A 72,089-nucleotide genomic window follows, 5' to 3' on the forward strand; every position below is an offset into this window, starting at 1 on the left:
CGAAGACTTTGCTCTTGCTGATCTGTGTTGTTGTTGGGAGGAATGTCTTCAGGCTGAGCATTGTCTTCATGTGGATCAGGTGCTGAGATGATAAGTTCTTCTTCAGGATGAGCTTCAGAAGGTATAATCTCTCCAGTTCCCATTAGCTTGATTGATTCACTAGATGGAACTTCATCTAGCTCATTTGACAGTAGCTCTCTTTGTGAACCATTGGTCTCATCGAACCGCACATCCACTGTTTCAACCACTTTGTAATGAAAGAGATTTAAGACTCTGTAGGAGTGCGAATCCTTTCCATATCCAAGCATAAAACCCTCATGTGCTTTTGGTGCAAACTTTGAGGTGGTGTGTGGGTCCTTGATCCAGCACCTTGCGCCAAATACTCTGAAGTAACTGACATTTGGCTTCTTGCCAATTAGGAGTTCATAAGATGTCTTGTTCAGAAGCTTGTGAAGATAAACACGATTGATTGTATGGCATGCAGTGTCAATGGCTTCAGTCCAGAATTTTCTTGGAGTCTTGTATTCATCTAGCATCGTTCTGGCCATCTCAATGAGTGTTCTGTTCTTGCGTTCGACGATGCCATTCTGCTGTGGCGTGTACGGAGCTGAGAATTCATGAGTGATGCCCAAAGTATCAAGATATGTATCAAGGCCAGTGTTCTTGAATTCAGTGCCATTGTCACTTCTGATGTGCTTTATCTTGGCGCCATAGTTGTTCATTGCTCGATTGGTGAAGCGTCTGAAGACGTCCTGCACTTCAGTCTTGTAAAGGATTATGTGCACCCAAGTATATCTGGAGTAATCATCAACAATAACGAAGCCATAGAGGCAAGCAGTAGTGCTAAAAGTTGAGTAGTGAGTGGGACCAAAAAGATCCATGTGAAGCAGTTCGAAGGGTCGAGTAGTGGTCATGATTGTCTTCGAGGGATGTTTTGCCCTCGTCATCTTCCCTGCTTCACAGGCACCGCATAAGTGATCTTTCTTGAACTTGACGCCCTCGATGCCTATGACATGCTTCTTCTTTGCAAGGGTGTGTAGGTTCCTCATGCTAGCATGCCCAAGCCTCCGATGCCACAGCCAGCATTCTGAAGCCTTTGCCAGAAGACATACTGCAATCTGTGGCCCTGCTGAGAAATCTACCACATACAAATCATCTTTCCGATACCCTTCAAACACTAGAGACTTGTCAGATTCCATTAGTACCAGGCAACGATATTTTCCAAATATTACGACCATGTTCAAATCGCAAAGCATTGAGACAGACATTAAGTTGAAGCCAAGGGATTCAACAAGCATGACTTTATCCATGTGTTGATCCTTTGAGATTGCAACTCTACCTAGACCCAATACCTTACTTTTACCAGTGTCAGCAAATGTGATGTGGCTCTTGTCGGATGGACGTAAGGTTGAGTCCATAAGAAGGCTTCTTTTGCCGGTCATGTGATTTGTACACCCACTGTCAATAATCCATTCTGAAGACTCTGAACACACTGGTGTCGTACCCTACAGTGCAGTTAGGGGGATAGGCTTCACGAAGAGAATTGTGAAGCAAAAACATTTGACGAACCAGTGGGTTATGAAAACTTAGATCCAGATTAGGACTAATTGGGAGAGTAGCATGCGATTCAGGAACGAAATACATAGTAATGCCATTCGGGCATTTGATCTTGCGCCCTACAAGATGTTTAAGGTCCCCAGCAATAGCGTCAGAAGATTTTGGTTTTCTGCTGGAGACCTTTCCCTGCAAAAGAGAGTTAAGCTTTCTTAGCCACCCACATCTTCAAGGGTGGCTTAGAAGCAATAAGTCTAAGTGCAGCATCTGAGAATTTTGGCTTTGGAGCCCTAGCAAACAGTCTAGCAGGTGGACAATAGTACTCATAAGAATAGGCAGAATAGTTCTTGGTCATATGAACATGGCGGTTTGATGAACCGCTCTCATATTCGTATGCCTGAGTATGGTTTCCCTGCAAAACATTTGCGTTAGTGCGACTCAGGTGAGTCCTCTGTCTGTATGAAGCCTTTGGACCATATGAAGCCTTTGGTCTGAGGTTTGTCTTCTTCATGTGAGGTGTCATGAAGACATTCACAGGAAGATTTTCAAAACACCTTTTGGGCACCTAGATCTTCTTCATAGGCGGTCCATTCCTGCAGTTAGTACCAATGTACCTGGCAAACACTTCACCATTTTGATTCTTAAACAGTTTATAGTTTGCATCAAAGGATTCATCAATGATAATGGGGTTAGCACAAGTGAAGCCAGATAGATTGGATGGATCTGCTGAAGATTCCTTTGCAGCAACCCACATGGTTTTGGGGTACTGCTCAGGTTTCCAGTAAGAGCCATCTGCATTCATTTTCCTTACGAACCCAACACCCTCTTTCCTAGGGTTTCAGTTCAGAATCTGCTTCTTGAGGACATCACATAATGTATGATGCCCTTTAAGACTTCTGTACATCCCTGTTTCAAGCAATGTCTTCAACCTAGCATTCTCATCAGCAATAGCAGTGGTGTCCTCAGCAGAGGGGTTAGTTACCACATCAATAGTTGAAGATATTGCAACAGTAGCAGCAGTAGAACATTCAGCAACAGAGGTAGCTTTATCACGCTTAATGCATTTAAGACATGGTGGTTCAAATCCTTCCTGAGTGGAACTGATCTGTTCGGCATGAAGTGACTCATTTTCCTTTTGAAGATCTTCATGAGCCGCTCTCAATTTCTCAAGATCTTGCTTCCTTTGAAGATAATCATAGGAAAGCTTTTCATGAGTTGTTGAGAGAGTATCATAACGATCTTCAAGTTCCTGATACTTAACGTGAAGATTTTTTATGTCTTCAATTAAGGATTCACATCGAGTCATTTCAGCACCCAACAGATCATCGCTTCTTTCTTACAGTTTTTGAATATGTTCCATGGCTTTCTGTTGTTCAGTTGCAATTTTAGCAAGTGTTTTGTAACTGGGTTTTGAATCACAATCAGAGTCATCGTCACTAGATGTTTGATAGTGAGTAGTGTGTTTGTTTACCTTGGCACCGCGTGCCATGAAGCAGTAGGTAGGAGTGGGATCGTCCTTGTCATTTGCATCGGTGTCGGTGATGAAGTCATTGTCTTCAGTGTTGAAGGTGGACTTGGCGACGTATGCTGTAGCCAGACTTGCAATGCTAGAATCAGACTCCTCAGACTCCACCACTGCCTCCTCAGAAGCGGACTCCTCCTCTGAATCCATTTCCTTGCCAACAAACGCACGTGTCTTGCCAGATGAGCTCTTCTTGTGTGATGAAGACTTTGAGGAAGACTTGGAAGAAGACTTTGAGTATTTCTTCTTCTTCTTGTCGTCAGAGTCATATTCCTTGCTCTTCTTCTTCTTTCTGTTCTCATTGTCCCACTGTGGACACTCAGAGATGAAGTGTCCAGTTCTCTTGCACTTGTGACATGTTTTCTTCTTGTAGTCATGAGCAGAAGCTTCATCATTCCTTGAGCTTGATCGTGAAGACTTTCTGAAGCCTTTCTTCTTGGTGAGTTTTTGGAACTTCTTCACAAGCATTGCAAGTTCCCTTCCAATGTCTTCAGGATCATCAGAACTGCTGTCAGATTCTTCTTTAGATGAGGAAACTGCTTTTGCCTTCAAGGCATGAGTTCGCCCATAGTTTGGACCGTAGATATCTCTTTTCTCAGAAAGCTGAAACTCATGTGTGTTGAGCCTCTCAAGTATGTCAGACGGATCGAGTGTCTTGAAATCAGGACGTTCTTGAATCATTAGGGCTAGGATGTCAAACGTGTTGGGTTTCGTAGTAATTTCAAAAAATTTCCTACGCACACGCAAGATCATGTGATGCATAGCAACAAGAGGGGAGAGTGTTGTCTACGTACCCAACGCAGACCGACTGCGGAAGCGATGACACGACGTAGAGGAAGTAGTCGTACGTCTTCACGATCCAACAGATCAAGCACCGAAACTACGGCACCTCCGAGTTCGAGCACACGTTCAGCTCGATGACGATCCCCGGACTCCGATCCAGCAAAGTGTCGGGGAAGAGTTTCGTCAGCACGACGGCGTGGTGACGATCTTGATGAACTATAGCAGCAGGGCTTCGCCTAAACTCCGCTACAGTATTATTGAGGAATATGGTGGTAGGGGGCACCGCACACGGCTAAGGAATAGATCACGTGGATCAAGTTGTGTGTTCTAGGGTGCCTCTACCTCAGTATATAAAGGACTAGAGGGGGGAGGGCTGGCCGGCCATAGGAGGCGCGCCAGGAGAGTCCTACTCCCTCTGGGAGTAGGATCCCCCCCCCCCCAATCCTAGTTGGAATAGGATTCGCGGAGGGGGAAAAGAGGAGGAGGGGGCCGGCCACCTCTCCTAGTCCTAATAGGACTAGGGGAAGGGGGAGGCGCACAGCCCATCTAGGGCAGCCCCTTCTCTTTTTCCACTAAGGCCCACTATGGCCCATATAGCTCCTGGGGGTTTTCGGTAACCCTCCCGGTACTCCGGTAAAATCCCGATTTCACCCGGAACACTTCCGATGTCCAAACATAGGCTTCCAATATATCAATCTTTACGTCTCGACCATTTCGAGACTCCTCGTCATGTCCGTGATCACATCCGGGACTCCGAACAACCTTCGGTACATTAAAATGCATAAACTCATAATATCACTATCATCGTAACCTTAAGCGTGCGGACCCTACGGGTTCGAGAACGATGTAGACATGACCGAGACACATCTCCGGTCAATAACCAATAGCGGGACCTGGATGCCCATATTGGCTCCTACATATTCTACGAAGATCTTTATTGGTCAGACCGCATAACAACATACGTTGTTCCCTTTGTCATCGGTATGTTACTTGCCCGAGATTCGATCGTCGGTATCCAATACCTAGTTCAATCTTGTTACCGGCAAGTCTCTTTACTCGTTCTATAATACATCATCTCGGAACTAACTCATTAGTTGCAATGCTTGCAAGGCTTATGTGATGTGCATTACCGAGAGGGCCTAGAGATACCTCTCCGACAATCGGAGTGACAAATCCTAATCTCGAAATACGCCAACCCAACATCTACCTTTGGAGACACCTGTAATGCTCCTTTATAATCACCCAGTTACGTTGTGAAGTTTGGTAGCACCCAAAGTGTTCCTCCGGTAAATGGGAGTTGCATAATCTCATAGTCATAGGAACATGTATAAGTCATGAAGAAAAGCAATAGCAACATACTAAACGATCGGGTGCTAAGCTAATGGAATGGGTCATGTCAATCAGATCATTCAACTAATGATGTGACCTCGTTAATCAAATAACAACTCCTTTGTCTATGGTTAGGAAACATAACCATCTTTGATTAACGAGCTAGTCTAGTAGAGGCATACTAGTGACACTCTGTTTGTCTATGTATTCACACATGTATTATGTTTCCGGTTAATACAATTCTAGCATGAATAAACATTTATCATGATATAAGGAAATAATAACTTTATTATTGCCTCTAGGGCATATTTCCTTCAGTCTCCCACTTGCACTAGAGTCAATAATCTAGATTACACTGTAATGATTCTAACACCCATGGAGCCTTGGTGCTGATCATGTTTTGCTCGTGGAAGAGGCTTAGTCAACGGGTCTGCAACATTCAGATCCGTCTGTATCTTGCAAATCTCTATGTCTCCCACCTGGACTAGATCCCGGATGGAATTGAAGCGTCTCTTGATGTGTTTGGTCCTTTTGTGAAATCTGGATTCCTTTGCCAAGGCAATTGCACCAGTATTGTCACAAAAGATTTTCATTGGACCCGATGCACTAGGTATGACACCTAGATCGGATATGAACTCCTTCATCCAGACTCCTTCGTTCGCTGCTTCTGAAGCAGCTATGTACTCCGCTTCACATGTAGATCCCGCTACGATGCTTTGTTTAGAACTGCACCAACTGACAGCTCCACTGTTTAATGTAAATACGTATCCGGTTTGCGATTTAGAATCGTCCGGATCAGTGTCAAAGCTTGCATCAACGTAACCTTTTATGGTGAGCTCTTTGTCACCTCCATATACGAGAAACATATCCTTAGCCCTTTTCAGGTATTTCAGGATGTTCTTGACCGCTGTCCAGTGATCCACTCCTGGATTACTTTGGTACCTCCCTGCTAAACTTATAGCAAGGCACACGTCAGGTCTGGTACACAACATTTCATACATGATAGATCCTATGGCTGATGCATAGGGAACATCTTTCATATTCTCTCTATCTTCTGCAGTGGTCGGGCATTGAGTCTTACTCAACTTCATACCTTGTAACACAGGCAAGAACCCTTTCTTTGCTTGATCCATTTTGAACTTCTTCAAAATTTTGTCAAGGTATGTGCTTTGTGAAAGTCCAATTAAGTGTCTTGATCTATCTCTATAGATCTTAATGCCTAATACGTAAGCAGCTTCACCGAGGTCTTTCATTGAAAAACTTTTATTCAAGTATCCCTTTATGCTATCCAGAAATTCTATATCATTTCCAATCAGCAATATGTCATCCACATATAATATCAGAAATGCTATAGAGCTCCCACTCACTTTCTTGTAAATACAGGCTTCTCCGAAAGTCTGTATAAAACCAAATGCTTTGATCACACTATCAAAACGTTTATTCCAACTCCGAGAGGCTTGCACCAGTCCATAAATGGATCGCTGGAACTTGCACACTTTGTTAGCTCCCTTTGGATCGACAAAACCTTCAGGTTGCATCATATACAACTCTTCTTCCAGAAATCCATTCAGGAATGCAGTTTTGACATCCATCTGCCAAATTTCATAATCATAAAATGCGGCAATCGCTAACATGATTCGGACGGACTTAAGCATCGCTACGGGTGAGAAGGTCTCATCGTAGTCAATCCCTTGAAATTGCCGAAAACCTTTTGCGACAAGTCGAGCTTTGTAGACAGTAACATTACCATCAGCGTCAGTCTTCTTCTTAAAGATCCATTTATTCTCAATTGCTTGTCGATCATCGGGCAAGTCAACCAAAGTCCATACTTTGTTCTCATACATGGATCCCATCTCAGATTTCATGGCTTCAAGCCACTTTGCGGAATCTAGGCTCACCATCGCTTCTTCATAGTTCGTAGGTTCATCATGATCTAGTAGCATGACTTCCAGAACAGGATTACCGTACCACTCTGGTGCGGATCTTACTCTGGTTGATCTACGAGGTTCAGTAGTATCTTGATCTGAAGTTTCATGATCATTATCATTGGCTTCCTCACTAACTGGTGTAGGTGTCACTGAAACAGTTTTCTGTGATGTACTACTTTCCAGTAAGGGAGCAGGTACAGTTACCTCGTCAAGTTCTACTTTCCTCCCACTCACTTCTTTCGAGAGAAACTCCTTCTCTAGAAAGGATCCATTCTTAGCAACGAATGTCTTGCCTTCGGATCTGTGATAGAAGGTGTACCAACAGTCTCCTTTGGGTATCCTATGAAGACACATTTCTCCGATTTGGGTTCGAGCTTATCAGGTTGAAGCTTTTTCACATAAGCATCGCAGCCCCAAACTTTAAGAAATGACAACTTTGGTTTCTTGCCAAACCACAGTTCATAAGGCGTCGTCTCAACGGATTTTGATGGTGCCCTATTTAACGTGAATGCGGCCGTCTCTAGAGCGTATCCCCAAAACGATAGCGGTAAATTAGTAAGAGACATCATAGATCGCACCATATCCAGTAAAGTACGATTACGACGTTCGGACACACCATTACGCTGTGGTGTTCCGGGTGGCGTGAGCTGCGAAGCTATTCCACAATTTTTCAAATGTACACCAAACTCGTAACTCAAATATTCTCCTCCATGATCAGATCGCAGAAACTTTATTTTCTTGTTACGATGATTTTCAACTTCACTCTGAAATTCTTTGAACTTTTCAAATGTTTCATACTTATGTTTCATTAAGTAGATATACCCATATCTGCTTAAATCATCTGTGAAGGTGAGAAAATAACGATATCCGCCACGAGCCTCAATATTCATCGGACCACATACATCGGTATGTATGATTTCCAACAAATCTGTTGCTCTCTCCATAGTACCGGAGAATGGTGTTTTAGTCATCTTGCCCATGAGGCACGGTTCGCAAGTACCAAGTGATTCATAATCAAGTGGTTCCAAAAGTCCATCAGTATGGAGTTTCTTCATGCGCTTTACACCGATATGACCTAAACGACAGTGCCACAAATAAGTTGCACTTTCATTATCAACTCTGCATCTTTTGGCTTCAACATTATGAATATGTGTATTACTACTATCGAGATTCAATAAGAATAGACCACTCTTCAAGGGTGCATGACCATAAAAGATATTACTCATGTAAATAGAACAACCATTATTCTCTGATTTAAATGAATAACCGTCTCGCATTAAACAAGATCCAGATATAATGTTCATGCTCAACGCTGGCACCAAATAACAATTATTTAGGTCTAATATTAATCCCGAAGGTAGATGTAGAGGTAGCGTGCCGACCGCGATCACATCGACTTTGGAACCGTTTCCCACGCGCATCGTCACCTCGTCCTTTGCCAGTGCCCTCTTATTCTGTAGTCCCTGTTTCGAGTTGCAAATATTAGCAACAGAACCAGTATCAAATACCCAGGTGCTACTGCATGCTCTAGTAAGGTACACATCAATAACATGTATATCACATATACCTTTGTTCACCTTGCCATCCTTCTTATCCGCCAAATACTTGGGGCAGTTCCGCTTCCAGTGACCAGTCTGCTTGTAGTAGAAGCACTCAGTTTCAGGCTTAGGTCCAGACTTGGGTTTCTTCTCCCGAGCAGCAACTTGCTTGCTGTTCTTCTTGAAGTTCCCCTTCTTCTTACCTTTGCCCTTTTTCTTGAAACTAGTGGTTTTGTTAACCATCAACACTTGATGCTCCTTCTTGATTTCTACCTCTGTAGCTTTCAGCATTGCGAAGAGCTCGGGAATAGTCTTGTTCATCCCTTGCATATTATAGTTCATCACGAAGCTCTTGTAGCTTGGTGGCAGTGATTGGAGAATTCTGTCAATGACGCAATCATCCGGAAGATTAACTCCCAATTGAATCAAGTGATTATTATACCCAGACATTTTGAGTATATGCTCACTGACAGAACTGTTCTCCTCCATCTTGCAGCTATAGAACTTATTGGAGACTTCATATCTCTCAATTCGGGCATTTGCTTGAAATATTAACTTCAACTCCCGGAACATCTCATATGCTCCATGACGTTCAAAACGTCGCTGAAGTCCCGATTCTAAGCCGTAAAGCATGGCACACTGAACTATCGAGTAGTCATCAGCTTTGCTCTACCAGACGTTCATAACATCTGGTGTTGCTCCAGCAGCAGGCCTGGCACCCAGCGGTGCTTCCAGGACGTAATTCTTCTGTGCAGCAATGAGGATAATCCTCAAGTTACGGACCAGTCCGTGTAATTGCTACCATCTTCTTTCAACTTTGCTTTCTCAAGGAACGCATTAAAATTCAACGGAACAACAGCACGAGCCATCTATCTACAATCAACATAAACAAGCAAGATACTATCAGGGACTAAGTTCATGATAAATTTAAGTTCAATTAATCATATTACTTAAGAACTCCCACTTAGATAGACATCCCTCTAATCTTCTAAGTGATTATGTGATCCAAATCAACTAAACCATAACCGATCATCACATGAGATGGAGTAGTTTTCAATGGTGAACATCGTTATGTTGATCATATCTACTATATGATTCACGCTCGACCTTTCGGTCTCCGTGTTCCGAGGCCATATCTGCATATGCTAGGCTCGTCAAGTTTAACCTGAGTATTCTGCGTGTGCAAAACTGGCTTGCACCCGTTGTAGATGGACGTAGAGCTTATCACACCCGATCATCACGTGGTGTCTGGGCACGACGAACTTTGGTAACGGTGCATACTCAGGGAGAACACTTCTTGATAATTTAGTGAGAGATCATCTTATAATGCTACCGTCAATCAAAGCAAGATAAGATGCATAAAAAGATAAACATCACATGCAATCAATATAAGTGATATGATATGGCCATCATCATCTTGTGCTTATGATCTCCATCTCCGAAGCACCGTCGTGATCACCATCGTCACCGGCGCGACACCTTGATCTCCATCGTAGCATCGTTGTTGTCTCGCCAATCTTATGCTTCCACGACTATCACTACCGCTTAGTAATAAAGTAAAGCATTACATCACGATTGCATTGCATACAATAAAGTGACAACCATATGGCTCCTGCCAGTTGCCGATAACTCGGTTACAAAACATGATCATCTCATACAATAAAATTTAGCATCATGCTTTGACCATATCACATCACAACATGCCCTGCAAAAACAAGTTAGACGTCCTTTACTTTGTTGTTGCAAGTTTTACGTGGCTACTATGGGCTTAAGCAAGAACCAATCTCACCTACGCATCAAAACCACAACGATAGTTTATCAAATAGACTCCGTTTTAACCTTCGCAAGGACCGGGCGTAGCCATACTTGGTTCAACTAAAGTTGGAGAGACAGTTGCCCGCAAGCCACCTGTGTGCAAAGCACGTCGGGGGAACCGGTCTCGCGTAAGCGTACGCGTAAGGTTGGTCCGGGTCGTCTCGTCCAACAATGCCGCCGAACCAAAGTATGACATGCTGGTAGGCAGTATGACTTATATCGCCCATAACTCACTTGTGTTCTACTCGTGCATATTACATCAACATAAATAACCTAGGCTCTGATACCACTGTTGGGTTTCGTAGTAATTTCAAAAAATTTCCTACGCACACGCAAGATCATGTGATGCATAGCAACGAGAGGGGAGAGTGTTGTCTATGTACCCAACGCAGACCGACTCCGGAAGCGATGACACGACGTAGAGGAAGTAGTCGTACGTCTTCACGATCCAACCGATCAAGCACCGAAACTACGGCACCTCCGAGTTCGAGCACACGTTCAGCTCGATGACGATCCCCGGACTCTGATCCAGCAAAGTGTCGGGGAAGAGTTTCGTCAGCACGACGGCGTGGTGACGATCTTGATGAACTACAGCAGCAGGGCTTCGCCTAAACTCCGCTACAGTATTATCGAGGAATATGGTGGTAGGGGGCACCGCACACGGCTAAGGAATAGATCACGTGGATCAAGTTGTGTGTTCTAGGGTGCCTCTACCTCAGTATATAAAGGACTAGAGGGGGGGGAGGGCTGGCCGGCCATAGGAGGCGCGCCAGGAGAGTCCTACTCCCTCTGGGAGTAGGATTCCCCCCCCCCCCCCAATCCTAGTTGGAATAGGATTCGCGGAGGGGGAAAAGAGGAGGAGGGGGGCGGCCACCTCTCCTAGTCCTAATAGGACCAAGGGAAGGGGGAGGCGCACAGCCCATCTAGGGCAGCCCCTTCTCTTTTTCCACTAAGGCCCACTATGGCCCATATAGCTCCCGGGGGTTTCCGGTAACCCTCCCGGTACTCCGGTAAAATCCCGATTTCACCCAGAACACTTCCGATGTCCAATAATAGGCTTCCAATATATCAATCTTTACGTCTCGACCATTTCGAGACTCCTCGTCATGTCCGTGATCACATCCGGGACTCCGAACAACCTTCGGTACATCAAAATGCATAAACTCATAATATCACTGTCATCGTAACCTTAAGCGTGCGGACCCTACGGGTTCGAGAACGATGTAGACATGACCGAGACACGTCTCCGGTCAATAACCAATAGCGGGACCTGGATGCCCATATTGGCTCCTACATATTCTACGAAGATCTTTATCGGTCAGACCGCATAACAACATACGTTGTTCCCTTTGTCATCGGTATGTTACTTGCCCGAGATTCGATCGTCGGTATCCAATACCTAGTTCAATCTCGTTACTGGCAAGTCTCTTTACTCGTTCTGTAATATATCATCTCGCAACTAACTCATTAGTTGCAATGCTTGCAAGGCTTATGTGATGTGCATTACCGAGAGGGCCCAGAGATACCTATCCGACAATCGGAGTGACAAATCCTAATCTCAAAATACGCCAACCCAACATCTACCTTTGGAGACACCTGTAATGCTCCTTTATAATCACCCAGTTACGTTGTGACGTTTGGTAGCACCCAAAGTGTTCCTCCGATAAACGGGAGTTGCATAATCTCATAGTCATAGGAACATGTATAAGTCATGAAGAAAAGCAATAGCAACATACTAAACGATCGGGTGCTAAGCTATTGGAATGGGTCATGTCAATCAGATCATTCAACTAATGATGTGACCTCGTTAATCAAATAACAACTCCTTTGTCTATGGTTAGGAAACATAACCATCTTTGATTAACAAGCTAGTCTAGTAGAGGCATACTAGTGACACTCTGTTTGTCTATGTATTCACACATGTATTATGTTTCCGGTTAATACAATTCTAGCATGAATAAACATTTATCATGATATAAGGAAATAATAACTTTATTATTGCCTCTAGGGCATATTTCCTTCAAAACGAATTATCAAGTGATCTCAGCAGCGTCTTGACGATTTCATGTTTGGTGATCTCAGTGGCGTCAAGGGCTTGAAGCTCATTTGTGATGTCAGTGAGCCGGTCAAATGTGTGCTGGACATTCTCATTGTCATTTCGCTTGAAGCGGTTGAAAAGGTTGCGAAGAACACTGATTCTTTGATCTCTCTGGGTTGAGATGCCTTCATTGACCTTGGAGAGCCAATCCCAGACCAGCTTGGATGTCTTCAAGGCACTCACACGGCCATACTGTCCTTTGGTCAAATGACCACAGATGATATTCTTTGCAGTAGAGTCCAGTTGAGTGAACTTCTTGACATCAGCAGCAGTGACACCTTCTCCAGCCTTGGGAACGCCGTTCTCGACGACATACCATAGGTCGACGTCAATGGCTTCAAGATGCATGCGCATCTTATTCTTCCAGTAGGGATATTCAGTTCCATCGAAGACGGGGCACGCAGCGGAGACTTTGATTATCCCTGCAGTCGACATAGCTAAAACTCCAGGTGGTTAAACTGAATCACACAGAACAAGGGAGCACCTTGCTCTGATACCAATTGAAAGTGCGTTATATCGACTACAGGGGGGATGAATAGGCGATTTTTATGAAAGTCTTCAAAACGTGGAAGTTATGAAGACAAACAGTAGAGATATGCCTATCACTATGCAGCGGAAGTTAGATTACACTAGGCAAGCCATGGTCAAGTATTCAATAGAGTAAAAGCACAGTGACAAATAGCTGCAGTGTAATAAGGATCAGGTAGGAAGAAGTTATGAAGCCAAACCGATCATACAGTCACGTTGTGAAGACAGAAGATATAGCAAGCATGCAATGACTTCACAATGAGTAACAGTAAGTAACAGGAAGTGAAGATGAAACCAGTGACTCGTTGAAGACAATGATTTGTTGGACCAGTTTCAGTTGCTGTGACAACTGTACGTCTGGTTAGGGCGGCTAGGTATTTAAAACAAAGAACACACAGTCCCGGACACCCAGTCCTGAACACGCAGCTCAGGACACCCAGTCCTCACCGTATTCCCCTTGAGCTAAGGTCACACAGACCTCGCCCAATCACTCAGGTAAGTCTTCAAGGTAGACTCCCAAACTTTCACAGACTTCGTTCACCGGCAATCCACAATGTCTCTTGGATGCTCAGAACGCGACGTCTAACCGGCTGGAGGATGCACAGTCCTCAAGTATAATAAGTCTTCAGATCACTCAGACAAGAAGACTTAAGTGATGCCCAATTCTCTCTGGCTCTGGGTGGTTAGGGCTTTTCTCCTCGCTAGGAATTTTCTCTCAAAGGCTTCGAGGTGGGTTGCTCTCAAACGACAAAAGCCGTGCACTAAAATCTGAGCAGCCAACCATTTATGGTTGTAGGGGGTGGACTATATATAGCCACTAGGCAACCCGACCTGATTTGTCCGAAATCACCCTGGGTCACTAAGGAACTGACACGTGTTCCAACGGTCAGATTTCGAACTCACACGGCAACTTTACTTGGGCTACAAGCAAAGCTGACTTGTCCGTCTCTGGACAAGATTTGCTCTCATAGTCTTCACTCGAAGACATAGGTTTTGAATTAGGCATCACTTCAGTCATTCTGACTGGTTCTCTTGGACCCCACTTAGCAGTATGGTGGTTCCTATGACTCAACACAAAAAAAAAAGAACTACGAAAGATCTAAGTCTTCGAGCTCCATAGGCTTCATATCGTGTCTTCTCTTGTCATAGTCTTCAATGTGAATATCTTCATATACCACCATTGGCTTCAATGTCTTCGTACATTTTTAGGGGTCATCTCTGGTAGTAAAACCGAATCCATGAGGGACTTCTACCTGTGTTATCCTGCAATTCTCACAAACACATTAGTCCCTCAACTAGGTTTGTCGTCAATACTCCAAAACCAACTAGGGGTGGCACTAGATGCACTTACAGGATGATAAAAGAATATTGAATTAGTGCACATTTTTTATGATTAGACATTTTCTCGGCCAATCCTTCCAATTTACCACCTTATTTATTGTAACACAATCTGTGACTGTAGGCGTGGTTGTTTCTATTGAAGAGATTCAGTCAACTATCGCTGAGGTTCTAAAGGAAAACCTAGAAGCTATATTGGAGCAGCGCTATCACATACTTCCTCGGTTTTTATTTACTCCGCGTATTAATTTTGATCAAAGTCAAGCTTTGTAAATTTTAACAAAGTTTAGAGAAAAATATTAACATATACAATAACAAATCAACACTTAGATTCATTATTGAATGTACTTTTCACAACATATAGATTTGTTATGATAAATGTTTATGTTATGTTATCTAAACTTGGTCAAATTTTGTAAGCTTTGACTTTAGTCAAATCTAATATGTAGACTAAATAGAAATGGAGGGAGTAAATGGTTTGGCTTCCGGTTCACTTTTATATTACTGAATTTTCTGATTTATTACTAGAGGAAAGCGAACTGGTCCTTTTATCCTGCGTATCCTTCTCGCACTTGGTGGCCTATCGGGCAGGTCAGGAAGCGGCACCCTGGGGCGATGCTAAGAGCAACTCTAGCAGATCTTGTATCTCGCCGACCCACAAAACGTGTTTGTAATTTGTGCAAAACCGCTTTTGCGGGCCGACGCAGACGGCCGCAGATGCAGACCCCGCATAATGAATCCGTAAAAAAGGATATTCGCGGAATATTTTTTTACGGGTCGGTTTTGCGGGGTCTGATCTGGCGCAGCACGTCCCAACCCGGAAAATCTAAATTTGCACCTTAATTAAATCCATTATAATGCATTTCTTTGCTTTTTCAACAACATTGAATAGACAAGACATCACCAAATCTTTGCTAGAATAGTAAGACCAAAGAAAACAAGAACCACAAGTATACATTTTAGAAGATTTTCAACTTCCATAACTGCTTCCACTAGTTGGACTAATATCTTCTCCATGCATTCATTGTTAATCTGCGGATTCTTGATTTTGCATTCTTCTTTCTTCATCTTTGGTTCGAAAGAAGTAGACGTTGCTTCCCCTCTAGTTGCACATGCAGCCGCATCATTGCCTTCGGTTCTTCTAAGGAGTGCGTCAACGTCTATTATGTTTCTTTCTATCAACAAATCAATGTATTCGCCTTCCCAAAACCAAAATGAGCATCCATCTTCCTACACACATGAGTGAGCATGTTCAAAATGAGCTACCACAATTGAACCAAATAATGAGCTATCAAAATGAGCTACCACAAGTGCACGTACCCCGTCGTTTTCACATTTGAAGAACACCCATCTGGGGTGCTTCGGCGTGCCCGAAGTGAGCCGCAACACTTTTCGCGTGCAGTCGTCGCACTCTATGAGCGGCATCGGCAAGCCACAAAGATGTTGCGCAAGCGCCGAGCCCGGTGGACGGCCGGACGAATCCATGCCCGCAAACCTTCGGCTGCGGCGGGCAGACGAAGCAGTACCTGCATGCGGCGATGCGCCTTTGCCTGGGCTGCGGGAGAGGCTCCCCGACCACTCCATCGCTTGGGGCAGCAACCGGCGGCCGGAAAAGCCAAATCCGGCGGCCCGCGATGAAGTGCCGCAGATCTGCAAAATCCGGCGGGCCGCCGACACGGGGGGAAGGGAGGGGAGGCCTCGTGCGCGTGGCGGCCTTCCGGCGTGCTCCTGCCGGCTGCTTTCGCCGGAATCTTGGGCGGCGGCCGGCGGCGGTGCGAGGGAGGAGAGGAGGGGTGGTTGGTGGAAAAAAGCGCGGGATGAAATGTCCCTCCCCCCACCAACCGCTTCCGTTTATATGCAGAGCACCGCAGCCGCGAGGGAGAAACCCGCGTTTTCTCAGATTGAGCTCCGTATTTTGCCATGCCCCCTAAAATTTTTTGCGGGCCGAGGCAGGATGCGGGGTATGATCGGGTTGGTTTTTCCGCCCCGACCCGCATTTTGGCGGTTATTTTACGGGTCAGGGCGGGATGCGGGGTTTGCTAGAGTTGCTCTAAGGCAACAAAGGTGCAAAATAATCCTGATTAAATACTCGAGTGTCTGGTTGTATTGCCTTGCCTTTACGTCGAACCACTTCTTTTTTTGCTCTTACAGGAGGAGATTGAGAAGAAGCTTGCTGACAATGTTCATTGCATGGTGGATTCACTTGAAAACATTGAAAACATTACACATTCTGTAAGTTCCTTTCTTGAAATAGCTTTGCCTTGGTTGAAATGTGACTTTGCACCGGGGTGGACAACGTCCTCGACGCCAGGATCGTCAACGCCGACGGTGACCTCCTCGACAAGGTGGCCATGGGGCCGGAACCGTTCCGGGCCATCCGGGGTGGAGGTGGTTAGAGCTTCGGCGTCGTGGCGTCGTGGAAGCTGAAACTCTCCGTTGTACCTCCGACGGTGACGGTGGTCAACACCGCCAGGGCCTTCGACAAGACCACCGCCGCCGTCCTCGCCAAATGGGAGGCGCTAACTCTCATGCCGTTCTTCCCGGACCTCACCATCCATGCCGTGGTGCAGGGCAACAACACTGTCTTCCAAACCCTCTTCCTCGGCAGCTGCTCGCGGCTCGTGGGCAAGATGGACACGTTCTTCCCGGAGCTGGGTACGACAGCGGGCGACTGCAGGGAGATGAGCTGGGTGCGCGCCATGGCATTTATCAGCTTGAGCAGCACTGACATCAACATCCCCTCGGAGGGGATGCTGAACCGGACCAACAACCTGGGCACCTACGTCAAGAACAAGTCGGACTACACACGGTGCGCCGTCAGCAGGGCGGGGTGTGAGAGCATCTACCAGGAGCACCTGTTGCAAAACGGCGTCCTAATGATGATCATGGAGCCACACGGCGGCGTGGTTGGCAGCGTCATCCCGGACTCCGTGACGCCGTACCCGCACCGCAGGGGCGTGCTCTACAACATCCAGTACGTCGCCTACTGGTGTTGCGTGGCCGACGGCAACGCGGTGGAGGCGGCCACCGGGTGGATCAACGGGTTGTACGGGTTCATGGAGCCGCTGGTGAGCAGCAACCTGAGGGAGGCCTTCATCAACTACCGTGACCTGGATATCGGGCAGAACGCGGTCGGTGACTACGACGTGACGACGTATGAGAGCGGGAGGGTTTGGTGGGAGAAATACTTCATGGGGAGCTTCTGGCGGCTGGCGACGGTGAAGGGGAAGGTGGATCCCGGCGACTACTTCAGGAACGAATAGAGCATCCTGCCGCTCCTAGCCATCTAGGCTTTCCTCCAATGAGTGAACTTCTCAAAAGAAAAAAATAAATAAAATGATAAGGGGTGAAGGCTGAAGAGTGCGGATTGATGTGTACACCAGCGAACATGCATGAATGCGTGCATGGGCGTCACATTGTCTTTGTCAAGGAATAAAGATTTGGAACTATTATGGATGAAAAAGATGTATAAGTCGATTTTGTCCTAGGCGTTGGATTGAAAATCAAAGGCCAGGCACCCTTCCCCTCGAACCCAACCCCTTCGTCATGTTCATCATATCTTCTTCCACCCTGAACATCCTACCTGCAAAGACTGAATAGCCCGCTACCGTCACCGGAGGCTATTGGGCACCGTCTTGCGCTACCTTCACCCTGCCGTCGTCGCTCGGGCCGCTCCTCTAACTCCCCAACTCTTGCATTGGCAATCACCCCACCCCCCTGACCCACACTCGAACATGTAAAGCCTCCGCCTCATCTCCCCTTGTGATACTGCAGCAAGCGGTGTCGTCTCATGGTCGTTCCTTACGAGGCCTTGTCGGGGACACCGCACCAGGCAACATTGCCCATGGACCGGCCTCGGGGCTCCGCGAGCGCCTTCGCTTCTCCACAAAATCAATTTCTGATTACCTTTGATCTGGTTTCAGATTGTAAATAGTCCCCACCTATTTCCCCCAGGGTTACCCTGGGTATCAAACCCATGGCAAATTCTGCTAATAGGTAGGAATTCAAGCAAGCTATCATTGTCGTTAAGAGTTCTCAATTTTTTAGACCGACTATCACAAGTTGTATGGAGATATCAATATAATGGAAATAGGCATGGATATGAGGACTTTACTTACAACCTTATACTTGCACTTAGGATCTTGTCTTGATTTCCAACATAGTCCTGGTAGACACCGTTATGATGCGTTCTCAATGTGTAGATGTGGGGTATGCGTCCAAATAACGTCACGATCGATCAACAACCCGCATCATGAGTTTATTGTCCAACCAAGGCCCTTACCGTTGTTAATGCTAAATCTGACATATCTCGAGGTAGGGGTCCTAAGCTAGGCAGCTTGGAGCGATGATAACATAGACATAGGATTTCACCCAGGTCCGGGCTCTCTCGAAGAGATAATACCCTATGTCTTGCTTTTCATTGTATTGATATTAGAGATAGTACAGAGTACATGTATCTATCACGAGATTGTTGATCTAAGTTGTAATGTCATGGAAGTTCTATTGACTAGCCTGGCCTCGGTTTATATAATATACCGGAGGCCTAGGATAACAGGAGTCCTTGTCTTGTGTGCCAAGTCTTGTGGAGTCTTCCTTATACACATTATGGGCTGCCCGAAGTGGCCCATTAGTGAACCGCCATGGGGTTCCTCGACCCGACCCACTTGGACAGGAGACGACGTGGTGAGTACCCCCTAGTCCAGGAAACCAACAGCAGCCCCATGAACCGGTCTTCAAGTTGCGGAAGCTCCTCGTTTCTTCCGAAATGTTCTTCGTCTTCGGTCATCGGTCTCGAAAGCTGGTTCAGCAAATATTACCATCTCCGATCTTGAGGATCGCCAAGGTGTATCCTAAGAGTTCACACGTCGGGTATCTGAGGAGTTCACACGCCGGGCATCCGAGGAGCCCCTTTAAGTTCCCAACCTTTATAAATGCCTTATTATTTTTATGCCACACCTCGGGGTTTGAAGTTTTTCACGTGCCGCGGTGTCCTCTTGCAGCTGAGCTCCAATGACGGGCTGCATCCGAGGTGTCTTTTGCATCCGAGCTCCCAACACCGGTCGGCATTCAAGGTGTCATAGATTACCTTGGTCAGGAAAAGGTTGAAGGAGTTGAGCCAAGCTTAATGCCAAAAAATTCCTCTAGGGAGCCAACCACTTGCATCCGAGCTTTATGCTGGACTGCTTCGAGGTGGTGCACCACATTGGCCTTGGGTTACGGAAATTATTTCTGATTGGTGCAGTTTATTATCTTCCGAGATGTATAGCTAGTAGCCCTCAAGGTGTGTGTCAGCCGGTATTCACTTGAAGGATAGCATAAAACTGCTGATCCCAGTAGCCTCTGAGACTCAGGTCGATTTGCAAAATTGGGCCGAGGAACAAATACTTGCTCGTCAACATACTTAGGAACGGAAATGTGGTGCGCAATAGCTCTCAAGACCCAGGATGGGTGCAGCTGACCAATTTGAGGATCGTAATCAACTCAGAAACTATTTTGTAGATTTAATTTCTTGCATTGAATTGTTAATGCAGGAGCCCCCGAACCACTGGTCGGGTGGCAACACCTGATCAGGGGATCGATGTACCCCTTGAATGACTTTTAAATCAGAAGCGCGAAACCCAGTAGCCCCCGAGCCTTAATTTGGGCACGGGTGGCCGAATTAAGGATCGACATGTGTTTGACACAAAATTTTGTTACATTTGAGACGGACTTCTCGACAAGAGAATAAAGATCTCTTAAAGGAGCTGGAGCTATTGAAAGCCAAGCTTGCCGAGTCGCAGAAAGAAGTGGCCAAAATCAAGAAAATCGCTTGCGAGGCATATGGTAAGTTTAATACTTGACCCATGCCGAGCGCTGCTACCTCTTGAGCACTGCGTTGGATTTCCCCGAAGAGGAGTGGATGATGCAGCAAAGTAGCGTAAGTATTTCCCTCAGTTTTTGAGAACCAAGGTATCAATTCAGTAGGAGGCTACGCGCGAGTCCCTCGTACCTACACAAAAACAATAGCTCAACGCAACCAACGCGCTTAGGGGTTGTCAATCCCTTCATGATCACTTACGAAAGTGAGACCTGATAGAGATGATAAATAATATTTTTGGTATTTTTGGTATAAAGATGCAAAGTAAAAAGTAAAAGCAAAGTAAAAGAAAAGCAATAATAAAGTGATGGAGATTAATATGATGAGAAAGAGACCTGGGGGCCATAGGTTTCACTAGTGGATTCTCTCAAGAGCATAAGTATTCTACGGTGGGTGAACAAATTACTGTTGAGCAATTGACAGAATTGAGCATAGTTATGAGAATATCTAGGTATGATCATGTATATAGGCATCACATCCGAGACAAGTAGACCGACTCCTGCCTGCATCTACTACTATTACTCCACTCATCGACCGCTATCCAGCATGCATCTAGAGTATTAAGTTAAAAACAAAGTAACGCCTTAAGCAAGATGACATGATGTAGAGGGATAGTTTCATGCAATATGATAAAAACCCCATCTTGTTATCCTCGATGGCAACGATACAATACGTGCCTTGCTGCCCCTTCTGTCACTGGGAAAGGACACCGCAAGATTGAACCCAAAGCTAAGCACTTCTCCCATGGCAAGAACAACCAATCTAGTAGGCCAAACCAAACTGATAATTCGAAGAGACTTGCAAAGATAACCAATCATACATAAAAGAATTCAGAGAAGATTCAAATATTATTCATAGATAGACTTGATCATAAACCCACAATTCATCGGTCTCAACAAACACACCACAAAAAGAAGATTACATAGAATAGATCTCCACGAGAGAGGGGAAGAACATTGTATTGAGATCCAAAAAGAGAGAAGAAGCCATCTAGCTACTAACTATGGGCCCGTAGGTCTGAAGTAAACTACTCACACTTCATCGGAGAGACTTGGATGATGATGTAGAAGCCCCCCGTGATCGATGCCCCCTTCGGCGGAGCTCCGGAACAGGCCCCAAGATGGGATCTCGTGGATACAAAAAGTTGCGACGATGGAATTAGGTTTTTGGCTCCGTATCTGATCGTTTGGGGGTACGTGTATATATATAGGAGGAAGAAGTACTTCGGTGGAGCTTCGAGGGGCCCACGAGGCAGGGGGCGCAACCTCCACCCTCGTGACCGCCTCGTGGCTTTCTTGACGGAGGGTCCAAGTCTCCTGGATCTTATCTGATGAGAAAATCACGTTTCCGAAGGTTTCATTCCGTTTGGAGTCCGTTTGATACTCCTTTTCTTCGAAACCCTAAAACAGGAAAAAAACAGCAATTCTGGGCTGGGCCTCCGGTTAATAGGTTAGTCCCAAAAATAATATAAAAGTAGATAATAAAGCCCAATAATGTCCAAAACAGTAGATAATATAGCATGGAGTAATCAAAAATTATAGATACGTTGGAGACGTATCAAGCGCCCAGGTGTTCGCGGTGCTGGACCTTGCGAGATCGCGCGCCGTGCGCGTCCATCCCGGGGAGGCCTCCACGTGGGTGGACTCGGGGGTGACGTTGGGCGAGCTCTACTACGTCGTCGGCACGACCAGCCCCACGCTTGCATTCCTGTGCGGCGTTTGCCCGACGGTCAGCGTCGAAGGGTACCTCAGCGGATGAGGCATCGGCCTAATGACGCACAAGTTCGGCACTGGGGCGACCAATGTTCTCGACGCCAGGACCATCAACGCTAACGGTGACCTCCTCGACAAGGTAGCCATGGGGCCGGATCTATTCTGGGACATCCGGGGTGGAGGCGGTGAGAGCCTCGGAGTGGTGGTGTTGTGGAAGCTGAAGCTCTCCGTTGTGCGTCAGACGGTGACGGTGGTCAACATCACCAGGACCTTCAATAGGACCACCGTTGTCGTCCTTGCTAAATGGGTGACGTTCACACTCAGGCCGTTCCTCCCGGGCCTCACCATCCATGCCATGGTGTTGGGCAACAACACGTTCTTCCAGACCCTCTTCCTCGGCAGCTGCTCGTGGCTCGTGGGCAAGATGGACGCGTTCTTCCCGGAGCTCGGCACGACGGCGGCCGACTGCAGGGAGATGAGTTGGGTGTGCACCATGGCGTTCATCGGCCTGAGGAGCATCGACATCAACATCCCCCCGGATGGGATGCTGAACCGGACCAACAACCTGAGCGCCAACGTGAAGAACAAGTCAGACTACATGCGGTGTGCCGTGGGCAAGGCGGGTTGGGAGAGCATCTACCGGGATCACCTTATGCGGAACAGCGCCCTGATGATGATCATGGAGCCGCACGACGGCGTGGTTGGCTACGTTATCCCGAACTCCGCCACGCCATACCCGCACCGCAACAATGTTCTCTACAACATATAGTACGTGTCCTTCTGGTGTTGCGCGTCGACGACGGTGCGGCGGAGGCGGCCACCGGGTGGATCAATGACCTATACGGGTTGAAAGTGCAACTATCTCTAGGTGGTTTTGGTAATTCATAACAACATATAGCTCATTGAGCTAATGCTATTCCAAGATGATTATTTCAGGAAAGCTCAATGATTGGCATGGCATGGATGTGAAAGTGGAACCCTCAAAATGCTAAGGACAAAGGATTGGCTCAAGCTCAAAAGCTCAAGACTCTTCATTTTATATTTTAGTGATCCAAGATCACATTGAGTCTTTAGGAAAAGCCAATACTATCAAGGAGGGATGAGGTGTTGCTTAATGAGCCTCTTGCTTCATGTGCTTAGTGATATGCTCCAAAAACCCTCAACTACTTTCCCATATGCACATATGACCTAAACCCTAAGCCAAACTCGGTCCTACCGATTCTTCCTATCCGGTGCCACCGAGTTTCACTTGTCATAAGCCACTGCCAAACCCTAGCAATTCGGTTCTACCGATAGGGATCTCGGTCTCACCGAGATGGGATTGCAAACTCTCTGTTTCCCTTTCGTAACTTTTCGGTCTCACCGAAAGAGCGAATCGGTCCCACCGAGATTGCAATGTAAATTTAGTGTTTCCCTTTTGTAACTTTTCGGTCTCACCGAAAGAGCAAATCGGTCCCACCGAGTTTGCCTGACCAACTCTCTGGTTAGCTAATTACCAAATTCGGTCTCACCGAGTTTGTGTAATCGGTCTCACCGAGATTACGTTATGCCCAAACCCTAACCATATCGGTCCTACCGAGTTGCATGTCAGTCCCACCGAAAATCTCTAACGGTCACTAGGTTTACATTTTCGCTCCGACCGAGTTTGTTGATTCCGTCCCACCGAGATTGGAAAACTATGTGTAACGGTTGGATTTTGTGTGGAGGCTATATATACCCCTCCACCTCCTCTTCATTCGTGGAGAGAGCCATCAGAACACATACACAATTCCAACTCATATGTTCTGAGAGAGAACCACCTACTCATGTGTTGAGACCAAGATATTCCATTCCTACCATATGAATCTTGATATCTAGCCTTCCCAAGTTGCTTTCCACTCAAAACTTCTTTCCACAAAATCCAAATCCTATGAGAGAGAGTTGAGTGTTGGGGAGACTATCATTTGAAGCACAAGAGCAAGGAGTTCATTACCTACACACCATTTGTTACTTCTTGGAGAGTGGTGTCTCCTAGATTGGCTAGGTGTCACTTGGGAGCCTCCGACAAGATTGTGGAGTTGAACCAAGGAGTTTGTAAGGGCAAGGAGATCGCCTACTTCGTGAAGATCTACCGCTAGTGAGGCAAGTCCTGTGTGGGCGATGGCCATGGTGGGATAGACAAGGTTGCATCTTCGTGGACCCTTTGTGGGTGGTTGCTTCTTCATGGACCCTTCGTGGGTGGAGCCCTTTGTGGACTCGCGCAACCGTTACCCTGTGTGGGTGGAGCCCTCCATGGACTCGCGCAACCGTTACCCTTTGTGGGTTGAAGTCTCCATCAACGTGGATGTAGGATAGCACCACCTATCCGAACCACGGGAAAAACATCCGTGTCTCCAATTGCGTTTGAATTCTCCAAACCCTTCCCTTTACATTCTTGCAAGTTGCATGCTTTACTTTCCGCTGCCAATATACTCTTTGCATGCTTGCTTGAATTGTGTGATGATTGCTCGACTTGTCCTATAATAGCTAAAATCTGCCAAGAACTAAAATTGGGAAAAGGTTAAGTTTTTATTTGGTCAAGTAGTCTAATCACCCCCCCTCTAGACATACTTTCGATCCTACAAGTGGTATCAGAGCTTTGGTCTCCATTTGCTTTGATCTCCATAGCTTTTGGTGATCATAGCCTTGGTTTCACAACCTAGGAGAGTATGGCGTCTAGCGAGGGAAATTATCACCGTAGAGGTCCTTACTTTGATGGTACTAATTTTGCTAGTTGGAAGCATAAAATGAAAATGCATATTCTTGGACATAACCCCGCCGTTTGGGCTATTGTGTGTGTTGGTTTGCAAGGTGACTTCTTTGATGGGAAAGAACCAAACCGTGAAGCTACCAAGATGAGTTGAAGATGCTGCAATACAATGCTCAAGCTTGTGATATTCTCTTCAACGGATTGTGCCCCGAAGAATTCAACAAAATCAGCCGTCTTGAGAATGCAAAGGAAATTTGGGACACTTTGATTGATATGCACGAAGGTACCGACTCCGTCAAGGAATCCAAGTTGGATGTGCTTCAAAGTAAACTTGACAAGTTCAAAATGAAGGATGGTGAAGGTGTCGCTGAAATATACTCTAGGCTTGCTCTCATCACAAATGAGATTGCCGGCTTAGGAAGTGAAGAGATGACCGATAGATTCATCATCAAGAAGATTCTAAGAGCCTTGGATGGAAAATATGATACCGTGTGCACATTGATCCAAATGATGCCCAATTACAAAGATCTCAAGCCAACGGAGGTGCTTGGAAGAATTGTTGCTCATGAGATGTCACTTAAGGATAAAGAGGAACTTCACAACAAGTCAAGTGGTGCCTATAAAGCCTCATGTGAAGCCCCCACATCATCAAGTGAGAAACAAGACTTCGATGAAGAATTGAGCTTAATGGTGAAGAACTTCAACAAGTTCTACAAGAGTAGAAGCAAAGATAGAAGCTTCAAGTCAAGGTCCTACAATGACAAAAGATCTTCTAGTCGAGAGCGAAACTGCTACAGTTGTGGAAGACCCGGACACTATTCCAATGAGTGTACGGCTCCCTACAAGAGAAGAGAAGATTCTCCAAAAAGAAGAAGCAAAGAATCACCACCAAGAGAGAGAAGGAGTAGAGATGATCGTTATGAACGAAGATACTCACGGAGAAGCAAGGATTCGGAAAGAAAGGAAAAATCATCAAGGAGCTACACAAAACGAAGACATCAAGCTCATGTTGGTGAATGGGTATCCGGCTCCGACTCCGACAGCCACTCCGAGAGAAGTTATCACTCCGACTCCGAAGATACTCAAGATGAAGGTGTTGCCGGTCTAGCACTTGTGTCAACCAACTCCTACGACATATTTGACTCACCAAATGAAGGAATTGGAAGATGCTTCATGGCCAAAGGTCCTAAGGTAACACACCCCGAGTATGTTGATTTCAATAGTGATGAAGATGACTAGTTAGGTGATGATTTGCTTGTTGACAACTCTAGTGATGAATACTATGATGAAATGTCAATTAATCATGCTAATAAAGATAAAACGAATGACAATGATAAGGAGAAGATTGAGTCTCTAACTAAAGAACTAAACACTCTTAAGTTAGCTCATGAAACTATCTTCGAAGATCATCGAGAACTTTTAAGAGCTCATGAGAAATTACGCTTTGAAAAGCTCAATCTTGAGCAAGAGCATGAGTTCTTAAAAGCAATCAATGATGATCTCCGCAAGAAAAGTTCTTCTTACATTGCCAAGCATTTACTCTTATCCACTTACATGCCTCAAGTCAAGTCTAGTAACAAGAACAAGAAAGATTCTTTCTCTAGCAGTAACAATGATCATGCTAAATCCAATATTGTTGCTTCTAGTAGTTCTCTTGATTCCACTAATGATTCTCTTAGCCAAGTTACACTTGAGCAAGAAAATAGCTTATTGAAGGGAATTATAGAGAAAGGAGTGTACAAAAGCCTTGCCGGGAGCAAGCAATTCGAGGAAATTGTGCGCAAGCAAGGAATGCACCGGAAGAATCAAGGTGTTGGTTTTGAATGAAAGTTCAATGCCAATGGAGTTGAGTGGGAAGAAGATCAATACCCCAAGACAAAGTTTGTTCCTCAACAAGAGAAGTATGATACTTCTTTCAAGGGGACACAAGCTCAAGATGATCTTCCACCACAAGACTACAAGCAAAAAGGCAAGGACAAGCTTCAAGACGAAATTGACGCATTTGAAGAAGCTCCTAAGACCTTAGTCAAGTGGATTCCCAAGACTACTTCAAGTTCCACTTCATCAAGTACGACTACAACTCCAAGGATTCCCATAAAGATGATGTGGATCCAAAAGAAAAAGAACTAGAGAGTTCTTGAGGGTGACTCCGCCAACATACTTCACTGTTATCATTTTGGCAAGAACAAGTGCAATCAACTTCCACATCTTGTACTAGTTCAAGGAGTCACAAACCCTGTTGGGGATATTGCCACTAGGCGTAAACCGGCCTACTTGGGCCAGGTTAACTTCATAATGGTATAAGCAGGTGAAGGCCCAAGGCCTATAGTCGGTTTAGAATCTGTAGCCGTAAACCGACCTGATGTATAACTTGTATTGTAAGTTTGGAATAGAGAGATACCAACCGGGATACGAATATGAACCGGTTGGGACTCTATGGACCGACGGGCGTCACCCGTGTATATAAGGGGACGACCCGGCGGCGGTTCAAGAGAGACAACGACAACAACTCGAGTCTAGGCGAATCTTGTTTGCTCCCTAGCCATCGAGACCACATCAATTCCATCACAACTAGACGTAGGCTTTTACCTTCATCGAAGGGGCCGAACTAGTATAAACCCTTCGTGTCTTTGTGTCCGCTTTAACCCCTTCAAGTAAACTCGTAGCGATGGCTCCACGACTAAGTCCTTTCGCTAGGACATCTGCCGTGACAAATCCACGACAGTTGGCGCCCACCGTGGGGCTATCGCACGATGGTTTGACGATCTTGGAGGTCAAGCTCAAGGGACTCGAAGGCTATGTTGTGGGCCGGATGACCAAGAGTCGTCGGGGCAGGATCTACATTGACGACGCAGGATGGCGTCCCGAGGCCGATTCGATCGAGTACGGGTACCGAGTCCCCTTTGGTGGCATACACGTTTTCATTGGCAAAATCGGTGAGCCTGGGCCTGAGCCGGACATCTGCACCAACCTCATCGAGACGGCTCAGCGTGCGAGATCTACCTGGGCTAAACCGGCCGTGAAGCGTGTCTTCGTTGGAGTCGTCCACGAAGGAGAGCGTGAGGACGAATCAGAACACGGTAGTGAGACCGTCGTCTATTCCGATGACGAGTCCTCGACCGGAGAGACCGAATCGCTGTACCAGTTGCAAGACGACCAGATTAGGGGCTGTTCCGATGGCGACAGTATTCCGGACCCCCCGGGCCAGGTCAACCGGGTTGGAATATTCATGGCCGGCACACAGGCGGCGAATCACTCTTCGACCGCCGCAGCAATGCTCTCCGAATCAGCAGCGGCAGCAGCAGCAGGGTCAGGAGGCCTTATGCGCCCGCCGGTTCAAGTTCTATCTGAGTTGTTTGATGCACTAGCCGCGCTTATGGCAGAGGACAATCCGGCGGATCAGGAGGCCCATACTGCAGAAATTGCGAAGGTGAGAGAGCAGATCGTGCAAGCCAAAGCGGATCTGGCAGCAGAAAAAGACCGGATGGCTGCAGAGCGGGCCGCTTTGGACGCCCAGGCCTATAAACTCATGCTTGACCAGAACGCATCACAGGAGGTTTTGAAGCGGAAGCACAGATCATGCCTGCCGTTAGGGTTTGACCCCCGAAATCTCTTTCACACTCCAGGAGCTGGACCCAGTAATCCGCCGCAGTACCCGGAGACAAACCAGATTGAGGCACCAGGACCAGGGGCGACGGTCCAACCTCGCCTAATGGAACCTCCTCACCAAAACATTGTGGTTCCTCCGCCGGTCCAGACGCCCCCGGGTCATTATTCGAATCCTAAGGACAACCTTGTTGCGGCCGCTGCACGGTTAGAGGCCATCCCAGTCGAAGGGGATTCTCCGCAAGCGATAGAGACGCGCCGGGTTAAGGAGCTCCTCCGGACTGCGCTGATTCAGCAGGAAGCATATTCATACAGCCGTGATCGGATCCACTCTACACCCCGTCCAAGCCAGAGTTATAGCAGGCGCTTGAACGAACCCGCCGTATCGAGCAATGCGCGAGGCCGTGAAGCAGCCTGTGGCGACAGCCCGGCAGGCGGTGTCCGCGATGCGCAGGATGTGGTGGACCAGGCCCGAGCACAAAGGGAGGACGAGTTAGCAGCCCAGGATAATGCGGGTCAACTTATGCCGGTTCGTTCTACCACCTTCGCCGGACTAGGAGTCACATCCGCTTTGGGAGTGCCTTGCTTGATCCCTGCTTTACGTAATGTGCGCCTGCCCAAAGATTTCAACGGTCCACGCAAGGTGCCGAATTACACCGCTGATTTACCCCCTGAAGCATGGGTAGAGAGTTATGAGATGGCCATGGAAATGCTGGACGTGGATGAGGCCGCATGTGCAAAATACTTCACCATGATGCTTGAGGGCACGGCTCGTACTTGGTTAAAGAGCCTACCACCCAATTCTATCAGCTCATGGGCCCAGTTGCGGGCCCGGTTTATACAGAATTTTAAGAATACCTGTAAGCAGCCCAAGTCCATAGTAAACCTGGCGGCTTGTGTCCAGGAGGAAGGAGAATCAACGACCCGTTGGGTGCGCCGCGTTTCGGAAATTTTGCACTCGTCTGACAGGATTAATGCTGACTCTGCGATCTTAACTCTGGAAGGCAACTGCCAGTTTGAGCCTCTAAAATTGAAGTTGGGACGCATGAAGCGGTTCTGTAATGACATGGGAACCCTCATGGCCGCTTTAGTGAAGTATGCCGATTCGGACAGTACCAAGGATCCCGAGCCTAATGATGATGAAGCAGGGAAGGGAAAGAAGAATAGCAACTCCAAACAGCAGCAGTACAAACTAGCGGGTCATGGAAACGGAGGCAAGCGCAAAGCGGATGGCAGCGTGGACTTTGTGGCCAACACTAATGCACAGGACAGGGGGCAGCGGCGCAGAGGTAAAGCGGCAAATCGTAATGGGGCTCCCAATCCTAACGCAAGCCGTTTGAATTATTTGTTGAATCAGCCTTGCCCGAAGCACGGGACGAAGGAGGCGCCGGCTAACCATCTTTGGAAAGATTGTTATATCATGCAGGAGTTTAAAAACTCTAATGCTTTCCGGTATGATCACGAATCAGGTGGCGGTTCAGGATCCGGTTTCCACGGGCCGGATCACGATGAAGCTTCCGGTTCAGGTCGCAATCAGGGCGGTCACAATCACCAGAATAATCAGAACAGCCAGCAGCAGCAGCAGCAGTCGGGTTATCAGAGCCAGCCAAAATAGTTGAACAATGGGCAGTATCATATTTTCACAACTAGTTTGGATAAACGCGACCGAAAACTCCACAGGCGAGCGGTGAATTCTGTTGAACCGTCCTTACCACGTTACTTGCGCTGGTCGGAGCAGCCTATCGTGTGGAGCAGAGAGGATCACCCGCCCCGGGTTGATAATCCGGGCCAGCTAGCATTAGTGGTAGACCCTCAGGTGGGGGGTTATAAATTCACCAAGGTACTCATGGATGGAGGAAGCAGTATTAACATATTGTACTACGAGACATTCCGCCGCATGGGTTTAACAGACAAAGATCTCAGACCGTCGAATATGGTGTTCCATGGTGTGGTGCCTAGCAAATCTGCATATCCTGTTGGTAAGATAGCCCTGGATGTGGCCTTTGGGGACGAGCACGACTCCCGGTCGGAAAAACTAACATTTGAGGTGGTGAAGATCCGGAGCCCGTATCACGCCTTGTTTGGCCGGCCGGCTTACGCCAAGTTCATGGCGCGGCCTTGTTATATCTACTTGCAGCTCAAGATGCCGGGTTACAAGGGGACCATAACGGTTCATGGGAGCCGTAGGGTCGCTTTGGAATGTGAGGAAGGTGATGCGGCTTATGCAGAGTCAGTCTGTGCCACGGAGGAGTTGAAGTATTATAAGGACAATGTTGATCCGGCGGATATGACCCCTTTAAAGAAGCCAAGTACAGAGCATGACTCAGATCTGAAGTTCAAATCGGCAGCTGAGACCAAGCTTGTTGACTTCGTGCCCGGTGATTCGTCCAAGTAGTTCACTATCAGTGCCAACCTGGATCCCAAATAGGAAAGCGCGCTCATCGAGTTCATCCGTGAGAATCGGGACATTTTTGCATGGAAGCCGTCTGACATGCCAGGTGTACCGAGGGAACTCGCTGAGCACACTCTTAATGTGGATCCTAAGTATAAACTGGTGAAACAGTTCCTCCGCCGGTTTAACGAAGAAAGACGCAAAGCCATTGGAGAGGAAGTGGCCAGGCTTCTAGCAGCTGGTTTTATTATTGAGGTGTTCCATCCAGAGTGGCTTGCTAATCCGGTGCTGGTTCTTAAGAAAAACGGCACTTAGCGTATGTGTGTGGATTACACAGATCTTAACAAAGCCTGTCCGGCAGATCCTTTTGCCCTCCCCCGTATTGACCAAATCATTGATGCCACGGCGGGTTGTGAGCGTTTGAGTTTTTTGGATGCATACTCTGGATATCATCAGATCAAGATGGCGGTTAAGGACCAGGAGAAAACAACATTTATTACTCCCTTTGGAGCCTTCTGCTATGTATCTATGCCCTTCGGGCTCAAGAGTGCCCAAGCCACCTATCAACGGTGTATACAGAATTGCCTGCATAAATAGATCGGCCGCAATGTGCACGCCTATGTGGATGATATTGTAGTGAAGTCAAGACAGAAGGAGACGCTGGTGGATGATTTGAAGGAGACCTTTGACAACTTGCGAGTTTACAAGATGATGCTTAATCCGGCCAAGTGTGTCTTTGGTGTTCCGGCAGGCAAGTTATTGGGTTTCCTGGTGTCTAACAGAGGAATCGAGGCTAACCCGGAGAAGATTACGGCTATTACATCCCTAGCTAAACCAAAATGTATCAACGATGTTCAGCGTTTGGCGGGCCGGATCGCTGCACTAAGACGGTTTATCAGCCGCCTCGGAGAGAAGTCCATTCCTTTGTACCAAATGCTGAGGAAGACAGACCATTTCATTTGGAGTCCGGTTGCTGATGAAGCATTTGAGGACCTGAAGCGGCAGTTAGCCAATCCGCCTGTTCTTGCAGCTCCGGTCGACAAGGAGCCACTATTATTATACGTAGCGGCCAATGCTCGGGTAGTTAGCGTGGCTATTGTGGTGGAACGCAAAGAGGCAGGCAAGGAATATCCGGTTCAGCGGCCGGTTTATTATATCAGCGAGGTGCTTATTGAATCCAAGCAAAGGTATCCGCATTGGCAGAAGCTGGTCTATGGTGTTTTTATGGCCAGTCGGAAGTTGAAGCAGTATTTTCAAGGGCACCCCATCACAGTGGTCAGTTCAGCTCCCTTGGGTGATATTATACAGAACCGGGAGGCGACTGGCCGGATTGCCAAGTGGGCTATAGAGCTTGGGCCACACAGACTGAAGTACGTGCCTCGGACGGCAGTGAAGTCTCAAGCACTTGTTCATTTCATCAATGACTGGACGGAGTTACAAGCACCAGAGGAGAAGCCGGATCACACATATTGGACTATTCATTTTGACGGATCCAGGCAATTGGAAGGCTCGGGGGCTGGAGTCGTATTAACTTCTCCACGAGGTGATAAGTTTTGTTATGTTCTCCGCTTAATGTTCCCTTGTACTAATAATGCAGCTGAGTACGAAGCCTTGCTCCATGGTCTCCGGATGGCTAAAGAGATGAATTTAAGCCGGGTTAAGTGCTTTGGTGACTCGGACCTAGTGGCTCAACAGGTGTCTGGTACTTGGGATTCTAAGGACCCGCTCATGGCTGCATATCGTCGGGAAGTGGATAATATTGCAGGTTGTTTCAAGGGTTATCAAGTGGATCATGTGGACCGTCGGAAGAATGAAGCGGCGGATGCTTTAAGCCGGTTGGGCTCTCAGCGTAAACCAGTCCCGCCTAACGTCTTTTTGGACGTGTTGCACAACCCGTCGGTCAAGCTCCTAGGTGAGGTGGATTTGGCTATCCTGATCCGGAGGCTCAATTGGTGGCAGCCCTGCATGTTATTCCGGATTGGACAGTTCCTTATCTTGTGTACATGAACCGGGGGGAGTTACCAGAGGATGAGATTCTGGCCAGGCAGATAGTCCGGCGATCCAAGTCTATGACGATTGTCAATGGTGAATTACATCATTGCAGTGTATCAGGGGCGTTTCAACGTTGTGTTTCTCCTGAGGAAGGCCGTGAAATCTTAAGAGAAATCCATGAAGGGGATTGTGGACACCACGCCGGTTCAAAGTCTCTGGTGGCAAAGGCGTTTCGTCACGGGTTCTACTGGTTGACAGCGCATGCTGACGCGGAGGACTTGGTTAAACGGTGTGATGGATGTCAGAAATTTTCAAGGCGTGCTCATGTGCCGGCTCAAGAATTGAGGATGATCCCAATAACATGGCCGTTTGCAACTTGGGGGCTGGATATGGTTGGGCCTTTTAAAAGATCCAAGGATAAGAAAACCCACCTTTTGGTGGCAGTTGACAAATTTACCAAGTGGGTTGAAGCGGAGCCTGTCAGCAAGTGTGATGCAGCAACAGCGGTGTAGTTCATCAAGAAGGTGATTTTCCGGTTTGGTTTTCCACACAGTATCATTACTGACAATGGTACCAATTTATCCAAGGGCGCTATGAAGGAGTTCTGTGAACGTGAGCACATCCGACTTGACGTGTCGTCAGTGGCACACCCCCAGTCCAATGGACAGGCAGAACGAGCTAATCAGGAAATCTTGCGAGGCATCAAACCCCGGCTTATGGTCCCATTGCAAAGAACACCAGGATGTTGGGTTGAAGAGCTACCATCTGTATTATGGAGTATTAATACTACGCCAAACCGGTCCACAGGATACACGCCATTTTTCATGGTCTATGGAGCAGAGGCAGTTCTCCCTAGTGACATCCGGCACGATTCGCCTCGTGTGGCAGCTTATGTTGAAGCAGACAATGAGACAGCACGACAAGATGCTTTGGACCTATTGGACGAGGAGCGTGATATAGCGGCTGCCCGTTCGGCGATTTACCAGCAAGATCTTCGTCGCTATCACAGTCGCCGGGTTAGAACCAGAACTTTTCAAGAAGGAGATTTGGTGCTTCGACTCATCCAAGATCAAACGGATATGCACAAGTTATCCCCACCTTGGGAGGGACCTTTCATGGTCAGCAAGAATTTGCACAACGGGTCGTACTATCTGATTGATATTCGAGGGCATCAAGACTCACGTACATCAGAGGAGGAGACCAACAGGCCGTGGAATATAGCTCATCTTCGGCCTTACTATACTTGAGCCATCGGCTCTATCTATGTACATATCATGACAATGTATATATTATCTTTGATATATCAAACCAGAGCCTCAGCTAAAGCGGGGTCTCTGTCTTTCTCATCACGCGAGGTTACACGGAGTGGTTCTGTTTAAAGCGGCCTCCGGTTTACCCCTTGACATTTGTTTTTTATATATCACTGGGGGCCTTGGTCGTGTCCGAACCAACGAACACCCTTTGATAGGCGACAGCCACCAAATCATTTGGGGACATGGTCAAGTCTGAACCAGTCACGCCTCTTGGTCGGCCTAAGGCCACAAAATCACTTGGGGGCATGGTCGAACCCGAACCATTGCCACGCCTCTTGATCTGGCATATATGCCACGAATCATTTGGGGACCTGGCTGACTTGAATCATTGTCACTCCTATTGAGGGCTTTGATCCTGTCCGACCATGGTAATACCATCTGATCAGCTCAGTACAGCATATTTTTGCAAATGGTTTTTTATCATTGCTTTTGCTTCCATGTTATTTTCATGGTTTGTTTTTTCTTTACTTTTGTCGGATTTCTTTTATGTCGACAAACCCCTTTTTTCCGATTCAGCCGATGGATTTGATTCCCCTTTAATCCGGAGGAGTATGCCCGGTTTACCTTTTTCCTGTTAACATCATGGAGTAACAAGGGGGCTCGTATTGATTCAGTACGATTTATACGGGAGCTATTTTCTCCCACCTTTTTTCTTTCGACGGTAATGGTTTATAAAACCGCCGCTTCAGGCTTGGCTAAGCCAGCTTCATACCCAAACATGGCAGGTATTTATGTATCATATATTTGTTATATTACTGATACACATATCAGGATCATAAACCGGCTGGTGGTATAACCGCCACCGAAGTTCAAATTTTTCTGCTTGCAGGAAATATGAATTGGAGTTCTTCAAATGAAAGCTTCAGTACTTATGCACGAAGGCATATTCCAGTTAGAAGCATTAACTATCCTATTACAGGGCAACACGGTACCCAAATAAGATCATTGTTCTTCTCGGAAGGTATTACAAACAGCTCTCCAAACCGGCTTCTGGTTCAAGCCTGCTCCTCATCCTCCGCCGCTTCAGCTTCCTCGTCTCTACCCATTGGCTGGAAATCAACAGTGGTCCAGTCGATTCCCATTAAAGCTTGGAAAACAGCTTCTTCATGGATCAGGGAAGACGGTTCAATATCAGGGGCATAAGTGTGCTTACGGATTGGAGGGATCGGATTCTCCGCTTCAACAGTTGGGGCAGGCACTCGCTTGTTTTGCTCGTTATATTGCGCTTGATAATGCGTCAAATCTGCCTCTTCAGCTAGCTGGCAAGCCAGAGGGCGCACTGCACGGTTTATTGCCCTTAAATCCTCTTCGTTGAATTTAGAGCCATCTTCTTTCAGGCTGGGATAGCCTTGAGCTGCTTCCACAGGATCAAAATCTGGTACCCATGCCTTTGCCCGGATTAAGGCATTGATGGCTCCGGTTCGGGCAGCGGATTTTTTTAGCTCTTCAATCCGGGCTGGAAGCATTGACAACTTGCTAAGAGTGTCCTGGATTAAAGAGGGTGCCGGGTTGTTGTGAGAAGATGTGGTGATGATCCGTTGGGCTCCGGTATATAATTGTTCCACCAAGGTGTAGGCAGCTTTTAATTTCTTCCGCACATCATTTCCTAAGTGCCCAATACGTGTGCCTACAACAAGATTGGAATGGTCTCAAACCGGATTTACGCTACAGCAGGTTCAAATTATCACAGAAGTTACAAGGAGCTTACCAAAGATTGCAGCAGTCATGGAGTGTATTTGCCGCTGTACGGCCGTCAGTTCATCCACCACCGGTTTAAGGGCAGCTTCAGCATTTTCCGCTCTTTTGGTTAAACCAGCCTTCTCAGTGGCCCAGTCAGCCCGCTCTTTCTTGAAGCCTTCTTTCAGCCGTTCAGCGGTGCTCAAAGCGCTGGTTAATTCTTGCTTTGCCTTATCTGTTTCAGCCTGCTGGGTTTTCAAGGCCTCTTGCAAATCGGCAACTCGGTCCTCCTTGATTTTCACCTCAGCCTGCACACAGACAGCGTTTAAGCTTTGCACAGGCGATCCAAGGAGTTGAAGTATCAACCACATAACAAAGTTATATGCCTGATACTTGGGGGCTAATGCACCTTCAATTTTTATATATTACTCGATCATAAAGTCCCAAGCTCAATACAAGTATTCAACTTGGCACTTGGGGGCTAATGGCTATTTGATCAAGTTATGTTCTAAGGACAGTTCTCTATTGGAGCCCCGGTTTACTTATGTTAAGTTAGACCGGTTCTTGCGGGCTATACCGATCGGTTTCAAGAATGTTCAGGATCAAGTCCCGGTTTGACCAACGTTACAAACCAGCCCTTGGGGGCTAGAAGGATGGAGGTAATGGCAGCAAGGAAAAAAAGTAAGTTACCTCAAATTTATGCCTCATCATTTTGACCAGGCCAGCTTCACAGTCACGGCTAGTGTAAAGCCGGTTTAAATAGCCGGAGTGAAGATCTTGGGCACTCAGAGCAGCATATGTCTCTAGTTCAACATCCCATTTTCCTTTGTTCAAAGCGGAAAAATCCTCTTTGATGGTATGCTTGGTAAGGGTGACAGGATTCCCGAGTTCAGAGCGGCCCACACCGGTAATCACAACATCATCATCTTTGGACTCGCCAGTTTGTGTTGGTGCGGCCGTTTGGTCAACAGGAGTGTGGGATTTCTCAATCTGGATGGAGCTGGCAGGCGGATCGGCAGAGGCTGGAGTATTAACAAGCCCTTCTTCGGGAATAACGTCGTCTTGCAAAGGAGGATCATTGGGGATATCTTCAGAAGTAAACATTTCACGATCCGGTGCTTGGTCATATTCTGGGGCTACATCTTCTTCAGCCGCTTTATCCAGGCGGGCCTTCTTGCTTGGTTTCGGTTTAGCCCTGAAAGAAAAACAAAAAGTCAAGGAAAAGCATAAGCCATTATGCGGTATACTGGAAGCATATGTTCAGTTTAACTTACCCAGCAACTGTTTTCAAAGGTGGTAGCTGAGTGGCTGACGATTCACCAGACGATGAATGAGAAGTGACCTGATAATCGGAGTCGGATGGATTAAGAGGTTGACGGAAGAAACCCGCTTTACGATTTAAATCAATAAAAAGGTCGGAGACCTCGGAGCGGCGTTTTCGAACCAGACTGTTTGGTAAACCGGCAGAGGTAACTACCTGGCCACTGTGCCGGGTTGTGCGGCGAGCTTCGTGTTGCTGGGTCTTCATAAGAAATTGGGAATCCAGATAAGCAAGAGGATGAGAAAATTTAACTTCCGGTTTGCCTGGCTAAATTTTGGCAAAGGCAAGATTTCTGAATCGGAAGAGAGAATGGTTACCTCAACGAAACCCGCATTGCTGGCTTCAGCGTCATCCTAACAAGCATTATCATCAATAAGGCGTGTAAAAAGCAAGCCAAGTGAATCAAGTTCTACCTCAAGATCCGGATTACCCACATCATCATCAATGGCTGGGTCAGATGAAGAGGTGGTTTTTCTCTTATGAGCTGGTTTCTTGATAACCTTGGTCTTGGGCCGGGTTGGCCGTCCTGCCTTCTCCATTTTGTCTTGAGGAAGTTTCTTGCTCCAAAACGGATTATCGCCCTGGATCGGCAGTAATTAAATGTTAAACATATAAAACAGTAACCGGTTCAACAAAAGAGCAATTAAAATATTACTGCTGGCGATTTGTTGGTGGTGCAGTAAGGAGGCAGACCGGTTTGAGCACAGAGGTGCTCCGGTTCATTCAGCATCTTTTTTACAGATTCTGTGACTTCGTCATCAGGGAGTTGGATTTTAGTGTGTCGGAGTGGGTCATCGACACTATCAGTATACTTGCACATCAAATTGGGGCGCCGGCTTAGAGGCAAAATGCTCCATGATATCCAGCAGCGTGCAAGGTCTATTCCTGTTAAACCATTGGCCATGAAGGCCCGGAGCTTGGACAGTTGAGGAGCATATTTAATTCTCTCCTTGGCGCTTAGCCTTTGTGGAAAAGGGTGAGTGTTGCTGAGCCGTTCCGGAAGGAAGCCAGGCAAGGGATTTTCATTGTCAGGGGAGGTATCCTTGCAATAAAACCAAGTTGCGTTCCACTCCTTGGGGTGAGTATGGAGTTTGACGTGGGGATAGGTGATTTCTTTCCTTTTCTGAATGGCCATACCACCCAGTTCGGTATTAGGGCCGTCAGTGAAATCAGTACGGCGGTTCAGATGAAAGAGATCTCTAAATAACTCGACTGAAGGATCCTCTTGAAGGTATGCCCCAGAAAGTACTTGAAAGTGACATAGATTGGTGACGGAGTTGGGGCCAATATCCTGTGGACGGAGTTGAAAGTTGGCTAACACATCCCGATAAAACTTAGAGCCGGGCGGTTTGAAGCCCCGGGCCATATGATCTGCGAAGACCACGACCTCTCCTTCCTGGGGCGTAGGAGGACATTCATCTCCAGGAACCCTCCAGTGGATCGTATGTTTACTATCCAAAGCGCCGATCAGGACTAGATCGTCCAACTGTGATTCTGTGACGCGAGAGGGAACCCAGTTGCACTCATACACTTGTTTTGCCATGACAAGATCTACAAGAAATAGGTAATCCAGTTCAAGGACATGCCGGGTAAAAAAGGGTGTTAATCTAACTACGATAAACCGGCGGCCGTACCTATAAACCGGTTTTCTACAATGCGGCGTCAAATGGATTCTGGCGGTTCAACCAGGGGACTAATGATAGATACCGGTTTAGCAGTTTTTTCTATGGTAAAGTTAAACCGCCTGATCTAGGCGTCGGAAGCAATTGAAGCTATGGATAATTGTGTATGCAGAAACAAGTTTCACAAAATCGAGTTACAGCCGCGGATCTACAGCAAGCTCACAAAACAGGAAATATTCCTAAGAGTAAGGCGGAAACAGAAGTGAACCATTGAGCGGATATGTGTGGGAGATCTATGGGATTAGATGAGAAGTTGCAAGCGGATGCTTAGGGATCGCTACTGAACACAGCAAGAGTTCGCGGATTCATTCAAGATCAGAGAACAGATATGAGCGCGTGATGAACACAGCACGAACACGGAACCCTAAGAACGGATCTAGGTTAAGAAGAGGAGAAAGCTTACCGGGAACAGAGAAGATGCGGGAAAGTGCCGCAATACTCTGGTACATTCAGGTTGATGCAGCGGCCTGAGGCGAGGCAGAGGTCGACGGCGGTGGCGGAGCTCCAAAGCCGGCGACGTGAGGAAGAAGAAGAAGAAGAGACGAAGGAGAAAGGAAAGAAATGACCCTTCGGTCTTATTTATAAAGGCAACAGAGTTAGGTCAAGCACGCAGATCCAGGAGCTGCCGTTAAAAGAGGGCGTTATAAATGACAAATTTCATGATGACAACATGGCGGTTTACCAATTACCAGAAGATGTCTAAGATACAAGATTTTGTGAAGGATTGACATGAACCAGTTCAAATCAATCTGGGGCCTAATGTTGGGGATATTGCCACTAGGCGTAAACCGGCCTACTTGGGCCAGGTTAACTTCATAATGGTATAAGCAGGTGAAGGCCCAAGGCCTATAGTCGGTTTAGAATCTGTAGCCGTAAACCGACCTGATGTATAACTTGTATTGTAAGTTAGAAATAGAGAGATACCAACCGGGATACGAATATGAACCGGTTGGGACTCTATGGACCGACGGGCGTCACCCGTGTATATAAGGGGACGACCCGGCGGCGGTTCAAGAGAGACAACGACAACAACTCGAGTCTAGGCGAAGCTTGTTTGCTCCCTAGCCATCGAGACCACATCAATTCCATCACAACTAGACGTAGGCTTTTACCTTCATCGAAGGGGCCGAACTAGTATAAACCCTTCGTGTCTTTGTGTCCACTTTAACCCCTTCAAGTAAACTCGTAGCGATGGCTCCACGACTAAGTCCTTTCGCTAGGACATCTGCCGTGACAAATCCACAACAAACCCTCTTGTTGGTAAGACAAGGGACAAGGTAACCTAAAAGTTTTCATGGACATCATCTTGTGTGTGCATCACTCTATGTCTATGGATATCCTTATTTGTTCCTTGTGGGACTAAACCATGTAGGTATTGAAAGTGCAATTCACTCAAATGGATAGCTCCAAGTGATCTACATCAACATTGAGCATCCACATCTTCAACATCTACATGAAGTCATCATCGACAAAACCCGAGGTTAGTTCATCCCTCTTAGGGGGGATATCACATCTAGGGGGAGCTTTACTCTAAGACTTGAGATAAAGCAACTCTAATGATGTGAACACAACAATGCTTTATGTAAAAGTGGTAACCCCACTTGAGCTTAAACGATGAGTATGACCTACGATCAAGTGTTCTCACTTGACTCCTAAGTCAATATACTCATATATAGATGACCTAGTCATCGCAAATTGCTTGATAGATGCTAGAATTGGTTGTGCATGCCTTGTCACATATTTCATTTGCCATCTTATTGTGTGAGCATGCTGGTTGCATATTTTACTCATTCGAGGACATCCACTTGTTTGGTTTTATTTCCTTTTGCCAAGTGGATGGACAAGAGTGCCTAAGAACCTCCTCTAGCTATCTATGCTTTTCTCGTCTCAAACTCTATTCATGTTGCATCACAAAATTTGATCAAGTCAGATTCGAACCACTCTGTGTGAGGAGCGCTCGGAATCCCCGATTCGTCATAGACTTAAACTTCCAAAACCTCTTTATGATTCTCGGTCTGACCGGTACCCCACTTTCGGTCCTACCGAGATCATTAAGTTGATCTAAGTTTTCGATCTCGGTGCAATCGATTTGAACATTTCGGTCACACCGAGTTTCAGTAACTGCTTGCAGTTATGAATCTCGGTGCCACCGAGTTGTTCCACTCGGTCACACCGACAGGGTCGGGCTATATATAGTCACGGGCAAAAATTTGGAAATTTCTCCGAACCCCTTCGCCCGCGTGATAGCCTGCTCTACCAACGTGGTCTTCGGATCATCTCCTCGCCGCCAGTCGCCTCCAGTCGCTGGTCTCCGTCGCCGTCAACGGGAATTCTACCCCACCGTTGCCGCCGTAGCGAGTCTCCGCCGAACTAGGCTATGGACTCGATCTTTGTGCTATTCTCCAATCTGATTCTTAGCACATTGTGATCATCATGATTCTTGCCACGATTGAAACACTCCTATCCAGTCAATGCGCTCGTAGATTAGGTTTGATTCGAAAATTTTAGGGTTAGGTTTCCGCCGAAACCATCTCGGACCCACCGAGTTGAAAAACTCGGTCCCACCGATTTGGCTTATGCCATTGCACAAGTGAGACTCGGCCTGACCGAGAATTACTTATCGGTGTGACCGATTTTGGAACTTTGTGGAACCCTAGCAGTCTCGGTGCCACCGAACTGTGACTCGGTCTGACCGAGTTCACTAGTTTAGGTTCCAAAACTGCTTCGGTATCACCGAGTTTAAAAATCGGTAGATCCGAAATGATTTCAGTGGGAAACTAAAACTAAGTTTTTGGATCATTCTTTTGCAAAAATCTCTGCATTTTGTGATGCTCATCTATTCTACCTCATCTATAAACTATTCACGGGTCAGCAGTCAGCTTGTTCAACATGTCAGATCAGAGTGACAGCCAGAATGTGTCAGAACAACAAGTGGTGATGAGTGAGGGCACTAGTCCCTCCAGCTCTTCAGATGATGGCAGCAGAAGTACCCCAAGCAATCTGCCAAAAGCTGCCACTAGACAGAGGAAGAAGAGAACTTCAGATTCTGAAGATGAAGATTATGTGGCAGAGGAAGAGGCCACATCAAAGAGAGTTGAGCCAGCGCAAGGCACAAAGCCAGGCTTAAAGATCAAAAGGCCAGTAGGCAGGCAACCTATGTCAAAGGCTAGAGCTTCAACTGAAAAGCCTGCACCCAAAGAGCCAGTTGCTGTTGAAGGCAAGAAGAGGAAGGAAAGGGTCAAGAAGACCGTAGCCAGAGTGCTTGGAAAGGCTTTCATCATGGAAGAGGAAGAGGAAGAAGAGGTTGCTGCACCAGCACCTAAGGCACCCAAGCTAATGGGTGATGCTATCAAATCAGGGGCTACTGCATCTAAGCCCAAGGCTGCATCAAAGGTCAAGACAACACCAAAGAGAAATACAAGGAGCATACCTGCTGCTAAGAAGAACAAGGCCCCAGTGCCTGAAGCTGCTGAAGAAGAGGATGAAGAGCAAGTTCTCAGAAAACTCAAGCCCAAGATCCCATACCACAATGATGCTCATCCTGTGGCTGAGGATATGAAGCTCAGGAGAGACTCAGGGCTCAGGAAGTGGAGAGAAGCAGACCCGTATGCTTCAAGGAGGAGGACTGCTGTGGATTACAGATTTCACACCAAGGAACAGCAAGATTTCTATGAGACAGTACTGCTTGACAAGAAGCCCATTGTTTGTGACATGAGATGGGTCGACTGGACCTACATGAAGGAAAATGAGGAACACTACCCTGGAGTGTATGATAGCTTTAGTGCTTGTGGAGTTGCAGACTTTGTTAGGCAGAAGCTCACAAAGTGGAACGAGGAGCTTATCATGCAATTCTACTCCACAGCACATTTTTATCCAGATGGTAAGATCACATGGATGTCAGAAGGAACCAGATATCAGTCAACAGTTGCTGAGTGGGCACAGCTCATTAATGCCCCAAAGGAGCAAGCAGATGATTTGGACATTTATGCCAAGAAGAAGATGAACCACAACTCAATGTCCAACATGTACAAGGAAATTCCAAATGAAGCACTTGACACTTTCAAGTTTGGGTCTGTGCATTATCTTCTGTCAGGGCTGCCTACTATAAATTGGATATTGAGGCACACTCTCTTGCCCAAGTCTGGAGATCACAAGATGATCAGAGGCCATGCAATCAATTTGCTTCATGTGTGCCACAGAAGTTCAAGGTGATGAGCCTCATAGTAGAGACTATCAAGAGGACAGCAGCTGACCAGAAGAGGAGCTGTGGATATGCCCCATAAATTCAGGAGATCATTAACTCCAAGATGGGCACGGGCATATACTTGTTGGACAAGGAACATTTGCCCATCCGTCCAGATTTTGAGGATAATCAAGTTATTATGACTGAGAATGAGCCATCATCTGCCCAAGCACAAGCAAAGAAGGAGAAGGCAAGGAAGGAGAAAGCTGCCAAGATGCCAACCCAAGAGGAGGCATCTGAGTATTTCCTGAAAAATAAACAAGAGCATCTTGGTTACCTAATTGCATCCACCCTGTGGATTGAGAAAGGACTAGCCACCCTAACTCAGAACCAGGCAAGCCTAGAGAGAATCATGGAACAAAAGTTCTACGACTTGGATGTCAAGGTAACAGAGATTCAGACTGCAGTGGAGCAGCTCCAGGATGACATGCAGGAGAGGAGAGGCAGGACTACAACTGATGCCTTTGCTAGAGTGCCACGAGGTCCGAGGTCGTCTGCCGTGCCAGTTGCTGACACCAGAGCCACCACTTTAGCACCAACTACAGCCTCAGTTCCACCAGCTCCAGCATCTACTTCAGCTCCAACTCCAGCGTCTACTTCAGCGTCTACGGAAGCCTTCGTCCTTGGAGTGATCCGGACTCCACCACCACCTGAAGATCAAGCCTGAGCGTCGATCTAGCACTATGCATTTTCTAGGAACTTTTTGGTAACTTGTTGCCAAAGGGGGAGAAAAATGTATAGATCATAGGCTTCGAGAGAGAGAGAGTGTTGCTTTTTTCTCTCTTGCTTTATTTGGTGGTTTTTCAAACTTTGTTTCCTTTTGAGTGCTTGAGATACTACGTCATTATCCGTGAGACATTGATGATCATGTGTTTGATCATAAGCTACACTTAATGTTTGCTTAATGTTATTATCTTATCTATCTTATGTGATCATTCACTATTCTTGGTGATGAGTGCATGTACTTCATTCTTATCATTTTAAGCGCTCCACCAAGATGTATGTGACATGGAAGAGTAACCCATGACTCTAACTCCTGTGCATTTGCAGTCCAAAGCAAATTTTAAATATGCACAAATTTAGGGGGAGCTTTTACTTATCACATACTTCTCAAAGCGACGATATATTTCATGCTTATTATCATTTGTCGAAGCTTTGATCTATATGTTGTCATCAATTACCAAAAAGGGGGAGATTGAAAGTGCAACTATCTCTAGGTGGTTTTGGTAATTCATAACAACATATAGTTCATTGAGCTAATGCTATTCCAAGATGATTATTTCAGGAAAGCTCAATGATTGGTATGGCATGGATGTGAAAGTGGAACCCTCAAAATGCTAAGGACAAAGGATTGGCTCAAGCTCAAAAGCTCAAGACTCTTCATTTTATATTTTAGTGATCCAAGATCACATTGAGTCTTTAGGAAAAGGCAATACTATCAAGGAGGGATGAGGTGTTGCTTAATGAGCCTCTTGCTTCATGTGCTTAGTGATATGCTCCAAAAACCCTCAACTACTTTCCCATATCCACATATGACCTAAACCCTAAGCCAAACTCGGTCCTACCGATTCTTCCTATCCGGCGCCACCGAGTTTCATTTGTCATAAGCCACTGCCAAACCCTAGCAATTCGGTTCTACCGATAGGGATCTCGGTCTCACCGAGATGGGATTGCAAACTCTCTGTTTCCCTTTCGTAACTTTTCGGTCTCACCGAAAGAGCGAATCGGTCCCACCGAGATTGCAATGTAAATTCAGTGTTTCCCTTTTGTCACTTTTCGGTCTCACCGAAAGAGCAAATCGGTCCCACCGAGTTTGCCTGACCAACTCTCTGGTAAGCTAATTACCAAATTCGGTCTCACCGAGTTTGTGTAATCGGTCTCACCGAGATTACGTTATGCCCAAACCCTAACCATATCGGTCCTACCGAGTTGCATGTCAGTCCCACCGAAAATCTCTAACGGTCACTAAGTTTACATTTTCGCTCCGACCGAGTTTGTTGATTCGGTCCCACCGAGATTGGAAAACTGTGTGTACCGGTTGGATTTTGTGTGGAGGCTATATATACCCCTCCACCTCCTCTTCATTCGTGGAGAGAGCCATCAGAACACATACACAATTCCAACTCATATGTTCTGATAGAGAACCACCTACTCATGTGTTGAGACCAAGATATTCCATTCCTACCATATGAATCTTGATCTCTAGCCTTCCCAAGTTGCTTTCCACTTAAATCTTCTTTCCACAAAATCCAAATCCTATGAGAGAGAGTTGAGTGTTGGGGAGACTATCATTTGAAGCACAAGAGCAAGGAGTTCATTACCTACACGCCATTTGTTACTTCTTGGAGAGTGGTGTCTCCTAGATTGGCTAGGTGTCACTTGGGAGCCTCCGACAAGATTGTGGAGTTGAACCAAGGAGTTTGTAAGGGCAAGGAGATCGCCTACTTCGTGAAGATCTACCGCTAGTGAGGCAAGTCCTGTGTGGGCGATGGCCATGGTGGGATAGACAAGGTTGCTTCTTCGTGGACCCTTTGTGGGTGGTTGCTTCTTCGTGGACCCTTCGTGGGTGGAGCCCTTTGTGGACTCGCGCAACCGTTACCCTGTGTGGGTGGAGCCCTCCGTGGACTCGCGCAACCGTTATCCTTTGTGGGTTGAAGTCCCCATCAACGTGGATGTAGGATAGCACCACCTATCCGAACCACGGGAAAAATATTCGTGTCTCCAATTGCGTTTGAATTCTCCAAACCCTTCCCTTTACATTTTTGCAAGTTGCATGCTTTACTTTCCGCTGCCAATATACTCTTTGCATGCTTGCTTGAATTGTGTGATGATTGCTTGACTTGTCCTATAATAGCTAAAATCTACCAAGAACTAAAATTGGGAAAAGTTTAAGTTTTTATTTGGTCAAGTAGTCTAATCACCCCCCCTCTAGACATACTTTCGATCCTACACGGGCTCATGGAGCCGCTAGTGAGCAGCAACCCGAGGGAGGCCTTCGTCAATTACCACGACCTGGACATCGGGCAGAGCGCAATGGGCGACGACGGCGTGACGACATAAAAGAAAGAGGGAGGGTTTGGGGGCGGAGTACTTCATGGGGAACTTCTGGCGGCTGGCGACGGTGAAGGGGCAGCTGGATCCCGGCGACTACTTTAGGAACGAGCTGAGCATCCCGTCGCTCCTACGTGTCTAGCTAGCCTGCAACGACCATGGTTGGCTATGCCCATTGCATGGTGGATTCACTCGACAAGGCCGTCATGGGGGAGGATCTCTTCTGGGCCATCCGGGGTGGATGCGGTGAGAGCTTCGACATCGAGATGTCGTGGAAGCTAAAGTTGTTCGTTGTCCCTCCGACGGTGACGGTGGTGAACATCGCGAGGACCTTCGACGAGACCACTGCCGCCGTCATTGCCAAATAGGAGACGTTCACGCTCAGGCCGTTCCTCCGGGTCCTCACCACCTGCGCCGTTGCTGCGGGGCAACAACACTGTCTTCCAGACCCTCTTCCTCGGCATCTGCTCGTGGCTCATGGGCAAGATGGAAGCGTTCTTCCCGGAGCTGGGCATGACAGCCGCTGACTGCGGGGAGATGAGCTGGGTGCACGCCATGGCATTCCTTGGTCTGAGCAGCACCGACATCAACATCCCCCGGAGGGGATGCTCAACCAGACCAACAACCTGGGCACCTACATCAAGAACAAGTCGGACTACGTACGGTGCGCCGTCGGCAAGGCGGGGAGGGAGAGCATCTACCGGGAGCACCTGTTGCAGATCGGCATCCTGATGATGATCATGGAGCCGCACGGTGGCGTGGTTGGCAGCGTCATCCCGGACTCCCTGACGTCATACCCACACCGCAGGGGCATGCTCTACAACATCCAGTACATTGGCTTCTGGTGTTGCGCGATCCACGACATCGCGGCAGAGGCGGCCACCAGGTGGATCAATGGGCTGTACGGGTTCATGGAGCCACTGGTGAGAAGCAACCCGAGGGAGGCCTTCATCAACTATCGTAACCTGGATATCGGGCAGAATGTGGTCGGCGAGGACGGCGTGACGACATACGAGAGCGGGAGGGTTTGGGGGGAGAAATACTTCATGGGGAACTTCTGGCGCCTGGCGACGGTGAAGGGGGAGGTGGATCCTTGCGACTACTTCAGGAACGAACAGAGCATCCCGCCGCTCCTAGCCGTCTAGGCTTTCCTGCAACAAGTGAACTTCTTAAAAGGAAAAACAAATGAAGTGGTAAGGAGTGATGGCTGAAGAGTGCAGATTGATGTGTACGCCAGTCAACATGCATGAATGCGTGCATGGGCGTCAGATTGTCTTTGTCTTGAACAAGGAATAAAGATTTGGAACGATTATGGATGAAAAAGATGTATATGTCAGATTTTGCCCCAACCATCGGATTGAAAATCAATGGCCGGGCACCCTTTCCCCTCCAACCCAACCCCTTCGTCCTCTTCATCATATCTTCTTCCAGCCTGAACCACCTACCTGAAAAGATCGAATAGCTTGTTGGTGTCACCGGAGGCTAGTGGGCACCGTCGTGTGCTACCTTCGCCCTGCCGTCATCGCCCAGGCTGCTCCTCTAACCCCCCAATTCTTGCATCGGCGATCACCCCATCCCCCTGACCCACACTCGAACACGTAAAGCCTCCGCATCATCTCCCCCCGTGACACTGCAACAAGCGGTGTCGTCTCATGCTTGTTCCTTATGAGGCCTTGTCGGGGACACCGCATCAGGCAGCATTGCCCATGGGTCGGCCTCGGGGCTCCGCGAGCGCCTTCGCTTCTCCACAAAATCAATTTCTAATTACATTTGATCTGGTTTCAGATTGTAAATAGTCCCCACCTATTTCCCCAAGGGTTACCCTAGGTATCGAACCCATGGTAAATTCTACTAATAGGTAGGAATTCAAGCAAGCTATTATTGCCATTAAGAGTTCAATTTTCTCGACTGAATATGGTAAGTTCGGCACCGAGGGAGGGTACCTTAGTGGAGGCGGCATCGGCCTGATGATGCGCATGTTCGGCACCGGGGCAGACAACATTCTCGACGCCAGGATCGTCAAAGCTGACGGTGACCTCCTCGACAAGGCGACCATGGGGCCGGATCAATTCTGGGCCATCCGGGGTGGAGGCAGTAAGAGCTTCAGCGTGGTGGTGTCATGGAAGCTGAAGCTCTCCATTGTGCCTCCAACGGTGACGGTGGTCAACATCGCCAGGTCCTTCAACGAGACCACTGCCGCCATCCTCGCCAAATAGGAGACGTTCACACTCAGTCCGTTCCTCCCAGACCTCACCATCCGTGCCGTGGTGTCGGGCAACAACACGTTCTTACATACCCTCTTTCTCGGTAGCTGCCCGTGGCTCGTGGGCAAGATGGACGCGTTCTTCCTGGAGCTCGACACGACGGTGGCCTACTATAGGGAGATGAGATGGGTGCGTGCCATGGCGTTCATCGACCTGAGCAGCACCGACATCAACATCCCCCCGGAGGGGATGCTGAACCGGACTAAGTACCTGAGCACCTACACGAAGAACAAGTTGGACTACGTGCGGTGTGTCGTGGGCAAGGCGGGGTGGGAGAGCATTAACGAGTAGCACCTGTCGTGGAACGACACCCTGATGATGGTCATGGAGCCGCACGGTGGCGTGCTCAGCATCGTCTTCCCGGACTCTGCCATGTTGTACCCGCACAGCAGGGGTGTGCTATTACAACATCCAGTACGTGGCCTTCTGGTGCTGCACGGGCGACGGCCGCGCGGCGGATGTGGCCACCGGGTGGATCAATGGCCTATACGGGTTCATGGAGCCGCGGGTGAGCAACAAACCTAGGGAGGCCTTCATCAACTACCACTATCTGGACATTGGGCATAACATGGTGGGCGACGACGACGTGACGACGTACAAGAGCGGGTGGGTTTGTGGGGGAGGGTGGGAGTACTTCATGGGGAACTTCCAGCGGCTGGCGGCGGTATGCGGAGCTCCAGCGTAGATTTCTATCATATCTTTGGAATGGTGAGATTAGGGTTTCTCGTCGTACGTGCATGCCAACGAGATTTGATGTTAGGAAATTTAGATTAATTCAAGGGTTCAACAACAACAAATGCGACTCCAGGGCACTCTTCCTTAGGGGCACATGCATAAAGACTTCTAGGTTGTAATTGACAAGGTCATGCCATCTTCGGTATGTGAGCGGCGACATCATCGCGTTGTCGATAGTGGTTGTTCGGTGCTCTAGGTACCTCAATGTAATTTTTATTATATTTTCGAGGAACTTTTAATACATTAGTATCTATTCGAAAAATAGAACCAACTATCGAATCCAAGGATATGTTCTCCCCCATTGCTTGTTAGACTGTATTTACATGTGTATATTGTAACGTTGTATACCACCTCATTATATATATATATATGTGATAGGCCACCCCTAGAGGGTTGTGTCGGTTCCCCCCAAAGCCTATTGTCTTACATGGTATCACGCTAGGTTACGTCCGCTTCCGCCTAAAAACCCTAAACCGCCGCCGCCGCTGCCGCCGCCACCGCCGCCGCCGCCGCCGCTTTCGCCCGACTGCTATGACGTCCGCCGCTGCGTCCGGCTCCACCGCCACCGGTTTTCTGCCGGCCTCCCTCGCGGCACTTCTCTCGAGGCCGCTGGATGCCGCCTCCCTTCAGGCGCCGATCGGGACACGGAGCGTCGGCTCCCTCTTCGCGCTCCCGCCGGCTGCTACTTCGCCCGGGCAGGCGCTTGTGGCCCACACCGCCGCCGCCCCATCAACCGCGGCTGTCGCGCCCTCGGCCACTGCGCCGCTGGTGGCGGAGGACGTCGCGCTGGCAGGCTTCGCGGCGTCAACCGCGGCCATCGCGCCCTCTGTCACCGCGCCGGCTGCCCCTCTGACTGTCTCCATGGTGGTCTCACCTCAGCCAGTCTCCTCGATGGGATCGCAGCCGCCGCCGCCGTTTCACTTCGGCCATCTCATCACCATCAAGTTGTCGTCGGACAATTACATCTTTTGGCGCGCGCAGGTTCTTCCGCTTCTTGGGAGTCACTATCTGCTTGGCTATGTCGACGGCTCTCTCCCTTGCCCTCCTGCGCTGGTTGACAGCGTGCACGGTCCGGTCTATAATCCGGCTCACCGTGTCTGGACAGGGCAGGATGAGGCGAACCTCTCCTCCATCCAGGGGTCGCTCTCTCCGGCCGTTGCTGGGCTTGTTGTCTTCGCCAAGACGTCCCACGAGGCATGGACTATTCTTGAGCGCTCGTTTGCGGCACAGTCGCAGGCTCGTGTATCTGGGCTCCGTCGCCAACTTGGGGAGTGTCAGAAGCTTGACTCCACCGCCACTGAGTTCTACAACAAAGTCAAGAGTCTCGCCGACACGCTGGCCTCCATTGGACAGCCCCTCACCGACTCCGAGTTCAACTCGTTTATTGTCAATGGTCTTGATGAGGAGTATGACGCCCTAGTCGAGATCATCAATGAGAGGGGCAACTCCACGCCCATGCCAGCACACGAGGTCTTTTCACGCCTCCTGCTTACTGAGCAACGAGTCGAGACGCGCCGATCCAGGGGCAACGGCGCCCTCTCGGCAAACGCCGCCACCAAGGGTGGTCGCTCCTCTGCTTCATCCAGGGCTCCTTCGGGGCAGTCACCACCACCCGCCTTGGCCCCTCCTCCTACTGCGACGCTACCAGGGGCTGGCGGTCCACGTGTGTGCCAGCTTTGTGGTCGCGATGGGCACTGGGCCTCGAAGTGTCACAAGCGCTTCCAGCGGGGTTTTCTTGGTCTCGGCAATGACGGGAAGGATACACGCAACTTTGCTCGTCAGGTCGCCATGGCTGATCGTCCGCCGCCGCAGAAGCCACAGGGACACATTCAGTCCTACTCCATTGATCCCCACTGGTACATGGACTCTGGGGCGACAGAGCACCTGACCAGTGAGATGGGGAAGCTTCACACTCGTGAACCCTACCATGGCTCCGACAAGATCCACACCGCCAATGGAGCAGGTATGCACATCTCTCATATTGGTCAAGCATCACTTCTCACTAGACATGCCAATAGGAGTCTTTAACTTCGCAATGTTCTTCGAGTTCCATCTGTGACACGTAATCTTCTTTCAGTTCCTAAACTCACTCGTGATAATAATGTGCTTTGTGAATTTCATCCTTTTGATCTTTTTATTAAGGATCGGGGCACGAGGGACATTCTTCTTAGTGGGCGGCTCTGCCAAGGTCTCTATCGTCTGGAGCATCCTGGCGTCGCTCGCGTCTTCAGTGGAGTTCGGGTATCTCCGTCACAGTGGCATGCTCGTCTTGGTCATCCGGCCACACCTATTGTCCGGCATGTTTTGCGTCGTCATGAGCTTCCTAGTGTGTCTAGTAATAAAGATGTAGCAGTGTGTGATGCTTGTCAGCAGGGGAAGAGTCATCAACTTCCCTTTTCGGAGTCCAGTCGTGAGGTGAAACATCCTTTAGAACTTGTGTTTTCAGATGTATGGGGTCCTGCTCAGACTTCTGTTAGTGGTCATAATTACTATATCAGTTTTGTTGATGCTTACAGCCGCTTTACCTGGCTTTATCTTATCAAACGTAAATCTGATGTGTTTGACATTTTTGTTCAGTTCCAAAAACATGTTGAACGCCTTCTCAAGCACAAAATTGTTCATGTTCAGTCGGACTGGGGTGGCGAGTATCGCAACCTCAACTCCTTCTTTCAGTCGCTTGGGATCACTCACCGTTTAGCATGTCCACATACACATCAGCAGAATGGTTCAGTAGAACGTAAGCATCGTCACATTGTTGAAGCTGGTCTGACTCTTTTGGCCCATACATCTGTTCCGTTTCGTTTTTGGAGTGATGCTTTCACCACTGCATGTTTTCTCATCAATCGTACTCCCACTCGTGTTTTGAATATGAAGACTCCCATTGAAGTTCTCCTTAATGAACAACCGGACTACACCTTTTTCAAGGTGTTTGGGTGTGCTTGCTGGCCCCATCTCCGTCCATATAACAAGCGTAAGCTCGAGTTTCGTTCCAAGAAGTGTGTTTTTCTTGGTTATAGCTCTCTTCATAAAGGATACAAATGTCTTCATGTGCCCACTAATCGTGTCTACATCTCTCGGGATGTTGTGTTTGATGAGCATGTTTTTCCCTTTGCCAAACTCCCTGTGTCCACTACCGAGCCACCTGTCATGCATTCATCCTCTGTTGCTTCTGACCAATTTGATGATGTTGCATATTCTCCTCTATTGTTGCCTAACCATGGTGCAGGCACTGGTCGTGGGGCTCGTTTGGAGATTCTGGAAGTGCCATCTTCCTCTTCGTCACCATCGCCTTCATCCTCGGCACCTTCTGTTGTGCATGAGGAGCACATGGCGCCCTGCATGGCCTCGGTTTCCGTGCTCATGCACGGCCGATCGACGCCCTGGCCCGGTCGCCTCTGGCTTCTGGGCTGCCTTCGCCATCGTCGCGCCCTGCAACCCCGCTGACTGGGCCGGCCTCCTCGGTCCCCGTCTCGCCCAGGGCGTCGGGGCAGTCATCACCAGGCCTGGCCTCGCCCGCCCCTGCCTCGCCCAGGGTGTCTGGGCCCTTCTCACCAGGGCCGGCCTCGCCTACTCTCGCCTCGCCAAGGCCGTATGGGCCGGTGTCACCGGAGCTGGCCTCGCCCACTCTTGGTTCGCCCATGGCCTCTGAGCCCCTGTCGTCGGGCCAGTCTTCGCCATGCAGCCCGGAGTCGTCTGTCCCGAGCTCGCCTGAGGTGATTCCTGCATCTCCGGCGACCGTCACGTCTCCGTCACTTTCGCCTCCGCCGGCTCCTGCTGCTGCTCTACGTCCACATACGCGCAGTCGGAGTGGCATTTTTCAGCCTAAGCAACGTCACGATGGCACAGTTGCTTGGTTAGCGGCGTGCATGTCTGCTGCTCTCGCAGATCCATCCTCTGAGCCACGCACGTATCAAGCTGCTATGCGCATTCCTCATTGGAGAGAGGCCATGGAGCAGGAGTATCAAGCGCTTCTTCGCAATCAGACATGGACTCTTGTTCCTCCACAATCACGGGTAAATGTCATTGATTCCAAATGGGTTTTCAAAGTGAAGAGGCATTCTGATGGGTCCATTGAGCGCTATAAGGCTCGTCTGGTTGCTCGTGGTTTTCGACAGCGTTTTGGACTTGACTATGAAGACACCTTCAGTCCAGTGGTCAAGCCTACTACCATCAGACTTCTTCTCTCTCTGGCTGTTACTCGAGGTTGGTTTCTTCGTCAGCTTGATGTTCAAAATGCTTTTCTTCATGGTGTCTTGGCGGAGGAGGTTTACATGCGCCAGCCTCCGGGTTTATCTGATCCGGATCGCCCTGATCATCTCTGTCGTCTGTCCAAGGCAATTTATGGTCTGAAGCAGGCTCCTCGTGCTTGGCATGCTCGTCTTGCAATGGCTCTTCGTGCTCATGGTTTTGCATCATCAACTGCTGACTCCTCATTGTTTCTTCTTCAAAGGCGTGAGGTTACTATGTACTTGTTGGTCTATGTAGATGATATCATTTTGGTCAGCTCCTCTCAGTCGGCTGCTACTGCGCTTGTTCGCTCACTTGGTGCTGATTTTGCGGTCAAAGACCTTGGGAAGCTTCATTACTTTCTTGGTGTGGAGGTTACTTCTCGTGATGCTGGCCTTGTTATGACGCAGAAGAAGTACTCTCTGGATTTGTTGCAGCGAGCTGGGATGCTTAAGTGCAAACCGACGACTACACCCATGTCTACCACTGATAAGCTCAATGATGTTGATGGTGTGCTTCTTTCTTCTTCTGATGCGACAGAGTACAGGAGTATTGTTGGTGGGCTCCAGTACTTGACGATCACGCGACCAGACATTTCCTATGCTGTTAACCGAGTCTGCCAGTATCTGCAGTCACCCCGTGACACTCATTGGTCTGCTGTTAAGCGGATTTTGCGCTATATTCGTTTCACGGTGGCTCATGGTTTGCATATTCGGCCGTCTGACTCTGGTTGTCTTTCAGCATATTCTGATGCAGACTGGGCTGGCAATCCGGATGACAGGCGATCCACGGGGGGTTATGCTGTCTTCTTTGGCTCTAACCTGATTGCCTGGAGTGCTCGGAAACAGGCTACTGTCTCGCGTAGCAGTACTGAGGCTGAGTATAAGGCTGTGGCCAATGCCACATCAGAGATCATCTGGGTACAGTCCTTGCTTCAGGAGTTAAGTATACCCCAATCACGGCCTCCTGTTCTTTGGTGTGATAACATCGGTGCTACATACCTTTCTGCAAATCTGGTATTCCATGCCCGAACGAAACACATTGAAGTTGACTATCACTTTGTGCGTGAACGTGTCTCTCAGAAGCAACTACAGATCAAGTTTATTTCTTCCAAGGATCAACTTGCTGACATCTTCACCAAGCCATTGCCTTTGCCACAGTTTGAGACTTGCAGGCGCAATCTTACCCTTCTAGATTCATTAGAAAGTGGCTAAGATTGAGGAAGGGTGTTAGACTGTATTTACATGTGTATATTGTAACGTTGTATACCACCTCATTATATATATATGTGATAGGTCACCCCTAGAGGGTTGTGTCGGTTCCCCCCAAAGCCTATTGTCTTACATTGCTTGTAGAGCATCATTAAAATGTTCCGGTTTGCCACTACCAGCAAAACATTTTGTTAATAAGGCTTTCTAATCGAATGATAATATAGCATCAAAGAGACACAACACATAATGTACACACATCTAGCCTCTGCATGATTAGGATGTACACAACCAACACAATACACACACAAAGATCATACACGGTTGATGTTATACCCTAGATGGATTAAAAAGAAAAGAGAAAAAAGGACAAATGATGATCCACACCAAAGCAGTTGTTGAGCCAACGAAGATGATGCAAGCGCACACAATCTGGACATGGACACGTGGGCACAACCACACAAAATGGAAAGCGTGCACATAGTAGGCAAGCAACCCAACTATTAGGAGCCATACAGTGAGTCAAGAACATAAGTCGGGCGCAACGGCCCAGCCATGACATGCGCTACCAGAAGATGGTTACCACACCTGCCATGCCAGAGGCCACAACAAGGATGATGCGTCGGGTGGAAATGTGGATGCAGGGGAGAGCCTTGCCGCCGCTTGTCGTAGCCCAAATCCACCACACAAATGATATATATCGCTCTCTACGAGTGTTAAACGCTTCGATCGCCTAAAGCGATGGCACGTACGGGCCAACCCATTAATGCACACCTAACAATAGAGAAAGAGAGAAAAAAGGGGGGCATCTAGCGGTCGATCCTGAGTTGGCTGGGTAGTGGAGTAGTGCTGCTAGACACTGAGGCACAGTTGGATTCGTGCATAATTGGGTGGCGTGACCAAATTGAGGGAAACTGTCCGAGCTGGAACCTTCTAGGGACGAAAACTGTTGTCTTCCCTACTTTTTCTGGGTTTCTATCGTTTTTTAGCATTTTCCTTTCATTCCTTTATGTTCCTTTTCTTTTTTACTTCTCCATTTCTACTTTTTAACTCGTGATTTTTTTAATTTATGAACTTTTCATATTAGCGAATAATTTTCAAATTCACTAACTTTTTTCAAATCTATGAGATTCTTTTTATGAATTCACGACCATTTTTTTGGACTCACGAACAATTTTTGAATTCATGAACTGCTTTTGGTTCCTGCACAATTTTTGAACACTATAAATGTTTTGAATTCATGAACATTTTTTGACCGCGAACAATATTTTTATTCATATTTTTTTATTCGGGAGCAACTTATGAATTCATGAACAGTTTTTGTATTTATAAACATTTTTTGAATTAACAACATTTTTCAAATTCATGATTTTTTTTCATTTTTAAAAGATTTTTTGAATTCACAAACATTTTTTCATATTCATGAACAATTTTTGAATTCATTACTTTTGCAGAAAAAATCCCGGAAATCATACCTACACTACTGTAACATTAAGCGAGACAAGGCGAGCCGCGGTATTGGGCCGACCCACACCACACTTGTAATCGAGCAAGGCAAAACGTCCTGACATGAGCGATCACCCCCTTCCGCCACCAAGTGATTCACTGCCCTTAGAAAGAGGCTGAACCCCGCCATCACCGTCCTTTGGCACCTAAGTGGGGCTTCTCAAGATTTCAAAACAAAAGGTGCTGAGTTGGAATAACATTCTAAGGATTCTTATGGTTTCGTGGAATCTAGTTACAGGAGAAACGGTAATGGGGGGCTTTCACTTTTTTCCGCCTGACTCTTTGATCTTAAGCTTAAGTAAGAATGCTGGTTTTAAGAATGAATGATTGCCCTTCTCCAACCCTTACCGCCCAACCGGAGAGCGGATGACTAATGTGTTTCACTTATTGAATAGGGTCTATGATCAGGGGCGGATCCGGAGCTAATCTTACCCTGATGCACCACTTAACCATGGTTTAAAAATTTCAAACAACGATGTATTAAATAAAGGTGTGTTTCATAGCTTGCAACATGGATTACCAAACATAATATAAGTGGATTTATAAACAGAATGCAACAGTCAGACTCCTTAATATAATGCTAAAACAAATGACAAATTACTTGAAAAGATCTTGCATTCTCAAATTCCAAAACATATCATTAGACATTAAAGGTTCAATAACCTACAATGTAAAAACTAGAACTCAATTTTCAAGTAGAACATAATATAATGCACAAATCAAAGTACTTAAATTTGTTGAAATTTTAAAAATTACCTTCGTTATATTCTCTTCCTTCGAGCCATGAAATACTCAACCACTTGATCATTGGGTGACCTTTTCCATTGCTTCTTTCTTCACATAACAAATAGCATCATCACTCAAGTTGTCATCGTTGAGGTGATTGTGCAAGCAAGTTTTGACCAATTCCACTGCTGAAAAGCACCTCTCACATAGCAATAGCAATAGGCAATACAATTAGTTGCCTGGATCATATTGAATCTCCTCCTCCCAATTCATGTCCTCTAGAGTATCTTGTGGTCGTGCCTTTCTTTTTGAGAAGAAAATTGTCCATATTATCTCACTTAACAAATAAAATTACAGATGAGATATCGGAAATTGTGAAGCCAATGAAGTATACCTCACATAATAACAAGTTAAAACAATAGCTAATGCTCCGTGTTTTGCCTAAACACATAGATTTAAATATTTTTAAATAAGATTTAGCCCAATAGCCATAATTTCATACATACAATTGTTACAACTTACAAAAACATTTAGGACAAACAACACAGAAAAGGGTTATATTCGAACCTAGAGATGACTGTAATCTCTACTACTTAAAAAGAATGTAAGGTCTCATTTCACTTTTCTTTTCACCACCCTTCGTCCAACCTTCCATGTATATGATAATCAATCACCTTAATTTACTAACCTTCTGAACCAATTCACTTTAATTTACTTATCAAACTTATAATCAAAATATAAGATAATTCACGATCAGAATTTGATGAACATTTATTTACATAATAACATTATTATTAATAGGTAAATCACAAGTTAACATACTAGAGTATTTATATCCCGTTGCAACACACGGGCATTATTCTAGTCTAGAAAAAAGCAAAAACACATTGCTATTTTGCTAACAGAGAGGAAGAGAAAATTACGACGCGTTGTATCGTCTCGAGGGAGGCGGACGCGTGATCGGTGCAGCCTGCAGCGTTAGGTGCGGCCGATCGGCAATCTGCCGGCCGCCGCCATTGCGTGTATGTTTGGATCAATGAGGAACAGATCCGTGCTGTCGGCTGCTTCAAATCGTCAGGAAAGGATGCTGCTGCGCGTATGTTCGGATCGATCGGATCCGTGCTGCCGGTTGCTTCGAATCTTTAGGAACGGATCGATTTGAATCAGACCGATCGGTCGCCGCTGCGCACGTTCGCTGTGTGACTGCTCGTCCTCGGGACAGAACAAGAGACGAGGAGGCGGGATTGTTTTTTTTTTGAGTGGGAGAGTGTCGGTGTCAAAACCGGCAGATCTCGGGTAGGGGGTCCCGAACTGTCCGTCTAGGCCGGATGGTAACAGGAGGCAGGGGACACGAAGTTTTACCCAGGTTCGGGCCCTCTTGATGGAGGTAAAACCCTACGTCCTGCTTGATTGATATTGATGATATGGATAGTACAAGAGTAGATCTACCACGAGATCAGAGAGGCTAAACCCTAGAAGCTAGCCTATGGTATGATTGTATGTTATCCTACGGACTAAAACCCTTCGGTTTATATAGACACCGGAGAGGGTTAGGGTTACACAAGGTCGGTTACAAAGGAGGAGATATTCATATCCGTATTGCCTAGCTTGCCTTCCACGCCAAGTAGAGTCCCATCCGGACACGAGACGAAGTCTTCAATCTTGTATCTTCATAGTCCAACAGTCCGGCCAAAGGATATAGTCCGGCTGTCCGGAGACCCCCTAATCCAGGACTCCCTCAGTAGCCCCTGAACCAGGCTTCAATGACGATGAGTCCGACATGTAGTATTGTCTTCGACATTGCAAGGCGGGTTCCTCTCCAAATTCCGTGTACCTGTCGAAATAGTGTCCGGCCTTGTGTGAATGTTGCACTCCTTGGCTTCCATGCCCAATAATGGCCACTTTCCACGTGTCGAGCGAATGTGAAGAGCCAGGGTGTTTTTACATTTACCCCCCTAGCTGTGTGAATGAGCTACCTATTAAAAAGACGAGGATTCAGATCCAAATCACACAATCCTCCCTCGGCGAGCCTTCATCGGAGCGCATTCAATAAAGATCCATTCCATCATGGCCGGTCGACGCAGCTCCTCCTCTCGCTCCCCTAGCCCCAAGCCTGGAGATTGGGCGAGATGTTCTGTCCCGCACAGCAAATTAGTGATGCTTCAGACCAAGGAATTTCTTCCCCCAGCGTACATGGTCCCAATTTGAGCCGGGCTTGCCACCTATAATGGCGGAGAGCAAGCGGAGAGCCTTCCCAATCCCTCCAAGGGAGAGCGGGTATACCTTGTCCCTTATTTGGTAAGAGGGCTCAGATTTCTAATTCATCTGTTTCTCCGGGGGCTCCTGGAGTTCTACGGCCTCCAGTTGCATAACCTTACGCCTACCCCCATGCTGCATATCGCAGGATTCGTAGCCCTTTGTGAGTTGTTTTTGGGCTGTGAGGCTCATTTCGCTCTGTGGAGGAAGCTGTTCTGCCTTGTGCCCCGTTCTCAGAAGGTGTTAATATATCAAGTGGGCGGAGCCGAAGTGTGGCGTATTGCCGGGACCGGATACCTGTCCGGAACCCCAAAGAAGACGTCCGAAGACTGGCCTTCAGAATGGTTTTATATAGAAGACGTCCCCCTCCCGGATCCTATTAGAATCGGCCTTCCTGAGTTCGACAACGCCCCTTTGAAGAAGCGCCGGAGCTGGCATCCATGGAGCTCCCAGGAAGAAGATGACAGGGACATTATTTACCTGATGAGCCGGATAAGTTTTTTAGCTCGATCCGGATTGACCATGATCGAGGTCATGGCCATATGTATTATGCGGGGGGTGCAGCCGCTTCAATATAGAGGCCACCCCATGTGGGATTCCAACGGGGAGGATGACGCCACCCGCCACGGCCGCAAAGGGCCGGGATCGGCTGCTGATCTAATAAAGATCTTATCCACTTTGTACAAGGGAGAAGAGGAGGAATTCCTTTGTGTCAACCCGCAGGGCGGATTTTCTATGTACAATCCTCCGAGCTGGCTAAGCGGAGACTTTTTCTCGCCCATCCATTTCGTATTCCCGTAGTTAAGTATTCAGTCTAGCGATTTTATCACAGGAGCTGGGCCAGGCTGTAAACGAGATAAACAGCCCTCCTCCACAACCCGAGGACCCTGGACGGTCCCTTGACCCGGCCTCCCAGGAGGACCCGGACATATCTATGGAGCTGATCGATGGGGTATTTTACCAATCGAGTAATGACAATGCTTTGGTGGCCATTACGGCCGATTAGCCTGGGCTACTTCCAGCCTCACAGGTGACTGAGACCGAAGTCCCAACACTTCGAAAGGGGATCCATCCTTGCGCTTTTTTGACTGTCGTATAACAGCCGTGTTTTGTAGGGGAGGTCCTCGAGGCAGAAGGCCAAGCCTGCGGCAACTAGCCAACAAGGGGCCGCGAGGCCAGGCAGGCGGAAAAGACCCGCAGTCCGGATTGAGACACCGGCGCAGCGGTACGGCGTGCCGTCTTTATTGCAAGACATTATTCTCAGAGGCATACTAACGCCCATGCCTTCTTTTCAGGAAAAAGAGCGCTTGATAAGTCTCCGTCGTATCTACTTTTCCAAACACTTTTGCCCTTGTTTTGGGCTCTAACTTGTATGATTTGAATGGAACTAACCTGGACTGACGCTGTTTTCAGTAGAATTACCTTGGTGTTGTTTTATGTGCAGAAAGCAAATATTCTGGGAAAGTCCTGAAACTCCATGGAATACCTTAGAAAAAATAATAAAAAATCCTTGCCAAAGATGAAGACTAGGGGGCCCACACCCTGTCCACGAGGGTGGGGGCGCCTCCCCCCCTCCTGGGCGCGCCCCCTACCTCGTGGGCCCCCTAGAAACCCTCCGACGCCAATTCCAACTCTATATATTCGCTTCCGGAGAGAAAAAAAGTTGGAGAGAAGAAATCATCGCGTTTTACGATACGGAGCCGCCGCCAAGCCCTAAAACCTCTCGGGAGGGCTGATCTGGAGTCCGTTCGAGGCTCCGGAGAGGGGGATTCGTTGCCGTCGTCGTCATCAACCATCCTCCATCACCAATTTCATGATGCTCACCGCCGTGCGTGAGTAATTCCATCGTAGGCTTGCTGGACAGTGATGGGTTGGATGAGATTTATCATGTAATTGAGTTAGTTTTGTTAGGGTTTGATCCCTAGTATCCACTATGTTCTGAGATTGATGTTGCTATGACTTTGCTATGCTTAATGCTTGTCACTAGGGCCCGAGTGCCATGATTTCATATCTGAACCTATTATGTTTTCATGAATATATGTGAGTTCTTGATCCTATCTTGCAAGTCTATAGTCACCTACTATGTGTTATGATCCGGCAACCCCGAAGTGACAATAATCGGGACCACTCCCGGTGATGACCATAGTTTGAGGAGTTCATGTATTCACTATGTGCTAATGCTTTGTTCCGGTTCTCTATTAAAAGGAGGCCTTAATATCCCTTAGTTTCCAATAGGACCCCGCTGCCACGGGAGGGTAGGACAAAAGATGTCATGCAAGTTCTTTTCCATAAGCACGTATGACTATATACGGAATACATGCCTACATTACATTGATGAATTGGAGCTAGTTCTGTGTCTCCCTATGTTATGACTGTTACATGATGAACCGCATCCGGCATAATTATCCATCACTAATCCGGTGCCTACAAGTTTTCCATATACTGGTTTACGCTTATTTACTTTCGCGCTGCTACTGTTACAATCACTACAAAATACCAAAAACATTACTTTTGCTGTCTTTACTTTTGTTGCCGTTACCACCACTATCATATTACTGTGCTACTAAACACTTTTCTGCAGATACTAAGTTTCCAGGTGTGGTTGAATTGACAACTCAGCTGCTAATACTTGAGAATATTCTTTGGCTCCCCTTGTGTCGAATCAATAAATTTGGGTTAAATACTCTACCCTCGAAAACTGTTGCGATCCCCTATACTTGTGGGTTATCAAGACCTTTTTCTGGCGCCGTTGCCGGGGAGCATAGTTCTATTCTTTGAGTCACTTGGATTTATATCTGCTGAACACTATGAAGAACTTGAAAGACGCTAAGACAACAATTTATCCCTCAACTACGAGGGGAGGTAAGGAACTGCCATCTAGCTCTGCACTTGATTCACCTTTTGTTATGAGTAAGCTAGCGACACCTAAACCCGCTTCTGCTATTCGTTCCGATATGTCGCATGTTATTGATGATGTCACTTCTACTATGCATGATCCTTATGATGAAACTGCTTCTATGCCTGATACTACTGTGCCCCTTAGTGAATTTCTTGAAGAACAAATTGCTAGGGCTAGAGAAAGAGAAATTGATGAAACTGAATACGATGATGATAGTGATGATGAAAATATGCCTGTTATTCCTGAAGGTTATCTTTTTGATAAAGATTCTTATTTAGCTATTTTAGCCTGCAAAGATAGATATGAGCTTAAAAGGTTATTGATTAAATGGAACAAAGAATCACTTAGAGATAAAATGACACCTGATCCTGCTTTTGCAACTTCACCTCTATGTGTTCCTGATAAGGATTATGAATTCTCTGTTGATCCAGATATAATTACTTTGGTTGAATCTGATCCTTTTTATGGCTATGAATCTAAAATTGTTGTGGCACATCTTACTAAGTTAAATGATATAGCTGCCCTGTTCACTAATGATGAGAGATCGCGTTACTTCTATATACTCAAAACATTTCTGTTCTCATTAAAGGGTGATGCTAAGATATGGTTTAATTCTCTTGATCCTAGTTGTGTGCGTAGTCCCCAGGATATGATTTATTACTTCTCTGCTAAATATTTCCCTGCTCATAAGAAACAAGCTGCTTTGAGGGAAATATACAATTTCATGCAAATTAAAGAAGAGAGTCTCCCACAAGCTTGGGGGAGGCTTCTCAAGTTACTTAATGCTTTGCCTGATCATCCTCTTAAGAAACCTGAAATACTTGATATCTTTTATAATGGACTAACCAATGCTTCCAGAGATTACCTGGATAGTTGTGCTGGTTCTCTTTTCAGGGAAAGAACACCGGATGAAGCTGAAATTCTATTGAATAATATGTTGACAAATGAAAATAGTTGGGCACCTCCTAAGCCAGCTCCCGCTCCAATTACTGAGCCTATTCCTAAACCAACTCCGAAGAAGAGAGGTGTTCTATTTCTCAGTCTCGAAGATATGCAAGAGGCAAAAAATCTATGAAAGAAAAAGGTATTAAAGCCGAACATGTTAAGAATTTACCTCTTATTGAAGAAATACATGGTCTTAATCTACCGCCTGTCGAGGAAACATATGAACTTGATCACTTATTTACTGAAGAACCTCCTGATCCCGATATCCCGACACAGGTAGTAAAGGTAAAATCTCTCTATAGATTTGATGAAGGTGATATCCCTCACTATAAGTCTGGTAGGCAATGCTTTGATGAGTTTGATAATTTTATTGTCAAACAAGAAAATTTCAATGCTTATTTTGGTAGACAATTGAAATATGATTCCGATATAATTAAATACTTGGGTGATTATATGGCTAATATTAGAGGTGAACTTAAACTTGTTAGCAAGCATGCTTCTATGGTTACCACTCAAGTAGAACAAGTACTTAAAGCTCAAAAAGAATTGCTCCATGAAATGAATAATAAGAAAAATGATTATGCTGTTAGAGTGGCTACTAGAACTGGTAGAATGACTCAGGAACCTTTGTATCCTGAAGGCCACCCTAAGAGAATCGAGCAAGATTCTCAAAGAAATAATATTGATGTTCCTAGTTCTTCTAAAAAGAAGAAAAAGAAAAATAATAGAACTGTGCAAACTTCTAGTGAACCTATTGCTGAACCACCTGATAATCCAAATGATATCTCTATGTCTGATGCTGAAACACAATCTGGTAATGAACATGAACCTAATGAAAATGTTAATGATGATGTTCATGATGATGCTCAACCTAGTAATGATAATGATGTAGAAATTGAACCTGTTGTTGATCTTGATAACCCACAATCAAAGAATCAACATTATGATAAAAGAGACTTTGTTGCTAGAAAACATGGTAAAGAAAGGGAACCCTGGGTTCAGAAACCCATGCCTTTTCCTCCTAAACCATCCAAGAAAAAGGATGATGAGGATTTTGAGCGCTTTGCTGAAATGATTAGACCTATCTTTTTATGTATGCGATTAACTGATGTGCTCAAAACAAATCCTTATGCTAAATATATGAAAGATATCATTACTAATAAAAGAAAGATACCGGAAGCTGAAATTTCCACCATGCTTGCTAATTATACTTTTAAGGGTGGAATACCAAAGAAACTTGGAGACCCCGGAGTACCTACTATACCTTGCTCCATTAAAAGAAATTATATTAAAACTGCTTTATGTGATCTTGGAGCCGGTGTTAGTGTTATGCCTCTCTCTTTATATCGTAGACTTGACTTGAATAAGTTGACACCTACTGAAATATCTTTGCAAATGGCTGACAAATAAACTGCTATACCTGTCGGTATTTGTGAGGACGTGCCTGTTGTGGTTGCAAACGTTACTATTTTAACGGACTTTGTTATTCTTGATATTCCGAGGATGATAGTATGTCTATTATTCTTGGAATACCTTTTCTTAATACTGCAGGGGCTGTTATTGATTGCAACAAAGGCAATGTCACTTTTCATGTTAATGGTAATGAGCATACGGTACACTTTCCGAGGAAACAACCTCAAGTTCATAGTATCAACTCCATTGGAAAAATTCCATCGATTATAATTGGAGGTTTTGAATTTCCTCTTCCTACAGTCAAAAAGAAATATGATATACTTATTATAGGGGATGTGCATATCCCCGTTGAGGTAACTTAGTGTTATTTGAAATTTCTCCGGTTTCATGATTATCGGAATGAGTTTGTTAACAAGACCTGATCAACCTTGTTAGTGGATTCTTTTTGATAAGCATGAGATGGATGAAACTAGAAGCACAACCTTCTATACCCTCTTTATATTTTTTGTTAATTAGTAGAAATAAAGTAAAAATAATATTTCTCTGTCTGTTTCCTGTCTTATCTGTGCAATATAAAAGTATCCCGAAAATAAAAGTCCTCAAAATGCCATGCCAATTTAATATGATTTTTTCGGGAATATTTGAGGATTTACTGTGCAAAAATCACCACGGGAGGAGCTGCCACCTGGCCACGAGGGTGGTTGGCGCGCACCCTGCCTCGTGGGCCCACGGTGGCCCTCCTCCACTTATCCCAGCACCCATCTTCTTCCTCTGTCTCACATAAACCCGAAAATCCAACTCAAGCACGAGTTCCAGCCACTTTTGCTATGATTTTCGATCTCCTTGCTCAAAGCACCTCTCGCAAAACTGCTTGGGGAGATTGTTCCTTGGTATGTGACTCCTCCATTGGTCCAATTAGTTTTTGTTCTAGTGCTCTATTCTTTGCAAATTTGTGCTGCATAGCTGACCATGTTCTTGAGCTTGCATGTCAAATTTATATGGTTCCAAGTAGTTCTAATGCTTGATATAGACTCTAGGCACTTGTAGGAGTAGTTGCTATCAGTTTTATTGAAGTTGGTTCACTTTTGTTTGAAGTTACTAAAAATTTCAGAATTTTTCAAAAAATGATGAGGAGATTATTGAGGGGCTCATCGAGCCAAAGCTCGAAGGAAAAGGCACCGAAGCCTAAGTATAATTTGCCGCGCACCGCGGAGATTCAGGCGTGTGAATGGCCTTCTGATGATTTCTTGAGAGCAGCCAGTATCTATGAATATTTTCATGAATTGGCTCACAATGCAGGCCTCACTGCTTTCCTCCACGACCAATGCGATCAGTATCTCTTACTCAGAAATACCTTTGTGCAAAACTTTTATTTTCATCCTAGGAACTCACCACCTATGGTGGAATTTCATTTATATGATGAGCATAAAGAGATGTCACTTTTTGATTTCTGTCGTATTTGTTTAGTCCCTTTTGAGGGCAAGACAGAAGAACCACACCATGACGATGTAGAGGGATTTATTAATAATATCACTGTAGGAGAAACCAGGAAGGTTTCCGATGCACGAATCACTAGCATACTTTTTCCTGTTTTACGTTACTTTGCATTATTTGCTAGTCGTTGTTTAATTGCACGCGGAAACTGTGGAAACCTTAGTATCCCTGATGTAATTATTCTACTCCAAGGTTTATACAGTGATAACACTTTTAGTATGAGCGGTATTATTGCCAGACGGTTAAATATGAACCGTACTAAGGGCCCCATCTTTGGAGGCATTTATGCTACACGCCTAGCCGCACATTTTAACATACCTATTAGGCATGCTGAGAAGAAAAGGTGCTGCCCCGTGTTTATCTAGATCATAAAACTATGGTAGCACATGATTTTATTGTTAAGAATAGGGCAGGGGAGCTTAAATATCAATTGTTCTTTAATAAACATCATCCCGAGACTATTACCTTGCCTGCTCCTTCTTTGTTTGATTTGACTGCAGGCACGTACCTTGTTCCGTTGACGGCTATTCACGCCTACCGGAACCCTGCACCCACTGAGGAGCCAAAACAGGAACCACAAAATGAGCCCCCACGACAATCTATTTATTCTTGGGATCCAGAGATGACTGTCAGCCAGTGGCAGTCAGAGTCTTCTTCTTCATCACAATATGGTCCCAACTATCCTTCTTCATTACAGTACGACCCCAACAACTATTATTATGGATATCCACCAGGCCAGCCGTGGCCATAGACCAACTTAGGCCAAAAGCCTAAGCTTGGGGGAGTACGTATTTCTCACCGACATTACATTTATGTTCACACACACTCATTGCTAGATGTCGGTGCTTATACTCTTTCATTGTAATATCCATGTTAGTTCATTTTCTTTTTCCTGCTTTCTTCTTGTGTGTTTGTTAAACCTTAAGAAAACCAAAAAAAATTAGTAGTAATACTTTCCTGCTATAGTAGTAATTAAAAAAACCCCAAAAAATTATTTCCCGTTCTTCTTTTGCTTGTTGGGAGCTTTCTCGTGTAAATAGTTTTCTTTTCTTTTCTTTTCTTTTCTTTGGGGATCAGTAGGAGAAGACCATAATTAAATTGTTGTAGTGGCTCTTATATGCTTTAATGTTGATTTAACCCAGAGCCCATATTGCCTTGTCTTCTCCTGTTTCTTGAATGCTCGCAGATTCCAGCTTAGTCCAATGCACATGCACTCTTATTATTATTCACACCGTTCGGTCATGCAAGTGAAAGGCAATTATGATGATATATGATGGACTGACTGAGATGAGAAAAGCTGGTATGAACTCGACCTCTTTTGTTTTTGAAAATATGATGAGCCCGTCGTTCTTGATTCAGCTTATTATGAATAAACATGTTTGCAATGACAATTAGAGATCATAGTTGCTTGTGCCATGCTTGATTAGCTATGAGTTATAATGGTTTACCTTGTGTGCCAACATGCTATTGAGATGATTATGATGTGGTATGATGGGGTGGTATCCTCCTTTGAATGATTTAAGTGACTTGACTTGGCACATGTTCACGCATGTAGTTGAAACAAAATCAACATAGTCTTCATGATATTTATGTTCATGGTGGATTATATCCTACTCATGCTTGCATCCAATGTTTATTAATTTTAATGCATGTACATGGTTGTTGTCGCTCTCTAGTTGGTCGCTTCCGAGTCTTTTGCTAGCCTTCACCTGTACTAAGCAGGAATAATGCTTGTGCATCCAATCCCTTAAACCCCAAAGTTATTCCAGATGAGTCCATTATACCTTCCTATATGCGGTATCTACCTGTCGTTCCAAGTAAATTTGTATGTGTCAAACTCTAAACCTTCAAATAAATATTCTGTTTTGTATGCTCGAATAGCTCATGTATCAACCAAGGCTGTCCTTATCTTCCGTGTTAGGCGGGTTATTCTCAAGAGGAGTGGACTCCGCTCCTCACTCACGAGAAAATGGCTGGTCACCGGGATGCCCAGTCCCATGCTTTATGCAAACTAAATCAAAATTAATTGCAAACAAAACTCCCCCTGGGACCTGATGTATGTTGGAGACACTCGTTGTTTCGAGCAAGTCATGGATTGATGCTTGTTGGTGGAGGGGGAGTATAAACTTTACCATTCTGTTTGGGAACCGCCTATAATTTGTTTAGCATGGAAGATATCACCATCTCTTAGTTGTTACGTTGACAATGAAAGTATACCACTCAAAATGCAATTTATCTCTATTCCAAAACCGAGCTCTGGCACCTCTACAAATCCCTGCTTCCCTCTGCGAAGGGCCTATCCATTTACTTTTATGTTGAGTCATCACCCTCTTATTAAAGAGCACTATCTGGAGAGCACATCTATCATTTGCATTCATCACTATTAATCTATGTTGGGTATGACTATGATTGGATCTCTTTTACCATGAATTATAATGTCTAGTCAGTCATTGATCTTTAAAGGTGCTCTGCATTTATGTTTTGCGGTCTCAGAAAGGGCTAGCGAGATACCATCTTGTTATATCATATTATGGTTGTTTTGAGAAAGTGTTGTCATCCGAGATTTATTATTATGGCTTGCTAGTTGATTATGCTATTGATATGAGTAACTATGAGACCTGAGAATTATTGCAAATATGGTTAGTTATGATATATGCTGGAAACTTGAATGTTGGCTTGACATAATTACAACAACAAGAGCAAACAGAGTTTGTAAAAGTTTTTCTTTCTTTCTTTCAGTTTGTCAACTGAATTGCTTGAGGACAAGCAAGGGTTTAAGCTTGGGGGAGTTGATACGTCTCCGTCGTATCTAATTTTCCAAGCACTTTTGCCCTTATTTTGGACTCTAACTTGTATGATTTGAACGGAACTAACCTGGACTGGCGATGTTTTCAGCAGAATTACCTTGGTGTTGTTTTATGTGCAGAAAGCAAATATTCTCGGAAAGTCCTGAAACTCCACGAAATACCTTAGAAAAAATAATAAAAAATTCTTGCCAAAGATGAAGACCAGGGGGCCCACACCCTGTCCATGAGTAGGGCTGGACCAAAAGCTCGTAGCTCGCGAGCTTAATGAGCGCTTAATAGTTCGGCTCGTTAAGCTCGTAGCTTGCTTCTTAATGAACAGAGCCAATCATTGATTTTAGCTCGTTAAGCTTAACGAGCTTAATGAGCGAGCTAACGAGTTTCACGAGTAGCTCGTTAAGCTCGTTAGTAACAACACAACACATATTTTCATCTTATGTGACTAACTTTTTGTAGCACCTCAACCCATCTATTTAATCTAATCGACATATGAGGCAACAAACTACTTCATTTCTTTTTGTAGTCACCATATTTCATCTTGAAAACCATACCAACACATTCATCATGTATATCGTAACACATTATAATCTGTTAACGAGCGCTCGCGAGCGCTCACGAGCTTAACGAGCTTCAAACGAGCCGAGCCGAGCAGGGTTTTCTGCTCGTTAATCTTAACAAGCTTAACGAGCCGAGCCTTAACGAGCACGAGCTTAACGAGTACGAGCTTAACGAGCCGAGCTGCTCGTTAGTCCACCCCTATCCATGAGGGTGGGGGGCGCCCCCCCCCTCCTGGGCACGCCCCCTACCTCGTGGGCCCCCTGGAAACCCTCCGACGCCAATTCCAACTCTATATATTCGCTTTCGGAGAGAATAAATCGGAGAGAAGAAATCATCGCGTTTTACGATACGGAGCCGCCGCCAAGCCCTAAAACCTCTCTGGAGGGCTGATCTGGAGTCCGTTCGGGGCTCCGGAGAGGGGGATTCGTCGCCGTCGTCATTAACCATCCTCCATCACCAATTTCATGATGCTCACCGCCGTGCATGATTAATTCCATCATAGGCTTGCTGGACGGTGATGGGTTGGATGTGATTTATCATGTAATCGAGTTAGTTTTGTTAGGGTTTGATCCCTAGTATCCACTATGTTCTGAGATTGATGTTGCTATGACTTTGCTATGCTTAATGCTTGTCACTAGGGCCCGAGTGCCATGATTTCATATCTGAACCTATTATGTTTTCATGAATATATGTGAGTTCTTGATCCTATCTTGCAAGTCTATAGTCACCTACTATGTGTTATGATCCGGCAACCCCAAAGTGACAATAATCGGGACCACTCCCGGTGATGACCATAGTTTGAGGAGTTCATGTATTCACTATGTGCTAATGCTTTGTTCCGGTTCTCTATTAAAAGGAGGCCTTAATATCCCTTAGTTTCCAATAGGACCCCACTGCCACGGGAGGGTAGGACAAAAGATGTCATGCAAGTTCTTTTCCATAAGCACGTATGACTATATACGGAATACATGCCTACATTACATTGATGAATTGGAACTAGTTCTGTGTCACCCTATGTTATGACTGTTACATGATGAACCGCATCCGGCATAATTATCCATCACTAATCTGGTGCCTACGAGTTTTCCATATACTGGCTTACGCTTATTTACTTTCGTGCTGCTACTGCTACAATCACTACAAAATACCAAAAACATTACTTTTGCTGTCTTTACTTTTGTTGCCCTTACCACCACTATCATATTATTGTGCTACTAAACACTTTGCTATAGATACTAAGTTTCCAGGTGTGGTTGAATTGACAACTCAGCTGCTAATACTTGAGAATATTCTTTGGCTCCCCTTGTGTCGAATCAATAAATTTGGGTTAAATACTCTACCCTCGAAAACTGTTGCGATCCCCTATACTTGTGGGTTATCAGCGCTCGCCGGACTATACCCGGAGAGGCTACCAATCGCGCCTCCACCAGCCAGGCTCCAAGGCCAGATTCGGAGGCGGGAATGAATACGAGGCGTGTGCCGGGCGCTCCTCTGACAGAGGATGCGGATAAACTGTCCGCCACCAATTCCGAGGTGGAAAGTGCCATGAACCACAGGCGTCGCGGGACTGTTCTTCGTGACGCTTGTTTCTCCCAAGAGGCATTGGATGCCTTCACCTCGGGAGACGCATACCTCTGTGCCGCTCAAAATGGTCTAGCCAGAGCCACGGAGCAGTATGTAAAAGACATACAGGTGAGAAAATTTGGTGATTATATATATCAGTAGCCCCTGAGACTTGAAACAGTTAGGATAGCTGATTTAAGGATCGTTTGTTATGCAGGTTCTTACAGAAAAGAATACTCAACTGTCCCAGGAGCTGGAAGAGTGCAAAGTCCAACTTCAAGCCGCACTGGCCGCAGCAAGGGAGCCCAAAGAGACCCCCTCTGGTAACATATCCTTCGAATGATAAGTATCATATTAGAAGGCGGCGTATATGCAGATCTGATGATAAAATTGCAGGTGATGCTGGATTAAATCCGGATAAGCAACAGCTCATACGCCAGGTGAAGGCCGGTGAGAGCGTGCTTACGAGGGTGAGGCAGGAGAAGAATGACCTCCTAGATGCCAACACCAAGCTGGGCGTGGAAATAAAAGATGTTCGTGCCCAACTGTCGGACTCTGTTAAGGAGAATCAGCGGCTTTGAGGCGGCATATTTAGTAAGTGCTTGAACGAACTTTGAAAAAGAGTTCGGCGAGGAAGCTAGCTGACAGAGTTATGTCTGTAGGTATGCTAATAGGTCGTCCTGCCGAGGAGATGCCCGGTTCAACGGGTGATCTTCTTCCCGAGCTCTCACAGTTGCACGAACGAGTTCGGCAGGTGATGCAAGGCGTCGCCCAGGCCTTGTGGCCATCCGTCTCCATACCCGAAGGCCTTGGAGAGCTTGCAGAAAAGCTGAAGGGAGAATGGCGGCGCTTCCGATTATGGAAGATATCGGCCTACCGTCAGGGCGCCAGGGAAGCCTGGGCAATGGTGAAGACACGGTACATGAAGGCTGACCCGAACCACATGGCCGAAGTTGGACCTGTGGGGCCTGATGGGAAGGAGATCCCTGTGAGCTTAGTGTACGGCCAAGTAGAATTGGCTGCAAAGTATTCCCAACAGGACTGTAGACTAGACAACCTATTGGATGGTATTGAAGAGGAATTCAACCAGTCAAATTGACTATGTAATTTTAAAGTGACATGTATAATGCCTTCTAGCCGGATTGTAGATCATTTGTCGTGGCGGACCTTTTCGCTTCAACCTCGGGACCCAACGGTCCGGAGTGTATCCGAATACCCTCTCGGTTATGTAAGAACCGGGGCATGCGTGGAGACCAGGTGTAGGGGTCATTAGTGCTTTATCATACAAGTGCCCAACTAGTTATGTTATATTACATGGGTAGTAAGAAACATCTTCCAGGGAGAATAGTTCCGTTAAGGGTTCCTTTCCCTGGGTAAGCATGCCCTAAAGTGCATGTCCGGACTGCGATAAGAAGCGCAGAAAAAACATCTGGGGGCAGATATGGATAATAAAAGTCATCTTTTGTTCACCGACCAAATATTCC

General features: G+C 46.5%; 2 pseudogenes; both read left to right on the plus strand.

Annotated features, from left to right (window-relative positions):
* Positions 1 to 16,712: 16,712 nt before the first annotated feature.
* On the plus strand, positions 16,713 to 17,723 carry LOC119271982 (annotated as a pseudogene).
* Positions 17,724 to 19,073: 1,350 nt separating this feature from the next.
* Positions 19,074 to 46,149, plus strand: LOC119271983 (annotated as a pseudogene).
* Positions 46,150 to 72,089: the final 25,940 nt, after the last annotated feature.

Source organism: Triticum dicoccoides, chromosome 3A (assembly GCF_002162155.2).
Source record: "Triticum dicoccoides isolate Atlit2015 ecotype Zavitan chromosome 3A, WEW_v2.0, whole genome shotgun sequence".
NCBI classification, from domain to species: domain Eukaryota; kingdom Viridiplantae; phylum Streptophyta; class Magnoliopsida; order Poales; family Poaceae; genus Triticum; species Triticum dicoccoides.